This window comes from Sarcophilus harrisii, chromosome 3, assembly GCF_902635505.1.
Source record: "Sarcophilus harrisii chromosome 3, mSarHar1.11, whole genome shotgun sequence".
Taxonomy (NCBI): Eukaryota; Metazoa; Chordata; class Mammalia; order Dasyuromorphia; family Dasyuridae; genus Sarcophilus; species Sarcophilus harrisii.
In genome coordinates, this window is record NC_045428.1 from 280,467,457 (window position 1) to 280,539,545 (window position 72,089).

Here is a 72,089-nt window from a genome sequence, read left to right on the forward strand (position 1 = left end):
TGAAATAAAAAAAGAAAATAACTCCTTAAAAAACAGAATTTGTAAAATGGAAAAAAAATCAATAGAACAAAAAAAAACTCATTCAAAAATTCAATTGAACAAATGCAAAAAGAAGTAAAAAAAAGTGAATGAAGAAAATAATTTACTAAAATTCAGAACTGAACAAATGGAAATGAATGGCTCAATGAGACAATAAGAATCAGTCAAACAAAACCAAATATATATATATATATATATATATATATATATATATATATATATATAATACCTAATTGGGAAAACAACTGACCTGGAGAATGGATCTAGGAGAGACAATCTAAGGATTATTGGACTCCCTGAAATCCATGATGAAAAAAAGAGCCTAGACACTATTTTTCAGGAAATTATCAAAGAGAATTGCTCAGATGTCATAGAATCAGAAGATAAAATGACCATTGAAAGAATTCACCAAACACTTCCTGAAAGAGACCCCAATATTAAAACACCAACAAATATCATGGCTAAATTTCAAAACTATTGGACCAAGAAAAAAATATTACAAGCAGTCAGAAAGAAACAATTCAAATACTGAGGAACCACAAGAAGAATTACTCAGGACATAATAGCTTTCACTTTAAAGCATTGTAGGGCCTGGAATTTAATATTCTGAAAGGGGAAGAAACTTGGAATGCAGCCAACAATAAATTACCCTGCTAAATTGAGCACTTTTTTCAGGGAAGAAGATGAGTATTTAATGAAACTGGTAAATTCCATTTATTTTTGATAAAAAGACCAGAACTAAACAAAAAATTTGACCTCCAAATATAGAACTCAAAAGAAGTATAACAAGGTCAAAAGAAAAAACAAAAAATCTCTTGAGAACTATTTCTGTTATAGGTATACATAGAGAAAACATGTATAATATTATTTTTCTTTTATAATGTTAAAAATGGAACAAGATGGAAAGGGGAATGTAACAGAAAAAAGGAGGAAAGTGGAGGTAAAATGAGGGAAATCATCTCAGGAAAAGGCAAATAAAATCTATTATAATTGAGAAAGTGAAGTGGGTGACAAATATTGTGTGAATATTACTCTCATCATATTTGGCTCAAAAATATGAGATATATTTGGTTTCACCAAGACTTCTCTCACCTAATAGAAAAACGGGAGGGGGAAAGGCAAAAAGGAAAGGGGTAGGCTAAATAGAAGAGAAAAAAGAAATAATAGGGGAAATGTATAAGAAAGGGTCTCTAAAGGGGGAGAAATTCTTGAAGCAAGTAATGCTCATAAGTGAAATACTGAGGAGGAGGGAAAGGGGAAAAGGAAAGAAAGTATAACTTGGGGTTAAAAAGATGGCAGTAAATACAGAATTAGTAGTTTTAACTAGAAATGTGAATAGAGTGGAACCTCCAATAAAACATAAGTGGATAGCAGACTGGATTAAAAGCCGGAATCTTACAATGTGTGGTTTACAAGAAACACATTTAAAGCAGAGTGATACATACAGAGGAAAGGTAAAAGGCTGGAGCAGAATCTACTAGGCTTCATGTAAACTATAAAAAAGCAGGGATAGCCATCCTGATCTCAGATCAAGCAAAAGCAAAAATTAATCTAATTAAAGGAGATAAGGAAGGAAACTATATCTTGCTACAGGATACCATAGATAATGAAGCAATATCAATACTAAACATATATGCACCAAGTGGTGGTAGCATCTAAATTCCTAAAGGAGAAGTGAAGAGAGTTACAAGAAGAAATAGAGAGCAAAACTATAATAGTGGGAGATCTCAACCTCACTCTCTAAGAAGTAGATAAATCAAATTGGGATGTTCAGGATATCTCTCTAGAGGATCTCAGAACCAGCCTTGGTTTTAGTGGAGGAGTGAAGTAGGCAGGAGAGCCACCAGGAGTACGGTCAAAGATGAAATGAATGTGTCTCAGCCTCCGAGAGCTTTTAGTGCACTTGTCCTTCTGGCCCTGAGGGCTTCTTGCTTATATGCCCCATACTGAGTATACACCAATTATTATATCACTAGGAAACCATTATTTGTTGTAGGATTAAATCAGTGCTAACCTAGATTTAACCATTGTCTCCTCAATTCCACTTAGTACCTTGTTCCAAGTTCTAGTCCATAACATCTCCTTATAGGATTAAATCACAACATATCATATCACAACAGTTTATCTTTTTATACTTCTCTAGAGTTTTGTACTTGAAAGTAAAATTTTCTATTCAGATCTGGTATTTTCATCAAGAATGCTTGAAAATTCTTTATTTCACTGAATGTTTAATTTTCCCCTTAAGAATTATATTCAGTTTTGGTGGATACAGGTGATTTTTGCTTGTAAACATTGCTCTTTTGTTCTCTAGTATATCATATTCCAAACCCTCTGATCTTTAATGTAGAAGTTGATGAATTTTGTGTTATCCCAACTATGATTCCACTATGATTGTATTGGTTATTTCTATTTTGGAGTTGTGGAATTTTGCTACAATATACTTGGGAGTTTTCATTTGGATTATCTCTTTCAGAAGGTGATCATCAGATTCTTTCTATTTCTATTTTTTGTCCTTTGGTTTTAGGTTATAAGGGAAATTTTCCTCAACAATTTTTTGAAAGATCATGTCTAGGCTCTTTTTTGATCATGGCTTTCATAGCAACCAATAACTGTTAAACTATTTCTCTTGGATTTATTGTTTTTCCAATGAGATACTTCACATTGTCTGCTATTTTTTATTCTTCTGCTTTTTTTTTTTTTTAAATTCTTCTAAAGTCATCAACTTCCATTTTCTCAATTCTAATTTTTAAGAAGCTTAGTGAGCTTTTGTACATCTTTTCTCATTTGGCAAACTTTGCTGTTTAACTCATTCTTCTCCTCATTAACTCTTTGTATTTCCTTTTGTATTATTCTTATTTTTTCTTCTTTTACCTCTCTTACTTGATTTTTAAAATTCCTTTTGAGCTCTTTCATGATCTGAGGCCATTTCTTACTTAGAGTTTTTGGATACAGAAACGTTGACTTTGTTATTCAATTCTGAGAGAATGTTTTGATCTCTCTTGTTTGTCACCATAGTAACTTTGTATGGTCAGAATCTTTTTCTGTTGTTTGCTCATTTCCCCATTCTATACTTGGATTTTAACTCTTTGTTAAACTATGTTTCTCTTACCTGGTTAGATGGTGCAATATCTCAGGTTTCTAGGTTTTTGTGAAGCTGTTTTAAGAAATCTTCTAGTGACCTATAATTTTTCAGTTCTTCTAAGGTGGTATGATCCAATGAAAAGTATATTTAGTAGTTTTCTGGCATATACTCTGGTCTGTGAGTGGCCCAAGCATCTTTCTTATGCCCTGGGACTGGGAAAAGGATTCCTGATCCACTCTGGCTGTAAGTTCTAGTTTTCTAGTGCTTCTCCTACCTCTGGGACTGTAAGCCAGATGTTAAGGTGATGTTTACCCCACATATAAGAGGATTTTCCTTGGTGGAATGAATAGATGAAAACAGTTTGTTCCAAACCATGGAGGCAGCTGAAGTAGGTGAGGTGAAGTACTTTGTGCTTCATTAGACATCAAAGATGCCAAGGTCATCTACCACATCTTAAACCGTCACCAGATATCTTGATTCTGTCTTACCACTGAATTTTGATGACTCTGCTGATAACTTTGTGCAACTCTACTTAACTTAAATCCATTTTATTCATGAATCAAAGGACATAACCAAGGCATTTTTCATATTTTACATATCCCAAAGTCTTGTGGCAGCAGGCAAGTGATGAAGGAACAGGTATGTATACACTGGGAACTACAGTCACAATCTTACACACAGACAGCCCATGTCATATAGCTGGAAGCAGTAATAGGATCCAGCAACCACCTGGATGTCTGAGCAGGCCTTTAAGAACCTCACTATTCACCTTCTGGTATAAAGGCTTTAAAAAGTGGAAATTCTAACCTGCATTTAGAACACTAAAATTTTTTACAAAAATTATTCTACTCCCCATCAATACACATAATGTGTGCTAACTTATAGACAACACAAAATCCATTAGACCTAAAAGATGGAGCACTCTTGTTGTGAAAGAACTCAACAGGTATCACATCCAAATAGCAGCTCTCAGTGAAACAAAACTGTCAAATTAAAATAAGCTTCCTGATTTTTAAGCTGAATATGGTTTTCTGCCATCACTGCAGTAAAAGTAAGTTCTGTGAAACTAATGTAGATTTTACAGCCAAAACAAATTTAGTCAAGTAGCTTGAAGGCCTAATAAAATAATGAATGAGAGGTTAATAACAATGTGATTGCCCCTTGGAAGAAAACAAAATGCCTCTATCATTAGTGCCAATGTAGCCAACATTGCAAATCGTAATGAAATTTAAAAAAAATTATGAAGACCTGGAGATCCTTACCATTAATGTACTAAAAAGGGACAAGGTTATAATGCTGGGTGACTTTAATGCTAGAGTAGGGTTGAACTGCCAGACATGGCAGGGAGTCTTTGGGAGGATTGGATTTGGAAAAAGCAACAGCAATTGACACTTATTACTGAAGATTTGTGCATCTCATAATCTTCTCCTCATCAACACTATCTTCTATTTATCTAAATGCAATAACATTTCATGCATGTATCCTTGCAGCAAAAATTGCCTTTTAATAATCTATGTGATTGTAAGGAAAAGAGATAGACAAACTCTAAGAAAGTGAAGGCAATGTGTGACACATAGTGCTGGACTGATCATAGACTTATCCCCCCCAAGCTAAATATTTACATTAAACAAAAGCAGCAACCCCAACACAAAATTAGAATTAATTTCAGAAGAATTAATGTCAACATATTAAAGTGCTTCTCTGAGCAGGAACAATTTCTTTCTAACTTGGAGAGAAAGTTGAGTCAATACACAATTGGTAAGAGTGGAACAGAGAAGGAGTGGACAGAGATCAGAAATTTGGTACAGAGAACTGCATTTGATCATCTGGGTCAGAATACTTGCAAACTTTAAGACTATTTTTAATGAAAATGATGGGAAAATTCAGAAGTTGCAAATGAAAAATGAGAACTCCACAGAATTTACTAGCAGGGCAGTTCATTGATCTCTAAGAAGGCAACATTTGATTCCTTTGAAAGTACAAGTGAAGCTTAGAGAAATGCATAATTCTTGACTCACTAGGAAGGCAGTTGAAATTCAGTTTTATGCTGATAGTAACAATTCCAACATTTTATCATGCTGTGAAGCCTATTTATTGGCAAGAGACCTATGGTGCATGTTCACTATTCAGTACTGATAGAACCACATTGATCAGTGAGAGATTGACTGAACAGCTTCATAGTGTTTTCAACAGATCATCATCAATGAGTGATGAAGCCAGTGACTTCATCTCAGGCTAAACTTAATTTTTCCCTAGCTGAAATTTCAGCTGAAAAAGAGATTTTGAATGCCATTAGGCTCCTTTCATGTAGCAAAGCCCCTGATAATTATTTTTTCCAGTTCAGATTTATAAGTTGAAAGGGTCCATTGCTTATACAAAACCTGACTGAAAATTTCTGTATTATATAGCAAGGGGAGTTCAAGGATGCTTTAATTATCCATCTTTACAAATATAAATGGAACAGATTGTCCTATGGCAATTACAGAAGGGTTTTTCTTTTAGTCACTGCTAGCAAGATTCTGGCCAGAATTCTCCTTAATAGGTTGCTATTTCACCTGGAATTTGGTCATCTACATGAAGGCCAGAATTATTGAGATAGAATGGAAGAATAGTTGATAAGATTTTTGCTGTCTGACAACTCCAGGAGAAATACCAGGATCATCATAGAGTTTCGTATACAACATTTGTGGATCTGGCCAACCCTTTATATCAGGGACCTCAAAATTTGAAGATTCTGAAGATCACCTACTAGTCCATACCGAATACTGAGGTCTTTTCTTCAACTAAATTGATATGCATTCAAACTTGACTGCAGAGGGTACACCTAAATGGGCTGGCAATGTTGTTTGAATGACAAATGTATGCTTACCAAAAAGATTATTTCATAGAGTATAGTAATGAGAAAGAGTGATAAAAGAATATTTTTTAAAATTTTAGAATTGATTGTATAACATGGGAGACACTGACATAGCATGAAAGTTCCTTAGTTATTAATCTGTGATGGATTAAGAGCCATCCACTATCTTGTCTGGAAACCATTTGTGCTAGACTTCATTACCCTTTTTATTCAAATGAGACAGACCTTTGCGGAAATCCTTCCAAGTTACCTTAAGCTGAAAAATTGTTTTACTTCCTCTTTTTGTGGGCTCTGTTGCTCTAGAAACTCTTTAAAAGATTTTTTTTTAATATTTATTTAAGCTTTCAACGGAAACAGGCAATTTCCTGGCTTCTGTCTGCCATTTTTTTTTTCTCTGTGGCCATACTCCAGTGAATATTGATGCAAAATTTTTAAATAAAATATTACCAAAGCGATTATAGCAATTTACCACACTATGACAAAGTGGAATTTATACCTGGAATACATGGTTGGTTCAATAATTAACCACATCAATAACAAATTAACAGAAATCACATGATTATCTCAATAGATGCAGAAAAAGCTTTTAATAAAATAGAGCACTCATTTCTGGTAAACCCATTTCTAGAGAGTATAGCAATAAAGCACTTTCATTAAAATGACCTAAAATCATCAGCAAGCATTATCTGTAATAAGAATAAGCTAGAAGTCTTCCTAATAAGATCAGATGTGAAGCAAGAATATCCATTAACAGCACTGTTATTCCATATTACGCCATAAAAGTTAGCATTAGCAGCAAAAGAAAAAAAAGATATTGTAGGAATTAGAAAAGGCAACAAAGAAACAAAATTGTCACTCTTTGAAGATGATATGATCATACATTTTGGTGGTATACTTAGATAATATACCAAGGAATCTTATTGAATCAATTAAAAGACTTTTTGCAATAATCAACAATGGTAGTAAAGTTGTAGGATATAAATAAACATACATAAATTACCAACAGAGTCCAGAAGTAAGAGAAAGAGATATTACATTAAAATAACTATAGACCATATATTTGGGAGTTTATTTTCGAAGGCAAACTGAGGAACTGTATAATTACAGTTTCAAAATATTTGTCAAGTGGATGAATAAATGAATAATATCAAAGGAATTAGGGGGAGAATGCAAAGGAAAGTGGCATAGCCATATCAAATTTATAGTTTTGTTATAAAGTGGTCAACACCAAAACTATTTGGTACTAGCTAAGAAAAACAGAAGTGGATTAGTGGAATAGATTAAGTATACAAGACACAATAGACATTGACTGTAGAAATCAAAATAGCTGGGTGTACTCAAAGAATTCTTCTTCTGGAATAAGAACCCATTATCCAACAAAAAATGCTGGGAAAACTAAAAAATAGTATGGCATAAATTAGGCATAGAACAATGTCTCATATCTTACACAAAAATAAAAATTATAACTCAATTTAAACATAGAAGGTGATACCACAAAGAAATTAGGAGAGCAAGGAATAACATATCTGTCAGATTTATGGAGAAAGGAATTTGTAACCAGACTAAAGGCAGAGACCATTATGAAATGCAAAATAGTAAATTTTGACTAAATTAAATTTTAAAAGTTTTGCCGAAATAAAATCAATGTAACCAATATTAGAAGGAAAGTGGAAACTGTTTTTACAGCCACTGTTTCTTATAAAATCCTCATTTATCAAATATTTAGAGAACCATGCCAATTTTATAAGAATACAATCTATTGGGGCGGAGCCAAGATGGCGGAGAAGGCACATGCGACTTTCTAAGCTCTTCTCTTACCCTCTTTATCAATATTATATCGAGCCTCAAAAATAGTCTTGACTGCTACAATTCGTAAAGATAAGAAGTAGAACAACTCACCAGCCGAAGAAAATCTGCAGTCTCGCCAAAAAAGTTGGTTCCGGGGCCAGGGGGGAGATCGGCGCATACTGGGAGAGAAATTAGGTTCTGATGGAGAGCCTCAAACCGAAAGTGAAAGCACAGATCTCAGCACAAGCTTGCAACCCCAAACCGCAGTACGCGGCTTTTCCTTGGGGCAGCTGTGATCCTGCATGGCAGGAGGACACAGCCCAGGTAAGCCTCCAATCTGCACTGTGGGGGGCTGGGCTTGGGGATATAGAGCTTTCCCAGGGCCGATTTGTATCAGGCAGAGACGCTGGGGCAGAGTTCGGTAGAATCGGCGGTCTGTGGTCAGCTACTAATATAGTCCCACAAGAGGCTCCGGCCTGGGGCAGTGACACTTTCACCCCTTAGTCTCTAGCCTAGGGCAATCGCTAATCCACACAGCCCAACTGGGCACTTCGATAGCTGGACCAGTGCTAAATCCACTTCCTGTTGGGGGAAGGGAAAACTCTCACTCAGAGCACTCCCATACCTCGGAGCCAGAAATCGGTTTACATCTCTCCCTGCTCTGCAGAGGAAGCTGGTAATCCCCTTGCCTAGGAGACATACCCTAAAGGCTTTAAAACATGAATAAAAAGATGCAAAGAACAATCTACAGCTTCTATGCAGAAAAAGAGCAGGTCAGCAAACCTGAAGAGACCTCAAACAGCAAAAATGCATCAGACTGTCCTCCTTTCATAAAGAGACCATTAAAAGTCTCAAAAGAGAGTTAGAAGATAAATGGGGAAAGGAAAGAGAAGCCTTACAAGAGAGCAACAACTTCCTGAAATACGAATTGGAAAAAGTAAAAAAATCTCAGGAAAGTAAGAATTGTAAATTGGAAAAAATAAAGAATTCACTAGAAAGTAGGATTTGTGAATTGGAAAAGACAAAGAACTCCCAAGAAAGTAGGATCTGTGAATTGGAAAAGACAAAGAACTCGCGAGAAAGTAGGATCTATGAATTGGAAAAAGAAAATAATTCACTAAAAAAAAAGTAGTGAAATGGAAAAAAATTCCACAGACCAAAACAATACATTTAAAAACTCAATTGGACACATACAGAAAGAAGTAAAAAAAGCAAATGAAGAAAATAATTCTTTAAAAATTAGAACTGAACAAATAGAAACTAATGATTCATTGAGACAGCAAGAATCAGTCAAGCAAAAACAAAAAAATGACAAACTGGAAAAAACCATGAATTATCTACTTGCAAAAATGACAGACTTGGAAAATAGATCTAGGAGAGATAATGTGAGGATTATTGGACTTTCTGAAAACTATGATGAAAAAAAGAGCCTACATACTATTTTGCAAGAAATCATCAAAGAGAACTGCCCAGATGTAATAGAATCAGAAGATAAAATAGGCATTGAAAGAATTCATCGAACACCTTCGGAAAGAAACCCTAAAATAAAATCCCCAAGGAACATTGTGGCCAAATTTCAGAACTATCAGATTAAGGAAAAAATTTTACAAGAAGTCCAAAAAAAAAAAAAAAAACAATTTAAATACCGAGGTGCCACAATAAGGATTACCCAAGATCTGGCTGCCTCCACATTAAAGGACTGAAGGGCCTGGAATCTGATATCCCGAAAGGCAAAAGAACTTGGGATGCAGCCAAGAATAAACTACCCAGCTAAGCTGAACATTTTCTTCCAGGGAAGAAGATGGACATTTAATGAAACAAATGAATACCATTTGTTTCTAAGGAAAAAAGCAGAACTAAACACAAAATTTTATCTACAACCATAGAACTCAAGAGATGCAGAAAAGGTAAAAATAACTCTTGAGAATTGTATTTCTGTTGTGGATATACAAAAACAATACATGTATAATTTGATTTTACTGATATAACATAAAAAAGGAAAGTAGATATGGAAAAGGGATGATGGCAGAATAAGGTGGGAAGGAGGGATAAAAAGAGGGAAACCACATCCCACAAAGAGGCAAAAGAAACTTATCATATCTGAGATTTAGAGAGGGGGAGGAACATTGTGTGAATCTTACTCTCATCAGAGTTGGCTCAAAGAAAAAATAATTGACATTTGTTTTAGAGAAAATTCTCTCTCGCCTCATTAAAAAAGGGGGAGAGGAAAAGGGAAAAGAAAAAGAGTAATAAGGGAAGGAAGGGGAAAAGATTCAAAGGGGGGAAGGGAGGGATTCTAAAGAGGGTAAGCATCGTGATACAAGTGGGGTACAAAAGTTTAAAAAGGGGAAACAGGGTTGGGGGAGGCAAGAAAAAGTAAAGCATAATCTGTAGTTGTCAGGATGGCAGGAAATGTAGATTTAGTAATTCTAACCATAAATGTGAATGGGATGAACTCCCCCATAAAGAGGAGGCAGATAGTAGACTGGATCAAAAGTCAGAACCCTACAATATGTTGTTTACAAGAAACACATTTAAAGCAGGGAGATACATATAGAGTAAAGGTAAAAGGCTGGAGCAAAATCTATTATGCTTCAGGTGAAGTCAAAAAAGCAGGGGTATCCATCCTTATCTCAGATCAAGCAAAAGCAAAAAATTGATCTAATTAAAAGAGATAAGGAAGGAAACTACATCTGCAAAAGGGTAGCATAAACAACAAAGCAATATCAATATTAAACATATATGCACCAAGTGGTATGGCATCCAACTTCCTAACGGAGAATTTAACAGTGTTGCAAGAAGAAATAGACAACAAAATTGTAATAGTAGGAGATCTCAACCTTGCACTCTCAGAATTAGACAACTCAAACCACAAAACAAATAAGAAAAAAATTAAAGAAGTAAATAGAATATTAGAAAAATTAGGTATGTTAGATCTTTGGAGAAAATTGAATGGAGATAGAAAGTAACATACTTTCTTCTCAGCAGTTCATGGAACCTATTCAAAAACTGATCATATATTAGGACATAAAGACCTCAAAATTAAATGCAAGAAAGCAGAAATAGTAAATGCTTTCTTTTCAGATCATGATGCAATAAAAACTACCTTCAACAAAAAGTTGGGGGGAAATAGACAAAAAAGTAATTGGAAACTAAACAATCTCATCTTAAAGAATGATTGGGTGAAGCAGCAAATTATAGATACAATTAATAATTTCACTCAAGATAATGACAATGATGAGACGTCATACCAAAATTTGTGGGATGCAGCCAAAGCGGTAATAAGAGGGAATTTTTTATCCTTAGAGGCTTACTTGAATAAAACAGAGAAAGAAAAGATTAATGAATTGGGCTTGCAACTAAAAAAACTAAAAAAAGACCAAATTAAAAACCCCCAATCAAATACTAAATTAGAAATTCTAAAATTAAAAGGAGAAATTAAAAATATTGAAAGTAAAAAAAAAAAACTATTGAACTAATTAATAAAACTAAGAGTTGGTTCTATGAAAAAGCCAATAAAATAGATAAGCCTTTGGTAAATCTGATTAGAAAAAGGAGGGGGGAAAAAGAAATTAGTAGTCTTAAAAATGAAAGGGGAGAACTTTCCACCAATGAAGAGGAAATTAGAGAAATAATAAGGAGTTATTTTGCTCAACTTTATGCCAATAAATTTGATAACCTAAGTGAAATGGATGACTACCTCCAAAAATATAGACTTCCCAGACTAACAGAGGAGGAAGTAAATTGCTTGAATAGTCCCATTTCAGAAAAAGAAATAGAACAGGCAATTAAACAACTCCCTAAGAAAAAATCCCCAGGACCAGATGGATTTACATGTGAATTCTACCAAACATTTAAAGAATAATTGGCCCCAATGCTATATAAATTATTTGATAAAATAGGGAATGAAGGAGTCCTACCAAATTCCTTCTATGACACAGACATGGTACTGATACCTAAACCAGGTAGGTTGAAAACAGAGAACGAAAATTATAGACCAATCTCCCTAATGAATATTGATGCTAAAATCTTAAATAAGATATTAGCAAAAGACTACAGAAAATCATCTCCAGAATAATACACTATGATCAAGTAGGATTTATACCAGGAATGCAGGGCTGGTTCAATATTAGGGAAACTATCAATATAATTGGCCATGTTAATAACCAAATTAACAAAAACCATATGATCATCTCAATAGATGCAGAAAAAGCATTTGATAAAATCCAACATCCATTCCTATTAAAAACACTTGAGAGTATAGGAATAAATGGACTTTTCCTTAAAATAATCAGCAGCATCTATTTAAAACCATCAGTAAGAATCATATGTAATGGAGACAAACTGCAACCATTCCCAATAAGATCTGGAGTGAAACAAGGTTGCCCACTATCACTGTTACTATTTACTATTGTATTAGAAACGCTAGCTTTGGCAATAAAAGCTGAGAAAGAGATTAAAGGAATAAGAATAGGAAATGAGGAAACCAAATTATCACTCTTTGCCGATGACATGATGATATACTTAGAGAACCCCAGAGATTCTACTAAAAAGTTATTAGAAATAATCCACAACTTTATCAAAGTTGCTGTTTATAAAATAAACCCACATAAGTCATCAGCATTCTTATATATCACTAACAAAATCCAACAGTCAGAGTTACAAAGAGAAATTCCATTTAAAGTAACTACTGATAATATAAAATATTTAGGAATCTATCTGGCAAGGGAAAATCAGAAACTTTATGAGCAAAATTACAGACCACTTTTCACACAAATTAAGTCTGATCTAACCAATTGGAAAAATATTAAATGCTCTTGGATAGGGCAAGCAAATATTATAAAGATGACAATATTACCTAAACTAATCTATTTATTTAGCGCTATACCAATCAGACTCCCAAAAAACTATTTTAATGACCTAGAAAAAATAACAACAAAATTCATATGGAAAAACAAAAGGTCAAGAATTTCAAGGGAATTAATGAAAAAAAAATCAAATGAAGGTGGCTTAGGTGTAACAGATCTAAAATTATATTATAGAGCAGCAGTTACCAAAACCATTTGGTATTGGCTAAGGAATAGATTAGTTGATCAGTGGAATAGATTAGGTTCAAGGGACAAAACAGTCAACAAATATAGCAGCCTAGTCTTTGACAAACCCAAAGACCTCAGCTTTTGGGATAAGAACTTACTGTTTGATAAAAATTCCTGGGAAAATGGGAAACTAATATGGCAGAAACTAGGCGTTGATCCATACTTAACACCGTACACCAAGAAAAGGTCAAAATGGATTCATGACCTAGGCATAAAGAATGAAATTATTAATAAATTAGAGGAACACAGGATAGTTTACCTCTCAGACCTGTGAAAGGGGAAGGTCTTTATGACCAAAGAAGAACTAGAGATCATTACTGATCACAAAATAGAAAATTTTGATTATACCAAACTGAAAAGTTTTTGTACAAACAAAACTAATGCAGACAAGATTAGAAGGGAAGGAATAACCTGGGAAAATATTTTTACAGTAAAAGGTTCTGATAAAGGCCTTATTTCCAAAATATATAGAGAATTAACTCTAATTTATAAAAAAATCAAGCCATTCTCCAATTGAAAAATGGTCAAAGGATATGAACAGACAATTCTCAGATGAAGAAATTGAAACTATTTCTAGTCATATGAAAAGATGCTCCAAGTCATTATTAATCAGAGAAATGCAAATTAAGACAACTCTAAGATACCACTACACACCTGTCAGATTGGCTAAGATGACAGGAAAAAATAATGATTGTTGGAGGGGATGTGGGAAAACTGGGACATTGATGCATTGTTGGAGTTGTGAACGAATCCAACCATTTTGGAGAGTAGTTTGGAACTATGCTCAAAAAGTTATCAAACTGTGCATACCCTTTGATCTAGCAGTGTTACTACTGGGATTATATCCCAAAGAGATTATAAAGAAGGGAATGGGACCTGTATGTGCACGAATGTTTGTGGCAACCGATTTTGTAGTAGCTAGAAACTGGAAACTGAATGGATGTTCATCAGTTGGAGAATGGCTGAATAAATTGTGGTATATGAATATTATGGAATATTACTGTTCTGTAAGAAATGACCAACAGGATGATTTCAGAAAGGCCTGGAGAGACTTATATGAACTGATGCTGAGTGAAATGAGCAGGACCAGGAGATCATTATATACTTCAACAACAATACTACATGATGACCAGTTCTGATGGACCTGGCCATCCTCAGCAACGAGATCAACCAAATCATTTCCAATGGAGCAGTAATGAACTGAACCAGCTATGCCCAGAGAAAGAACTCTGGGAGATGACTAAAAACCATTACATTGAATTCCCAATCCCTATGTTTATGCCCACCTGCATTTTTTTATTTCCTTCACAAGCTAATTGTACAATATTTCAGAGTCTGATTCTTTTTGTACAGCAAAATAACGTTTTGGTCACGTATACTTATTGTGTATGTAATTTATATTTTAATGTACTTAACATCTACTGGTCATCCTGCCATCTGGGGGAGGGGGTGGAGGGTAAGAGGTGAAAAATTGGAACAAGAGTTTTGGCAATTGTTAATGCTGTAAAGTTACCCATGCATATATCCTGTAAATAAAAGGCTATTAAATAAATAAAAAAAAAAGAATACAATCTATTCTACAATTGAAAAATGGTAAAAAAAAAAAAACAAAAAACAAATCAATTTTCATATGAAGAAATTAAAATCATGTATAGTCATATGAAATAAATGCTCTAAAACTCTATTTAGTAGAGTAATGGTATATGGATTTAATAGAATTCTATTGTGTATAAAAATTATGATTAGCTGGCTTTCAGAAAAACTCAAAAGATCCTTATTCACTGATGTTGAGTGAAGTTAGCAGACCAGTAACAAATTGTATCCTATAACAGCAACATTTTGATGATCAGCTAAGATAAAATGAAAACAATCTACATAGCAAAAGCATTATTATTTGATCAACTAAGATCAACTTAGCTCTTCTCAGCAATAAAATCATCCACAACAATTCCAAAAGTGTCATGATGGAAAATGATATTCTTATCCACAGAAAATTGAGTCAATGAAGATTGAATAACTTTATTTTCCATTTTGGAATATTTTTGGTGCCATTTCCCATTTTATTTTGTTTCTTCTTTTGCAATATGACTAATGTGGAAATATATTTACATGATTGCATATGTATAAACTACATCATATTGCTTGCCATTGGGCAAAAATGTCAGAGAGGGAGGGGGAAAAAAGTTAAATTCAAAATTTTATAGTAAAAGAATGTTAAAAACTATCTTTATATGTAATTGAAAAAAAATAAAATACTATTTACAAAATGAATAAGGAATCTGGGATAGCTAAGTGATATAGTGGACCAGTATCAGTACTGGGAGAAGGAAGATCTGAGTTTCAAATCTATTTAAATACTTACTAGTTGTGTGATCCTGGCCAAGTTATTTAAAATTTCTAAAAGGAATGAGAATGGTTTCCTACAAAATGTCAGTATATTGGTCAAAGCTCAATGTCGTCTTGATAGTTCTGCCTCTGAGTGTGAACACTTCAAAGTTAGTATACAGGAAACTCTGGCATTGAGACTATATATATTTCATGGTTATTTATACTCTAGTGTTTTTTTTTTTTTATATTACCCAAAAATAAAGGCTCTATTTAGAGGCTTTTAAACTTGCAACTCTATAGATGCAATTCTTTTCTGTTGATTAATTGCTGTTACATTTCATACATTTGAATTTTGGGAGTAATTTCTTTTTCCTCTTCAGTTTCACATGATGGATTTTATATCATAATTTCTTGACTTTCTTAAGGAATATGTAAATTGCAGTTATAATTTCTTATTGAAATTTGGACTTATGAATGTCAGTCTATTCCCAATATCTTCATTTCTGAATGCTAGAATATCATCCCCCTTGAAAGTATATCTCTAATTAAGTGCTATCATACTCTGCACCTTCAAAGCCATTCCTTTAATGATTGTTTTGCAGTAAGAGCCAAATGTATAGTTTTAAATAGGTTATTTGCATTGAACAGTAGATGGAAGGACGAAGTACTGGTTGACTATTTTGAAAGGTATTTATCATATATTGAGTTGAAATCAAATGTTATTGCATGGGTGATGAATATAGAAAAATTTAGCTATAAATATCAAGACTAAAAGTCTACAAAAATTGCAGAGTAAAAGGGATTGTTACCTGCTGTTATGGCTCATAATCCTTAACCCCAAACCTTCACTCAAAGAAAGTAGTGCTGCTTTGAAGGAAGTGGTTTTACTATTATGAAATAGGAAAAAAAATGATAGAAGGGCAATTTTTTATTATTCCATAATATAAAATATTAATCTTGCATTATAAAAGAATTGCCACTTGAGAACCACTTTATGATAAATCTGGAAGAAGAAATGGTGTTTTGGTTGTTCACTAACATACTAGAAAGCACAGTTGTGGGGTAAAGTAATGCAAGGGAAAGATCATTGTTCTATTAACGTATTGACTTCACTCTAAGCATGTTGACAAAAGCAGGACCATCGACAGTTCCCAGTGTACAATTCCATCAGAATTGATCATCATATAGTATTGTTGTTGAAGTATATGATGATCTCCTGGTCCTGCTCATTTCACTCAATATCAGGTCATGTAAGTCTCTCCAGGCCTTTCTGAAATCCTCCTGATGGTCATTTCTTTTTTTTTTTTAATAGCTTTTTATTTATAAGATATATGCATGGGTAATTTTTTCTGCATTGACAATTGCAAAATCGTTTGTCCCAATTTTTCCCCTCCCCTAGATGGCAGGTAGAACAATACATGTTAAATATGTTAAAGTATATGTTAAATACAATATATGTATACATGTCCATACAGTTAATTTGTTGCACAAGAAGAATCAGACTTTGAAGTAATGTACAATTAACCTGTGAAGAAAATCAAAAATGCAAGTATACAAAAACAGAGGGATTGGAAATGATATGTAGTGGTTCACATTCATTTCCCAGAGATGTTTTACTGGGTGTAGCTAGTTCTATTCATTATTGAACAAATGGAACTGATTTGGTTTATCTCATTGTTAAATAGAGTCACATCCATCAGAGTTGATCATCATATGGTATTATTGTTGAAGTATGTAATGATCTCCTGGTCCTGCTCTTTTCACTCAGAATCAGTTCATGTAAGTCTCTCCAGGCCTTTCTGAAATCATCCTGTTGTTAATTTATCACAGAACAATAATATTCCATAATTTTCATATACCACAATTTATTCAGCCATTCTCCAGTTGATGGGCATCCACTCAGTTTCCAGTTTCTGGCCACTATAAAGAGGGTTGCCACAAACATTTTTGCACAAACAGATCCCTTTCCCTTCTTTAAGAGCTCTTTGGGATATAAGCCCAGTAGTAACACTGCTGGATCAAAGAATATGCAGTTAGATAACTTTTTGAGAATAGTTCCAAATCACTCTCAAGAATGGCTTGATACATTCACAATTCCACCAACAATGTATCAATGTCCCAGTTTTCGCACATCCCCTCCAACATTCCACATTATCTTTCCCTGTGATTCTAGCCAATCTGACAGGTGCATAGTGGTATCTCAGAGTTGTCTTAATTTGCATTTCTCTAATTAATAATGACTTGGAGCATCTTTTCATATGGCTAGAAATACTTTCAATTTCTTCTTCTGAAAATTGTCTGTTCATATCCTTTGACCATTTATCAATTGGAGAATGGCTTGATTTCTTATAAATTAGAGCCAATTCTCTATATATTTTGGAAATGAGGCCTTTATCAGAACCTTTGTAAAAATGTTTTCCCAGTTTATTGTTTCCCTTCTAATCTTGTCTGCATTAGTTTTGTTTATAGAAAACCTTCTCAATTTGATAAAATCAAATTTTCTATTTTGTGATCAATAATGATCTCTAGTTCTTTTTTGGTCATAAGCTCCTTCCTCCTTCATAGGTCTGAGAGGTAAAATATTCTATGTTCTTCTAATTTCTTTATTATTTTATTCTTTATGCCTAGTTCATGAAAGCATTTTGATCTTATCTTGGTGTATGGTGGTAAGTATCGGTCAATGCCCAGTTTCTCCCATAGTAATTTCAATTTTCCCAGCAGTTTTTGTCAGACAGTGAATTCTTATCCCAAAAGCTGGGGTCTTTGGGTTTATCAAATACTAGATTACTAAAGTTACTGACTATTTTTTCCTGTGAATCTAACCTATTGCACTGATCAACTAGTCTATTTCTTAGTCAATACCAAATGGTTTTGGTGACTGCTGCTTTATAATATAGTTTTAGATCTGGTACAGCTAGGTCACCTTCATTTGATTTTTTTTTTTTTTTCATTAGTTCCCTTGAAAGTCTTGATCTTTTGTTCTTCCAGATGAATTTTGTTGTTATTTTTTCAAGGTCATTAAAATGGTTTTTTGGGAGTCTGATTGGTATAGCATTAAGTAAATAGATTAGTTTATGTAGTATTGTCATCTTTATTATATTTGCTCGACCTATCCAAGAGCACTTAATATTTTTCCAATTGGTTAGATCTGACTTTGTGTGGAAAGTGTTTTGTAGTTTTGCTCATATAGTTCTTGACTTTCCCTTGGCAGATAGATTCCCCAATATTTTATATTATCAGCAGTTACTTTAAATGGAATTTCTCTTTGTAACTCTAACTGCTGTATTTTGTTAATGATATATAAAAATGCTGATGACTTATGTGGGATTATTTTGTATCCTGCAACTTGGCTAAAGTTGTGGATTATTTCTAATAGCTTTTTATTAGAATCTCTGTGGTTCTCTAAGTATATCATTATATCATCTGCAAAGAGTGATAATTTGATTTCCTCATTACCTACTCTAATTCCTTTAATGTCTTTCTCAACTCTTATTGCCAAAGCTAACATTTCTAATACAATATTGAATAGTAACGGTGATAGTGGGCAACCTTGTTTTGCTCCTGATCTTACTGGGAATGGTTCTACTTTGTCCTCATTACATATGATGATTACTGATGGTTTTAAATAGATGCTGCTGACTATTTTAAGGAAAAGTTCACTTATCCCTATACGCTAGAGTGTTTTTAATAGGAATGGATGATGGATTTTATCAAATGCTTTTTCTGCATCTGTTGAGATGATCATATGGTTTTTGTTAATTTGGTTATTGATATAGTCAATTATACTAATACTTTTCCTAATATTGAACCAGCCCTGTATTCCTATTTGGTCATGGTGTATTATCCTGGGGATGATTTTCTGTAGTCTTTTTGCTAAAATTTTATTTAAGATTTTAGCATCAATATTCATTAGGGAGATTGGTGTATAATTTTCTTTCTCTATTTTCAAGCTACCTGGTTTAGGTATCAGTACTATATCTGTGTCATAAAAGGAATTTGGTAGGAGTCCTCCATTCCCTATTTTTTTCAAATAGTTTATATAACATTGGAGTTAATTGTTCTGGTCTGCTCCTCACCGGTGAGGACTAACTTTTTCTGACTATCTTCCAGATTTCTTTGGCTGATAATTTGTTGTACTTCCAATATTCATAGATTTTACAAGTCAAGCATTATTTCTAAGGCTGAATTTAGTAATTAGTAGTGAGGGTAGAAGAGGAGCTTTGAATGAAGCTTGTGTCTTCTCCGCCATCTTGGCTCCACCACTCTTTTGTTTGTTTTTCAATAATTTATTGTAATCTTTTAGAACTTTCATTCATTTTAATGTTTCAGATTAGATAGTGAGTTAAAGTATGCTAAAAAATAGAATATAGAATATTGAAATTTGAGTGCAGAGATGTACAATGGTTTCAGAATCTTTATTATTTCTTATTTTTTCTTCTAGCTAGATAGGTTATTTACCATTGTGATTCATCTGTTCCCACACTGTCCCTTGGAAAGAGAGTTTTGACTTCCTCTCAGAAATAAGATTTTCCTCTATTTTATTATATATACTTCTGTTAGGCATAATACATTTGCTTTTATTCTCCAAACTGACAAACTTGCTTTCATTCATTTCCTAGTCTTAATTCTTGACTTTTGTGTACTAAAAGACTAATTGACTGCTGCTTCATTTTTTGATCCCATGTAATAAGTTTTCTGTATACGCATGATCTTCTTTATCTCTGATGCATTATTCTGCACCCCACCCCAGATATCAATCCATTACTTTGCCTGGACCTCTTATTTCTTCATAAATTAACATTCCCTGATTTAAGGGAGTTTCCCAAGTTATAAGTAGTTCAATCAAATAGTACTTTCACATGAGAATAGCACAATCTCAATATCACTCTTTTGAGTTTTTAAGGATTAAATACCAAGAGAAAGAAACAAGAGTAATAGAGTAGAATGGGCAATAATAATAATAGCATTTGTATAACATTTTGATGTTGGCAAATTTATCATTTTATCATTACAATGGCCCTGTAAGATGAATTTTCTTTCTAATTTCATTTTATTAATGAGGAAACCAAAGTTCGGAAATGTATGAGACCTTCCTGTCATCATATAACTAATAAGTTTATGAGGCTGGATTTCATGTTTTTCATATTGAAGTCCAGCACCCTATGTACTTACTTCACAACCAGCTGCCTACATAGGGCAAAGGTGAAGAATTCTAGTCTTTAGCCTGAAAGCTGAAGTCAGTATTTAAGAAATCTGTAGGGATTTAACCATTTAACACAACTCTCTGGAGCATGGATTTATATAAGTAAAGAGGTCCAAGTGAGAAGTAGTTAAAATAGGTGCATGTGAGATCTTAATACCTTTTTTCAGTTGGAGTACTTCAGCTTTAATTGCTTTATAAATCTCTCTGGATACAAAGAATAATGATATTCTATAATCAGATTTGTTTTGTTACTGTTAGTATATTATAACAAGAATAATTTATAGTAATAAAAATAAGCTATGGAAAGAATAATACATTATAGTAATCCTATAGACTGATAGGAGCAGCAAACATTCATACAACATTTCAATGTTTCCATGTTTCTTAAACATATTTTTTCATTTGATTCTCGATACAATCTTGTGAAGTAGATTAGTCCATTGTATAGATGAGAAAAGTGGATCTGAAAGTAGTCAGGTCATTTGCCCTGGGTCACACAACTACTACTTGTCTGTAATAGGATTTGAACACAGATTTTCCTTTTTAGCACTCTAGCCACTCAATATGTCACTTTATAGCCTCAGATTGATGAAAAAGCCCAGAAAGGGATTGAAGTTACATAGTACTGTAATTTCCATTTATTATTGCCATTCTATCTGAAAACCTTCATAACTAAAATTTACTTCTGAGCTTTGGGTCGATGATTCCATCTTGAATTCTGGTAACTGGTTTGTACTTTATTCTATGCTTAACCTTGGGAATATTATTCAGCTTTGACAGATGAATTCTTTATGCCAATTTTCTAGGCCTACTTTTGTACTGTCGGATGCAGTTCTTCATTTTGAATATTATTATTATTGCTTCTTTCAATTCTTCCATATTTTGTCACTTCTATGTATTTGCATTTCCAATTAGTCATGTTGATTCAAGTTTTTCAATTCTCTCAGTTTATTTTACTTGTCTGACCATATATTCTGCTTTCACAATTCTTATTTATTTATTTTACCATTTGGAAACATTCTGCTGTCTTTCATTCTCTTTTATGAAACTACAGGATCCTTTGCCTCTCATCAGTTATTTGTTAAGTATTATTTGATTTGAAATATTTCAACATACCTTGAATTATTAAGCTAATCTAGAGGTCATATTCCTATCTAACCATGAAGATATGGTTATTGTGGTTGTTTTCTCACGCTCAAGGTTCGTAGCAATTTTACTTCTCTTGAGATTTTTACTTAGTCTTTCAAAATATTTCTATACAATTTACTTTCTAATTTTATCTGTTTGGATGATAGTTACCACATGGACTAGACCTCAAAGCTATCTTGGCATATTTAAGTTTTAAAGAATTCATTTCCCCCTAGACTAGTCTCTGCCTCAAATGACTTTTGGGAATAGAGATAAAGTTAGTCCAAGAAAGGTTATGGTTCCTTTCCCTAAAGCTTACCTTCGTGCTACACAAAATGTATCTTGATCTACTTCTTTCTGTTCTTCAATCCTCTGGCAGGGGACTTTCATATTACAATTTCCGGCAGTAGAAACTTCTGTCATTTTTTTGTTTAGTTTCTGGGAAGGGGCATGTGTCACAGAACTTGTGTTCTTCTGCAAGCTTCTGGGACAACTTTTGCAGCCCTCTGAAAGCATGGTCATTGGTGAAGTAAGGAATGTTAAGAAATAATATCTGGGTTTAAATATAAGCATTTTCTTTTGTTAGTTCATCAGATTTTTTCATTCTTGATGTTCTTTTGTTTTATACTGTGGAGACAGATAAAATGACTTTATCTCTCTAATAAATTGTTATTTTTTAACAGGATTAGGAGTTGTGAGGGTCAAAGAAAGTGTGTAGACCTCTATCTTATTAGTGATAAGACCAGAAGTATTAAATATTGACTTTCTTATACTTCTTCCGTTTACTTTGTTCCCCTTGACGAACTCCTACTCTTTGTTTCTACCCACCCTAAATTGCATTTTCAACTTTCAGCCCTCTGATGGGATTAATTAATACCAAAAATTTTGATGGGATAGAAGAAAAATATGGCAGCTTGTGACCCATTCCAAACAGCAACCTCAGTTGCAGTGTAATAATGGGGTTTCTGGGGATTCATGACAGTCAGTTTGACAAAACTTATTTAGAATCCATCACAGTTAGTGGACTGAGGACTATAGAAAAGGATAGAGAAAGATTGACTTAATGACTAACCTGGCTTCCAGAGGACTAAAGTTTGTTATCCATTTCCTAACAAACAACTTATAGACTCAAAAAGCAGAATAAAATTTATTTTTGGATATTGCCAATACAGGAATTTGTTTTACTGGGATATGCATATTTATGAGAAAGTTCTTGTTGTAGTAGTAGTAGTATTTTGTTCCAGTTAGGGGCATATGAGAGGGAGAGAAAATAATTTTCTTTTAAATTTAAAAGAAATGTCAAAGACTTTAAAATTCCTTTGAAAAGGAAGACAATATCAAGGGAAGACACAAAGATACAACTTGGGCAACTGCACAACTTTTCCTAAGATTAGTCTTATTCCAGTGCAGAACTTGAAAGCATATAAACAGGTTTCTAATTTTCTTTTCCTTGGGGAAAAATAGTACATTGGCAGAAATAAGTAGCTATAGGTAGATCTTTTGAGAATGTAGTCTTTCACATAGCAAAAGAAAGAACATAGAGCTAAGGTGAAAATTTTCTTGACTGGAAAAGTGGTGATCTGTTGAAAGCTGTAGACCTCTTAGAAGAATAGTGTTTCAGAGGAAACCAATCATATGTAAATGTAGGTATAAATAACATATATATGCATATATATCACTATATCTATCCATCTACATTGGCATTATGGACATATATATACACATCACATGGATAGGTGCAAATATATATATGTATATGTATATATATATATATATATATATATATATATGCATGTATATATAACAACTTTAAAATTATTCCCCCAAATTAATAAGTACTGTTTTATTCAAACATAGTGAATTCACTATTCAGCATTTCATCACTTCTCAGTTGGAATTTTGCAGTTGTCTCCTACATCAATCGCTCTACCACAAGTCACTTCAGCTCTGTTCATACAAGCCAATCTATTGCTCCTGTGGTCTACTTCTTTGTAGAGACTGGTGTCTCTACTGGATTTGTGAGCTCAGCTGAGATTGCTCCTTCTAGAGTATATTTGCTGCTATTCCTGATGTATTTCACTCAGTGACAGTAGTAGCATCTTAGCATGCTCTGTAAGTTGTGAATGAGAATGTGCATTAGCTGCAATTCAAGATTAAATACGTTGCTTTGTTACTGAACTATAGCTGCCAAAATGACTGAGTAGGCTTTTCTCTTACTGGGCAACTGCTGCCAAGTTGGATCAATCAAATTGTTCAGCTATTATTCAGTTCTTCTCAATGTGTTGTATCCCTGCTGTATGAGTTGATCAGTAGATATTCTATGCTTGCTCTTCAATGGGCAGGTACCACTTTACCTCACCTTTAGTTACTAGCTAATATGAAGGATATTTTCCTCCTCCTATTTGGAATGCTTATTTTTAGCTGGGATATTACAAAGCATTTTCATCTAAGCCACTGAGTCAGCTTAGAATCAGCAGGAAAGAAGCTTCTTCCCATCAACAAAAACTGAAGGTTTAGGAGTCTCATCTCTGAGGTTGCTTATTATCTTCTTCCTTACTCAGAACTTCCCTCCCTCCATAACACATTGCATGTTGTTAGGCTAGTTAGCATCAGTTTAATAATTTTTACTCTTCTTTCTTTATGGAATTTAGATGAGTAGCTAGAGACAACAATTTGTATGTAGTCTAAAATCTGGAGATAGGTTTACAAGCTAACTACTGTCCAATAGTAATTATTATTAAAACTTTATGTTCCAGCTTGAGGAAGAATTATGTTGCATCTAAAGACTCACTGTCTCTCCCCTAAGTATACCTGGCTCCCTTGCACTCCCTTAAGTGTTTTTGGTGCTATTCCCCTGATAAGATGATGCTTAGTTCCTTTTCTTTATCTGTGCACTGTTCATATTCCATTTCTGTGTAGTCAAAGAATGCACAGAGATATCTAGCTTGTCTCTGGCTAATTATACACATGCACCATTCAGCACTGTGAGGTTTAAGTGCTTTAAGATGACCCCATGATCCATTACAGCTTCATTTTTAAACATCAACTCATTTATGTTATGCTCTAAGGCTCTTAAGGATCTGAAGGACCATTGCTAATTTCAAGTTGGTGCATCTTTGATGATCTCCATTGCTAACCACCATGAAGGACAAAGTGGTAGAGATAATATGGAGGTCTTGCCAGTGTTAGTATCCTTTGAAGGTGGTGACTAAAATCATATCAACCTCTTCCTTGGCTTTGAGAGGGCAATCAAGTTGAAGAGTTTTCAGCAGCATAGGATACTATATGACACCCTCACATTGCCATTTGACACAGTAGAAGATAATGTTCGGTTTAATAAGTATTTCAGCTTTAAGAACTTCATTTGCTTTGCAGAATTTAAGATATTATAGATATAATTTTAAGGTATTTATTTGCTATAATACTATAGCATTACTATATATATGTTCTATACTTCACATAAATCAATAGTTTTATTATTGAGATGTTAGCAAAAAGGTCACAGAATTCTAGAGAATTATTAATGAAAAATGTTTTTAATGTTACTAATTTTATTTTGTGTGTTATATTTTAAGGATTGTTTCATGTCAATTATCAGAATCAATGTTTTGATAACAAGAATTGCATGCAGAAAGCATATTTTCAACATTCTGTAGTGAAAAATTAAAGGTTTGGGCACTGAAACCTAACCCTCAATTTGTCATAGGTTCAATATGTCAACCTTTGCATTTAAAAAAAAAATTTGCACCATTTTATGGGAATATTATTCTATCAAAAGTTAAGGATTGAATGCATAAGATATTTAATATTTAGTAAAATTATAATTTGAGATATATAAATTTAATAAAAACTTGACCAATCTCATTTTCTCAGTCCTATTATCAATAACACTGATTGATTACCCACAGCATGTTTTTAAAGAATAACAACTGTTTCATCGAATTACAAGCTACATGTGACTTTACAAAGGTATTTTCAAATAATTTCAAAACAAAAGCCATTTCATATACTATATCAATACCTCTCAGGTGGAAAACAGTTATTATCAACACATACAGATTAAAACAAACTAAACAGTTTATTGACGCACAGAAAAATGGGGGAGAGGAATTTGGCAGGCTGAAGTTAATTAATTAGATTAGAAATTGTAGAGGGTAACACCCTTTAGTCCAATAAAAGGAACCCTGCTGAACTGTCTGGTTTGATTCCCCATATCCCCTAGGAGTGTCTCAGACATCCTGGCCAGTCAGGGGGAGTGACAACCTGTGTTGTACTTGAAGCAGAGTTATGTTAATGTGGCAAGGAGACATCTGTACACAATAGCAAGTTGTTTATGTGCTCCCACAAACACAGTATATAGTTAGTGCATGTGTAATGTGCTATAGTTATATAAAGGTATTAGGGTATATAAGGTTGAGAAAAATTTGAATAAATGCACTCCTATTTGACCATCTTCATGTGTTCTGCCCCTTTGCTATTCACCCATGATCAGAATTTGGGCTGGTACCAAAATCCTCAAGTGAGCAGGTCTGGACAAGGAATCTGATTTTTTAATTTCAAAAGTATAAAATAAGATCTAAAGAATGATCTATTTTAATTTTTTAAAAAATATGATCCATTTCATATTTTTTAGCTTATAAAGAAGCTAAGATTAGTAAGGAGGAGTTGTAACCTCTGTGAATGAAGGAGTACCAGTGAAATTATAGATCCCAGATATGTCAAAGTTTACTTATTACAAATGAAATGTATCTTAGGAAATATGTTAATCTTTTACCTACCCCCTTGTTGATAGAATGGGATGAGTTTATGATTAGAATTGAGGAAACCTGAGTTATAGGCTCAATTCTGCCATCCTACTCTCTTCAGTTCCCACAGTGATAAAGTGACTGTGTAATTTAAAATTTTATTTCCAGTCCTAAACTGCTAAAAATTTAAGGGTGAGCAATAACAGAACAGAACAGGAATTTAATAAAATCTCTATATATGAAAATTTCACTTGTAGCACTTTTCCATCAATCTTTTCTATGTTCTTTTCATATTTGTGTGTGTAAAGATCTCTTTTTCTCAAATGTTTTGCTGCCTTTTTATGGGAATATTAAAACAACAACAACAACAACAGAAACAAAGAACTTGAAACAGCAGAATATACTTAACTACTAATTGTATAGAGATAACATAATATAGGAGGTAAAACACTAGAGTCAAAGTAAGGAAGACTTTGTTTCACATATTAATTTATTAGCTGTGTGCACCTGTACAAGTCATTTAACCTTCTACATTCTCAGCTCTGCATCCATAAAATGAGAAATTATACTCAATGTTTACAAAGATACTGGCATATTAAAATATATATTGTTTTATAACCTCCTATTGAAGATTTTGTATGCACAGTTTTTGTAACACAGACTTACTTTAATTAGTTGGTGAACAATATGAGTTTATCTACTGATCTGAAGTAGATATGGTGACTGTAACAAAATAAACTGGACTTAAGTCAGAAAACTTAAGTTTTAGACAATTGAAGATAAGAAATTCAGTGATGTGGTTGAACTGATACAGCAATTTAGAATCAGTTTTTTTGTTTTTTTTTTTTTTAGTTTCTGATTCTTTACTGATCCCTCTTCACACAATTATATTTATATGTGATACTAAAAGTATTGTGAACTCCTTCCCCCAATTTCACCTTCTAATCTTGCCTAGAAAACAATTAATTCAATAAAATAAATAAATAGAAATTCTAAAGAATTATCCTAAATAAACAAAAGTCAAGTGACTTGTCTAGAGTTATACTACCAGGATGTATCAGAGGCAGGAATTCCCACTCCAAATATTGCTGATGCTGAGCTTAAAGCATTATCCATGGTTCTGTGACATCTTCATGCAACTAAGTAGAGAAGATCACTTTTTTTATTCTTTTACTTCAAACATTTTTTATTTCCTCCCAAATGAAAATTGGTAAGCCAAAAAAAAAAAAAAAAAATCAAGTTTGAGAAGAAATGTATCAACAGAAGAATGATGTACTCATTATAAATTTGAACATAAATATTTATACTAAATGAAGATTGAAATTACAGATTGAATCTTACTAAATTATCTCAGGTTCTCCCTTCAATTCATCAATCTTCATTAGGGTCATTGTCATTATAATTTTTATGCAATTATCGAGTAATTTATTACATTGGGTTTCATTTAAACATTATTGAAATGCAGAACAAAGACAAATTGGGAACAATAATTTAAGTTTCAGGATCTAGCTGATGAAATGCCTTGAAATGAACTCCAAATATCTTCTCATTCCCCCTCTCCAAGTTTAATGTTACCTGGTTATTGTGCAAGTAGTCACCAGATGGCACTAAAGAGAGAGACTAAAAATACTGTAATTCCTCTAAGTGGCTGGTATCTGTGCTATTCCATGCAATGCATGCAGGTGAATATCAATTCATCCTCACCTACTGGCCTCCTTACGGAGTCTTAGCTTTTGTAGAAACAAAATATCTTAAGTTCTTACCAGAAATAGCAGACATTATAACCTCTTTCAAATTCACTGCGACATTCTCAATGGTATATTATAATACAGAAGTTAGTTGAAACTCATATTTTATCTTAAATGTAAAGAATAGTTTTGAAAAGTGCCAGGGTGTGGTTTGGTTTTCCAAAATACATTTTTTGTTTAGCTCTTTTCCCACTTAGAACTTAGCCATGTTTATCTAAATCAAGTTCCTACATTGTTTTTGTGGCCCCTCTCTTACAGCTTCCAGTAAAGAAATATTTCTTTTGTTTTCTATACTCGCACAACTCAATACATATTTTCATTAATTCTTCAAAGTTGCCTACTTTGCTGCCTACTGCCAGTAATAAACTGTTAGATTCTTGAAAATGTGCAAAGGTTCACAATATTCAACTTATTGTACTTCACAGTTTTGCAGGGAAAAAAAGAAAGCATTTTGCAAAACTACAAGATGACGTACAAAGAAAAAGTGAAATGAGAGTGAGACATGATGGTTCAAATGATAGACTACTGGGCCTGCAGTCAGAAAATTTTATTTTTAATATGGCCTCATATACTTACTGTCTGTGTCATTCAGGGCAAGCCACTTACCCTCTTTTTTCACCAGTTTCCAAATGGGGATAATAATACTTGTTTCCTTCTACCATCAAGTGTTAGAGGAGTTCATATGAGAAGATATACCTTTCAGATAGATTATTTGGAGGAAATTTCATATGGGAGAAATTTCAGTAAGTAGATATTAGAGTAGGAAGGGAATTTTAGCTCAAGGGAATCAGAAGGGGGGAGGGAAGCATGGACACAAAAAGGATATATTCAGGAAGAATTGGTTCCAATTTCGTTGAATCATTAAGTGCAAAGAAAGCTCTGTGAGATACCATTCAGTGTGTGTAACCCATGCACACATAGATATCACAACTTCTCTTTAACTTAGGAAAAATATTCAAAAATTACTGTAGTGAAAAAAAATTATAATTTTGTTGCAGTTATTTTTAGTTGTTAAAGAGGTCCAATGATATCATAAGGGTATTAGCAATTGGAAATAATTTTCTCTGAACTTTATTAGGCTGGTCTGCACACAGCAGGTATATTCAGACCATACTTGGGCCTATATAAAAGCCTTTCCATCTCAGTAATATGCACTATTAGCACAAAATCTGAGAACCCAGGGGCGCTCATATAATATGATTTTCCCATTGAAAAGAGGATTATTGTAATCACTTCATACTTTTATTTTTTAAATAAGCATTGAGGAGCAAAAGATGGTTATCAGCTAGAGAAATAATGTGACCAACATACTTCAGGGATACTTATCTGTTAGCTATGTGTAGAATACGTTTCATTAGAAAGAGATTAGAAGGTGGAGACTATTTGCAAAGCAAATAAAATATAAAATGAGGTAACAGAGCTTTGGACTGCAGTGATAGCCATTTACATTGAAAAAAAGGAGTGTTGTTAAGAGGAATTAAAAATGAATGAACATTAGGATTTGTAGACTTGTTGACTATATTGCCTGAGGAAGAGGAAAGGATAAATAAAGACTCCAAGGGTTAGCATCTGAGTAATAGAGATAATTGCTTTGTCAGTAAAAGATAGTAAAAGATTCAGGAAAGTGAACAGATATGGGGGAGAAGATCATGAATTCCATTTTATATATACTGAGTTTGCATATATATTACTGTCAAATGCCATCAGCAAGAGATAGAAAGAGAAATTCCATTTAGAATCACTATAGATAAAATAAAATACTTGAGGATCTACCTGCCAAGACAAACCTAAGAACTTTATGAATATAATTAAACACTTTTCACACAAATAAAATAAAATCTAAACAATTGGAAAAAATTGTTCATAGCTGAGTTGATCTAATATAACAAAAAAGACAATTCTGCCTAAATCTGTCTAAATGTTGAGTGCCATATTAATCAAACTACCAAAACATTATTTTATGGAAGTACAAAAAAATAATAAAATTCATCTGGAGGAAAAAATATCAAGAATATTAAGGAAATTAATGAAAAAATACAAAGATGTTGGCTTAGCAGTACTATACTATATTATAAAGCAGCAGTCATCAAAATAATTTAAGAAATTGAGTGGTAGATCAATGGAATAGATTAGATACACACAACACAATAATCAAGTCTTATAGAAATCTTATTTTTGATAAAATCTCAAACCCCAGCTTGTTAAATAAGAACTCACTATTTGACGAAAATTTCTGGGAAAACTGGGAAATAATATGTCAGAAACTCAGCATAACCCTACATTTCACACACCATACCAAAATAAGATGTAAGTGGATACAGGATTTGGACATAAAGGATGATACCATAAACAAATTAGGAGAACAAGAGCTAATTTACCTGTAAAATCTATGGAGAAGGGAGGAATTTATGACCAAAGAAGAACTAGAGAACATTGTGAAATTCACAATGGAAAATTTAGATTACATTAAGTTAAAATGTTTTTGCACAAACAAAACAGACAAGATTAAACAAGATTAAAAGAAGATTAAAGGGAAGTATAAAGGTGTGAAAAAAATCTTTACAGCCAGTATTTCTGATGTCTCATTTCTAAAATTTATAAAAGTATTTGTCAAATTTCTAAGAATACAAGTCATTCCCCAACTGATAAATGGTCAAAGGATATGAACAGACAATTCTCAGATGAGAAAATTAAAGTCATGTATATTTATATGAAAAAATGCTCTAAATTACTATTCATCAGAGAAATGCACATTAAAACAACTCTAAGGTACCACCTCACATCTCTGAGATTGGCTAAGATGATAGGAAAATATAATGATAAATTTTAGAGGCAATGTGGGAAAACTGGAACACTAATGCATTCTTGCTGTAACTGTGAAATTATCCAACAATTCTTGAGAGCAATCTGGAACTATGTCCAAAGGGCTATAAAACTGTGTATATTCTTCGACTCTGTAGTATCATTGGACACTGGGTTTTTTTATTTGTTCTTTTTCTAGCTTTTTTGGTTGCAAACCCAATTCATTGATCTTCTCTTTTTCTATTTTAGTAAGCATCTAGAGATATAAAACTTCCCCTAATAATTGCTTTGGCTTCATCCCATAAATTTTGGTATATTGATTTATTATTTTCATTCTCTTAGATGAAATTATAGATTGTGTCTATGATTTGTTGTTTCACACACTAATTGTTTAGGATTAAATTATTTAGTTTCCAATTAATCTTTTATCTATTTTCCCCTGGCCTTTTATTGCATGTAATTTTTATTGCATCTGAAAAAAATGCATTTGCTATTTCTGCCATTCTGCATTTGATTTTGAGGTTTTTAATATATGAATACATGATCAATTGAGAAAATATTTTTTATTATGGCTTTTTATTTACAAGATATATGCATAGGTAATTTTTCAGCATTGACAATTGCAAAACCTTTCCCTTCCTTCCCCCCACCACTTCCCCCAGATGGCAGATTGACCAATACATGTTAAATATGTTAAAGTATAAATTAAATGCAATATATGTATACATGTCTAAGTAGTTATTTTGCTGTACAATTGTACAATTGTACAGTTAGCCTGTGAAAGAAATAAAAAATGCAGGCAGACAAAAATAGAGGGATTGGGAATTCTATGTAGTGGTTCATAGTCATCTCCCAGAGTTCTTTCTCTGGGCATAGCTGGTTCAGTTCATTACTGCTCTATTGGAACTGATTTGATTCATCTCATTATTGAAAAGGGTCAGGTCCATCAGAATTGATCATCATATAGTATTGTTGTTGAAATATATAATGATCTCCTGGCCCTGTTCTTTTCACTCAGCATCAGTTTACATAAGTCTCTCTAGGCCTTTCTGAAATAATCCTGCTGGTCATTTCTTACAGAACAATAATATTCCATAATATTCATATACCACAATTTATTCAGCCATTCTCCAATTGATGGGCATCCACTCAGTTTCCAGTTTCTGACTACCACAAAGACGGCTGCCACAAACATTCATACAGATCCCTTTCCCTTCTTTATGATCTCTTTGGGATATAAGCCCAGTAGTAACACTGCTGGATCAAAGGGTATGCATGAGAACTTTTTGAGCACAGTTCCAAATTGCTCTACAGAATGGCTGGATGTATTCACAACTCCACCAACAATGTATCAGTGTCCCTGTTTTCCTACATCCCCTCCAACATTCTGCATTACCTTTCCCTGTCAGTCTAGCCAATCTGACAAGTGTGTAGTGGTATCTCAAAGTTGTCTTAATTTGCATTTTTCTGATTAATAATGACTTGGAGCATGTCTGTTCATATCCTTTGACCATTTATCAGTTGGAGAAATGGCTTGATATCTTATAAATTAGAGTCAATTCTCTATATATTTTGGAAATGAGGCCTTTATCAGAACCTTTGACTGTAAAAATGTTTTCCCAGTTTATTGTTTCCCTTCTAATCTTGTCTTCATTAGTTTTGTTTGTACAAAAAACTTTTCAATTTGATATAATCAAAATTTTCTATTTTGTGATCAATAATGATCTCTAGATCTTCTTTGGTCATAAATCTCTTCCTCTTCCACAGGTCTGAGAGATAAACTATCCTATGTTCCTCTAATTTATTTATAATCTCATTTTTTATACTTAGGTTATGAACCCATTTTGAACTTATCTTGGTGCATGGTCTTAAGTGTGGTGGGAAAATATTTTTAAAAGAATAATATGACAATACTGACCTAATTGATTGGTTATTTGGTGTTTTGCAAATAAAATTCCCAAATATTTTATAGAATAAAAAACTAATAATCATATGGAGTAATAAGAGATTAAGAATCTCCAGAGTAATAAAAAAGGTGTGGCTCATAGGAGGATTTATCAGCATTCGATCACAAATTTTTCTAAAAGAAATAATTATAGAGGAGGCAGAGCCAAGATATCCAAGTAAATGCAGGGACTCACCCAACCACTCCCCAAAGTGCTCCAACTTCCTTTAAATACTGATTCTAAAATTTTTTAGAATATCTGAACACCCAAAGAGACAGAGTAGAACATTTTCCAGCTGAAAAGAACTTGGAGAGTCAGTAGGAAAGGTTTGTTACAGCAGTGTGGGAGAACAGTCTGGTGCAATCCTGGTGCAATCTGTACCAGCATAGCCCCAGCCGCACCCATCTGCCAGCCGGGCACAGCCTGACCTGTAAATAAAGAAATAATTATAAAATTCTATTTTTACTAGTTTTTTTTTTAAAGAGTGGATATCAATTGAATAAGTTAAGTATACAACATATAGGAACAAACAAATATGGTAACATATTGTTTGAAAAACATAAAAATCCTATTTATGGGAGAAAAAAAATCACTATTTGACCACAGTGTCTTTGAAGGCTGTATAATATTTTTAGCAGAAATTTGAATTAAAACAAAATCTTACATCATACACCAAGAAACAGTAGAAATACACTGTATCATCTTTCTACTAAAACATCACAAAGAACAACAATATATTTCAATATATTGCTTTCATGGTGATGGACTGGTTGTTAATATAACTGTCATTTGGAATGGGGAGAATATTCAAAAATAATATTTTGAGTGCACAGGATTTAAATTGACTCATTTATATGTTAAATTACTCTCTTGCCAAGGCATACATGAATGCAAAATTATTAAAAGAAAAAATGTAATGAAAATCATTTTGAACCAATTAATTTACACCTTCATAAAAAGTCTATTAATGTGCTAATCTTTCTACACTCACTCCAACATTAACTCTTCTGGATTTCAGTTATTTCTACCATTTTACTGGGTGTGAAAATTGTTGTAATTCTCATTTTGCAACCTATTCATTATTTATAGAATATTTCCAGATGGTCATTTATATTTTGTAATTATTTTGAGAATTTTTAATTCTTATACTTTGATCATTTATTTCTTAATGAATGAATTTTGGTATTATATATCTGTCTTCTCTCTTTTACATCTTAAATATTAGACTTTTCAGACTTTCATAGACATTTTATATAAATATTCCCCCTTTAAAGTTTTTTATCTTCAGCTTTTCACATAAATGTTTTAGTTTTATGCAATTGAAATTTCTTTTTTTCCTTCTACCTTATACATTTTGTTAAAAATTCCAAAACATCCCATTTTTAGAAGACTTTTTTTTCTTAAATGAAATTTATTGTTTTATTTTGTTTTTTTCCCCACATATTTACAGCATTTCATTTTCTAAAAGCATGCAGAAATAATTTTCAACAGTCACACATTAAAAATCAGAATGGGGTAAATGGAAACTAATGACTTTATGAGACATCAAAAATCAGTCAAACACACTGAAAAGAATGGTAAAAAAAAAAATGAAAGAAAATGTAAAATATCTCATTGGACAAAATATCTCACAGCCCACCTAGAAATTAGATCCAAGAGAGACAATTGAAAAATTACTGGTATGTATTAAGGTCATGACCAAAAATAGTTCCTGGATAGCATTCTTCAAGAGATCATTGAATGAATCCATCTATCACTCACAGAAATTCCCAAGGAAAACCCCAAGGAACATTGTTGTGAAACTCCAGAACTATAATTTCAAGGAAAAAAATGTTGCAAGCTGCCAGAAAAAAAAAATCAAGTATCAAGGAGCAACAGTAAGGAATTGAAAGCATCCACAATAAAGGGGGAGGGAGGAGGGCCTGGGATACCATAATTTTGAAAACAATGCCCTGGGATTAAAACTGAGAATTAATTACCCGATGATATTGAGTGTCACCTTTCAGGGGAAAAGATGTATATGTATATATTATTCAAAGGTTAAACTATTTACATCCCTAGATGGGAAAGTGATATCTATAACTTAAGAACTGTATCTGTTATCTGGGCAGTTAGAGCATATATGGATGCAGGTGTAGTTGTGTATGTAGAAGTGGTGACTTCAAAGAAAAAAAAGACATTAAGGGGTGGAAAAAGGACTACTCTAGGATATGTAAAAAGGAAATGTACAAGAGAATAAAATAGATCACATGAAGAGGCACAAAAGACCTATTCCAATAAAGGCAAAGAAGGGAAGGGGATGTTCATGGTCTGAAGCTTAAGCTCAGTTTTGGCTCAAAGACAGAATAACTTAATCATTCAATTTGGTTTAGAAATTTATCTTACCCTATACAGAAGTAGGAGGAGTAAGGGAAAGAAAAAGAAGGTACTGGATAAAAGGGAGGGCAGAAAGGGGTAGGAGAAGGTAGAAAGGGTGATAGAAGGAAAGGCAAACAGAAGGCAGGCTGAATTAGGGGGGAAAACATTACAAAGGATGGCTAGGGTGAAAAAAAGAATAAAAGTATATACAGAGTAGACAATAGAAAGGAAGAAAATACAGAACTGGTAAGCATAATGTGACTATGAAAGGAATGGACTATTCTGTAAAACAAAAGCAAAGAGCAAAGTAGGTTAAAAATAGAATCCTACAATATGTTGTTTACAAGAAACACATTTGAAACAGAGAAATACATACAGATTAAGAGTAAAAGGCTAGAGCAGAATTAATTATGCTTCAACTGAAGCAAAAACAAGCAGTGGTAGCAATCCTGATTTTAGATAAAGCAAAAGCAAAAATTTATCTAATTACAAGATAAGGAAGGAAGTTGTATCTTATTAAAGGGTAACATAAATAATGAAATAGTATCAATACCAAATCAAAGAATGATTTAAAATTTTAGAGAAGTTATTAAGGAAGAAATATATAACAAAACCAATTTGTAGGGGACCTCAATTTCCCACTCTCAGAAATATACATACCTAATCATAAAATAAATAAGAAAGAAACTAGGAAGATTAATAGAAAATTTAGATATGATAGGTCTGTGGAGAAAATTGAATAGATACTGAAAGGAATATGCCTTTTTCTCAAAAGTACTTACATCTACAAAAAAAATTGACATTCAGAACAAAAACTGACCACATATTAGGGCATAATAACTTCACAATCAAATGCAGAAAGGTAGAAATAGTAAATGCTTCCTTTTTTAGACCTCGGCACAACAAAAATTATTGTCAACAAAGAGAAAGAGGCACTAAAACCAGTTAGAAATTAAATAATCTATCACAAAATAATGAAAGGTTCAAATAACAAATCCCAGAAATAATTAATAATTTCTTCCAAGAAAATAACAATAATGAGACAACATGCCAAATCCTAAGGGATTCAGTCAAAGCAGTTCTTAGGGCAAGTTTTTTACCTCTAAATAGTTACATGAATAAAATAGAGAAAGAGGACATCAATGAATTTTTCATGCAACTAACAAAGTGAAAAAAAATTCAAATTAAATATCCACTATTAAACAGCACATTAGAAATCTGGAAAACTCAAAGGAGAGGTTAATACAATTGAAACTTAAGAAGATGTTTGAACTAAATAATAAAACTAAGAGTTGGTTTTATGAAAAAGCCAACAAAATAGATGAAATTTTGGTTAATATGATTAAAAAGAGGAAAGAGAAAAACCTTAAATTACCAGAATCAGAATTGAAAAGGGTGAACTTTTCATCAATGAATAATAAATTAAATCAATTATTAGGAGCTATTTTGCCCAACTGTGTGCCAGCTATTTTGCCCAACTGTGTGCCAGCAAATCTGACCATCTAATTGAAATGGATGAATATTTACAAAATTATAAATTTCCCAGATCAATAAAATAGGAAATAAATAGATACATTCTGAAAAAAAAAAGAAAAAGAAAAAAGAAATTGAATAAACCATCAATGAGCTCCCTAAGAAAAAAATCTCAAGTGCCAGATTGCTTTACAAGTAACTTCTACCAAACCTTTAAAGAACAATAAATTCCAATACTAAGTAAATTTTTGGAAAAAAAATAGGTAAAGAAGGAGTACTGCTAAATTCCTTCTATGACACAAATATGGTACTTGGACCTAAACAGGGAAAAGTCAAAACAGAAAAAAAAAAAATTACAGGCCAATCTCCCTAATGTATATTAATGCAAAAAACTTAAAATATTAACAATGGGATTACAGCAACTCATCAACAGGATAATACACTATGACCAAATGGGATTTATACCAGGAATGGAGGACTGAGTAAAACTATTGCCATAATCATCATATAAATAAGAAAACCAACAGAAATCATATGATAATCACAATAGACACAGAAAAATCAGTTAACAAAATACAGCACCCATTTTATTAAAAACACCAGAGAGCATAGGGATAAAGTGAGTGTTCCTTAAGATAATCAGCAGCATCTATCTAAAACCATCAGCAAGCATTAATTGTGTTTTAGAGAAGCTGGACACATTCTCAGTAAGATCAGGGGTGAAAGAAGAATGTCCATTATCACTACTATTAAGCAATATTGTACTAGAAATGTTGGCTTTAGCAATAAGTAAAGAGAAATTGAAGGGATTAGAATAGGCAATGAGGAGATAAAAGTATCACTCTTAGCAGATGATATGATGATGTACTTAGATAATTGTAGAAAATCATGTAGAAACTTACTTGTAACTACTAATAGCTTTAGAAAAGTTGTAGGATATAAAATATACCCATCTAAATTATCAGCTGAAAAAGCCTAACAGTAAGAGATAGGGAAATTCCATTTAAAATAACTGTAGACAAAATAAAATATTTGAGCATCTGCCTGCCAAGAAAAACCCAGAAACTCTTTGAACACAAATACAAATACTTCTCACATAAATAAAGTCAGATCTAAACACTTGGAAAAATATCAATTACTCATGGATAGGTCGAGCTAAATATAATAAAAATGAATATTCTACTTGGTTTACTTGTTCAAAGTCGTATGACTCAAACTGCCAAATAATTATTTTATATAACTAGAAATATAATAACAAAACTAATCTTGAAGAACAAAAGGTCAAGAGTAACATGAGAATTAATTTAAAAAATTACAAATGATTGTGTCCTAGCAGTACCAGACGTAAAACTGTTATTAAGCAGCTGTCTTCAAAAACATTTGATACTTAGGTTAAGAAATAGAGTAGTGGATCAGTGGAATGGGTTAGAATCACATGAAAACAATAATCAATGCCTGCAGTAATCTAATATTTGATAAACCCCCAAACTCCGGCTTCTGGAATAAGAACTTAATATTTCACAAAAATTGCTGGGAAAAATGGAAAATAATATGTCAGAAATTTGGCATAGACCTTACACTCTATAAGCAATTAAGATCACAACGAGTACATGATTTGGGCATAAATGGTGATACTATAAACAAATTAGGGAAGCAAGGGATAATTTGTCCATCAGAAAAGGGAAGTACAAATTGGGGAAAAAATTACAGCCAGTGTTTTTGATAAAGATCTCATTTATAAAATATATAAAAACTCTGTCAAGTTTAAAAGCATACCAGTCATTCCCTAGCTGACAGGTGGTCAAAGCTTATGAACAGACAATTTTCAGGTGACAAAATTAAAACCATCTGTAATCATATGAAAGAATGTTCCAAATCACTATTTATTAGAGAAATATAAATCAAATCAACTTTGAGGTATCACTTCACACTTCTCAGATTGACTGAGATGACAGGAAAAGATAATGATAAATGCTTGAGGGGATGTGGGAAAACTGGGACACAAATCCATTTTTGGTGTAGCTGGCAAACGATCCTACAATTCTGGAGAGGAATTTGAAATTATGTCCAAAGGGCTATGAAACTATGCATGCCCTTTGATCCAACAGTGCTTCTACTGCATCTGTATCTCAAGAAAATCATAAAAGTGGGGAAAGGACCCACAGGTGTAAAGATGTTTGTAGCAACTTTTTTTTTTGTGGTAGCAAAGAATTGGAAAATGAATAGATGCCCATCTACTGGAGAATGGTTGAACAAAATGTGGTATATGAAGCTAATGGAATATTATTGTAGTATAAAAAATGATGAACAAGCTGACTTTAGAAAGGCCTGGAAAAATTTACATGAACTGATACTGAGGGAAACAAGCAGAACCAGGAAAACATCGTGCACAGTAACAGCAAGAAAGTGCAATGATCAACTATAAAAGGTTTGGTTCTTCTCAGTGCTTCAATGATCTGAAGCAATCCCAATAGACTTTGGACAGAAAATGTCATCTGCCTCCAGAAAAAGAACTAAGAAAAAATGAATATAAATCAATACATGCTATATTCACTTATTACTTCTATTTTTTTAAATTTCTCCCATGGTTTTTCTCTTTTGCTTTGATTTTTCTCTCCCAACATGATTCATAAAGCAATGCGTGTTTAAAATATAGAAAAAAAAAGAAGGATGTTATCCAGGATCTTTTTCTGATCATGACTTTCAGGTAGACCAGTAATTTTAAAAATTATCTCTTCTGGATCTGTATTCCAAGTCAACTGTTTTTCCATTGAGATATTTTACATTTTTTCTATTTTTTTTTTTACTTTTTTTGGTTTTGCTTTATTGTGTCCTGATTTCTTATGAAGTGTGCATTTGCTCAATTCTATTTTTAAGTAATTATTTTCCTCAGTGAGCTTTTGTGCCTCCTTTCCCAATTAATCAATTGTGCTTTTTAAGGCATCTTCTCATTAGTTTTTTGTATTTCCTTTTCTACTACTCTCAATATTTTCCTAACACACACTCTTTCTCTCTCTCTCTCTCTCTCTCTCTCTCTCTCGTTCCTTTTGAGCTCTTCCATGGCCTTGGATGTAGGAGCTTTCACTTTGATATCATCTTTTCAGTGTTTTGATCTTCTTTGTCAACATAACTTTCAATAGTCAGAAACTTTTTGTTGTCTGCTCATTTTCCTAGGCTATTACTGGTCTTTTTACTCTTTGTTAAAATCAAGCTCTGTTTCCAGGATGGAGGGTGCACTGTCCCAAGTGTTCTGGGTTTTATGCAGTTGTTTTCAGAGATCCTTCTAAGAACCAGACCACAAGCACTCTTTTTTGTCCTGGAATTGTTACGAGTGTCCAGCCCAGTGTAGCAGTAAGATCTAGTGTGCTAAAGCAGCAGAGTCCTGCTTTGCTGATCCTGGGGACACTGGGGCTGGGGCTGTGCTGGCAAGACCTGCATTAGGACTGCAAACCAGACCCCCATCTCATTGCCACAGACCCTCTTTGATGCCCTTGCAAGTCCTCCCTGGTGTTCTGGGCTGAGAAGTTCAGAAGCCTCCGGCACTGCTTCTGATTCAGAGATTCCTCCTCACTGATTGGGGGCTCCGGCTGGGACTGGCTCTGGGTCTGAATCTGGGTCTGGGACTGATTATATCCTGGGCTTGCACCCTATTTCCACAGACTTTTTTTTTTTTTTTTTTTTTTTTTACTGACCTTCAAGGTCCTATTTGGTGTCTCTGGGCTGAGAGCTCGGGAAGTCACCAGTATTGCTGCTATTTCAGAGACTGGGCTGCACCAGGACTGCACGCTGGACTCCCATCGGGTTGTCACAGACATTTTCTGCCTTTGGCTGGAAAATATATTCCTTTTTTTTTTTTTTTTTTGAGTGTTCTGACATTCTAAAATTTATTTAGAGTCTTTATTTAAAGGAATTTGCAGTGGTTTGGGGGCGAGATTGGAAAAATTCCCGCCTTTACTCCACCATCTGCCTCTATTCCTATTAAACTTTCCCTTCCTCAGTATGATTGGAAGCAAGGTCATTTTCAAAAAGTTAAAACAATATAAAAGTGAGAAGTACTGCTATTATTATAAATCAGAAGGGAGAAGATCTAACATGAAAAAAGTCAGATATGTACCATTCTATTCAAAGACCATTTAATCTCATTTATTTTTTAAAAATCAAACAATTCATCCAAATGAGTTTTCTTCTCATAAAACACATCCTCTCCATACTATTCCATTAGATTTTAGTTATATTTCCTAAGCAAAAAACAAACAACGCCCCCCCCAAAATAACAAATAAGCAAATTACAATTGCCTATTATAATGAAATAGACATGGATCTATAATTATTATATAGGGTTTTTATGCACTTACATTATTTTTTGGTAATATCACTATAACTATTATATTTATTTGTACTAGTACTAGTACTGTTGGTACTAATACTCACCTTTTTATCTAGTAAGCATTTACATAGTGATTTAAGTTTACCAATGTGGTTTACAAATAATTTTGAACTCTCAACAAACTTGTAGATAGGTATTTTTTTAACATACTTTTTACAGATAAAGAAACTAAAACAGATAGAGTTTAAGTAACTTGCTCAGCTCCAGTCTGAAACTGGATTTGAACTCACATCTTCCGGAGAGGATAAGCACATTTGTCTAATAAACTTTTTATACATATATGAATTATATATATGCATACATACTGATACACATGCACACACATGGATATATGGGTATATTTGGATTTGGATATGTGTATGTATCTCTATAGTTTATACTTACATATACTCACAAACTCATATACACACTGTTTATATTATAATATGTTGCGAGGTTTTTGTGTGTATATATGTGTGTGGGTGTATGTATACAAAGATATATGCATATATAAATATGCATTTATATGTGTTTTATATATATGTATATATACATTTCAGAAATAGTTCATTTTACTTTAAATAGTACAATGATTTTGAAGAAGAAGAAAAAGGAGAAGAAGGAGGAGGAGGAGGAGGAGGGCAGGAAAGAAAGAGGGAGGGAGAAAAACAGAGAAGAAGGGAGAGAGGGAGGGAGGGAGGGAAGAGAGAGAGAGCACCAGAGCTGAGAGGATCAGGTAATAAAGAAACTAGAAGAGGAGACCTTCTGCTTTCACTTATAATCAATTTGAAGCAGCACATTTAAATTCTACCCCAAATTAGGAGCTTCAGGAAATCAAGTCATCATTTATGGAATGAAATAGTTAACACTTAGGACAAATTTCCTAAAGAGAAGAATTTCCGAACAAGCCTCAAGAAGAGATAGAGCCAAAGCACAGCAAGGTATAAATATAACGTGAAGGTATAATTAGAACCCTCCTTTTGCTAGTTATCATGCTAGTGTGCCAAGATTGACAGGCCTAAAGGGAGTTACCCTCAATCTTCCCCAAATTCTTTCCCTTCATGAAGATTCCAATTAGATTAGTACTAAATAATAGGAGGATTAACTTTTCTTCTGAGGTAGTGGATATCATTGAAGAAAGAGATTTATTTTTTGACAAATGAGTATGTTTCCCTTTCGTGATACCTCAAATATTTGGCAATTCCTCTTAGAACATGGGGACTACCAGAAAGGGAAGAAAAGATATCTTGGTTATTTATGGACTGAACTTCAAGACATTCTGCTTTGTATTACATTGTGTTCAATAAAATGTGTTCAAAAATCAATACATCAATAGAGACTTGTAAGAGTTGAGCTTCTTTTTTTAGCTTTTCTGCACATATATCAATATTATGATCTATTGTTTCTAGGCAAAAATTTGGCATTGGGACAAAACAATAAAATTCATTTGTTCACAGTAAGAATCTAGAGAGGGAAGAGGTGCTATCCAAAGAGAGTATGATTATTAGGAAGCCTCAAGGCATGTAAATATACTAGGGCATAAAATAATAAAATATTAATGATTTTTGTTTTTACATAACTTTCAGTCTAATAAATTGACTAATTGTCCTTCTAAAGAGGAAATTTCCTTCCTCCTTGCTTTTGCTCATGCCATTTAGAATAGGCTTATTTCACTCTTCTAAATATTATTTATTCTTCAAGGAATAGCTCTTTTAGGAAATACCTCAGTTAAAAGTGTTGCCTCAAACCTCTTTATTTCGATTCCACTTATTAGAAACACATCATGTCTTTTCAGTTATTTTATATTAGTACTATCCTTTTATGTATATGTGTTTCATCTTCACAATTAGACTCTAAGTCCTCAGGGACAATTTTCTACTCCAAATTGTATTTTAAAGAGTAGGCATTTCACACATCTTTAATGATGAATTACCAAGTACTGTTAATCACAAACTTTAACATGATTGCAGTTCAGTGTTTTGTACTACTTCTTAACCAGGTTTGTGTTTCAGCATTTACGACTGAGCAAGGAACTGCTACTCCACCCTCTACTGCAAACATATCCCATATAATTAAATTGTTTTTTGCTTCATAAAATGTTAGCATTGATTTTCAGAATAATCAGACTCAATTTATCCATTGGATACTATTTTCTTGGTCCATGAGTCTTAAGTTTTATGCCAATATATATTTTTAAAAATGCCTATTACAATGTTTTTAACATTTCAAGCTGTGACAATTCTAGACTATAAATATTAAATTAAAATTCTGTATAAAATCTTCCCTTGATATTAAAAACGTAGTTCACACTTTTCTCCTAGGAAGTTACTTAAATTATACTGAGCATGAAAAATTTACCCTCTCTTCAGTTATATTTTGTTTTACCTCATGTCCTAGAAGCTAAAATTCCTTATTAATTCATAAATGAATGAATGTGCTAGCTAATAAGACATATAAAAATCAAATGGGCAGATTTGTTGTCACTTGAAAAGGATGGATAGCCTCCTGTAATGTTCATTAATATGTATATTACTATTAAGGAAAAAGGTATAAGCAAACTTTTAGAAATCAATGCAGTGCAATGAAAAGTTTACTTAATATAATTTCAGAGTTATACTTTAACCCTGTCACTTACTATGTGACCAAATTATTTATCCTTTCTGAGAAGTCATTTTTCTTTGCAAAATAGAGATTATCATAGCAATAACAAGGTTGTTCTAAGAATCAAATAAGTTAATGCATAAAAGCATTTTGTGATCAATGCAATCTATCATCATTATCATTTTTATTATTATTATTATCTATTTTTTGTCTTAGAGAAATTCTAGTAAAGTCTAAATCTCTGAGAAGACCTAGATTTAGATAGTCAACTAGATGTTGTAGTGTTTAGTTAGGAAAATCTAAGTTCAAATCTGCCCTTAGATATTTCCTAAATTGTGTGATCCTGGACAAGCAATTTGATCTATGCCTCAATTTCCTTAAGATTAAAATGGGAATATTAATAAAACCTACCTCCTATTTGAGCCTCTTGTTATAACATTCAAATGAAATTATATATATATATATGTATATATGTATATATTTGAAATATAATTTGAACTCTGACTCAACATTATGATATAACAGCCAAGAAAATAAATCTTAGGCTGCATTAAGAGATATGCAATGTACCAGACTAGGAAGATGATCAGATATCATCTTAATATATTCATTATGGAAAATACATTTCAGGAATGACAACAATAAAATAAGAGTGCCTTGAAGAAGACAGCCAGGCTGGTTAAGAATCTTTAATTCATATTATAGAAAGAACCCACTGATGCATTTGGGATATATTGGAAATATGTAGCCTATAATTAATTATTTAATATATATGTATATACATACATAAATACACACAGAGAAAGCGAGAGAGAGTATGTGTACATATAAATACACACACACACACACACACACACACACAGAAAGCTAGAGTGTATGTACATGGTACTTGACACATAATAGTTGCTTAATAAATGCTTGTTTTCTTCCTTCCCTCAAATCTATTTTGTTCCATTTACTATCATGGACAAGTAGCTTAACCTTGTTTTGTTTCAGTTTTTTCATGTTTCATTTATATTGAAATAACTGAATGGTGGAATTCAAGAACTAATGGATAATGGTTTCTTTTCAGATTAAAAAAGAGATCTTTACAGGAGTGTTCCAGAGATCTGTGCTTGTCCTTTTTCCTTTTTAAAATATTTGTCAATGACTGAGATAAAGGCCTTGGTGGTATACTTATCAAATTTATAAATGACACAAAGTTGGCAGGTTGAGTTAACACACTGAATGTCAGAGTTAAAATACATGATGAACTTGGCAGAACATAATGATGAATTGAATCAAGATAAAAGTTATTAGAGATGTGTACTCAAGATAAAAGTTATTAGAGATATGTACTAAGTCTTTTGTTTAGATTCAGGAAAAATAACTTCATATATATAAAATGAAGAGACATGACAATATAGAGCTCATCTAAAAAAACTCTGAAGGTTTTAATGAAATATAATTTGAACTCTGACTCAACATTATGATATAACAGCCAAGAAAATAAATCTTGGGCTGCATTAAGAGATATGCAATGTACCAGACTAGGAAGACGATCAGATATCATCATAATATATTCATTATGGAAAATACATTTTAGGAATGACAACAATAAAATAAGAGTGCCTTGAAGAAGATAGCCAGACTGATTAAGAATCTTTAATTCATATTATAGAAAGAACCCACTGATGCATTTGGGATATATTGGAAATATGTAGCCTATAATTAATTATTTAAATGTTTGTAATATAGTAAAAGAATGAGAAAAATTAGACTTTGCTTGTGAGGCAGAACCTGAGGCAAGGTTTAAATTTCCCAAAGAGTTGAATGCTAGGGTGAAAAACACATAATTTAAACTCTCCAAAAGTGAAATTGGGATAGGTTCCACTTCACTAATAGTCTTTAAATAAACCCTGAAAGCCCATTTGTTGGTATATGCTAGGGGAGGTTCTTGTTTAGATATGATTTCGATTACATGGATTTTGATGTCTTCTTCCATTTCTGGGATTTTATAATTAGATAGCTTTTTCCATTTATTCTCTGATTAAAACATTAATTAACGTATGAAATTAAAATGATCTAAAGAATTTAGTAAGTGCCTATTACATGGAAGACAAAGGTTTAAATACTGGAGAAACAAATATAAGTAAGTTATTTATCTAGTACTTGCCTTCAAGAATTTTATGTTTTACTGAAAAAATATAACACATATGGGAAGGTAAAAAAGGAGCTTTCCATTGGTCATCACATAGTTTTGGAGTTGATGATCTGCAAATAAGATGAAGATTTTGTTCTAGGAGATGCAGAATAAAAACCATTTATCAAACCCTTAACATATTTTACCCTTAAAGTAAAAGTAAAAGATCATTTATCAGATCCAGGGATTGGGTACAGGATTCCTTTTGGAAAGAAGCACACATGGTAGCTACAATTCAGTATATATATTTTGGATCTCATGGCCAAAAATTGAACTCATAACAACAGAGGATTCTCTTTCAGATACAAATTAAGTCTTTGAGGTTACTTCCAAATTCAAGATTCTTCTATTTTTGGATTCTGTGAGAAGAAAAAATAGAAATTAAGGTTTTTGATTTTATTGCTCTATTTTCTAACAGTTATTATTCTGCTATTGTAAAAATGCAGTTTTTAAAATATGCTTCTATAGCAATGGTAAAAAAAAAAGTACTGGATATTTGAAAAGTTGGTTCATATTTAAGCCTTAATAGGTTAAATATTTAATAGCTAAATATTAAATATGTATTTGAGTTTCTCTTATTCATTCATTCAATATGTCTTTATTAAGTGTTAGTTAGATGTAAGATATTATTATAGGTTTTTGATATAAAAAGATAAAGAAATATTCCCTGCTACTTAGGAGAATATATTCTATTAAATGTTTGTTCCATAGGAAACAAACTTGCTTTCATTTTAATTCTTGCTTTCCCACACTTTCACCTTTTGGCTATCACTGAAACTTGACTTTTCTGAATTTTCAGTCATTCTCTTTAATTCACTGGTCAAGGTATTAAAGTTAAAATAATATTTATACATAATGGTCTATTTTTTTCTTAATACCTTTTTATTTGTCCAAATACACATGCAGAGATAGTTTTTAACATTTACCTTTGGGATATCTTATGTTCTAAATTGTCCCTATCTTCCTACCTCCATGCCCTCCAAAGACAGCAAGCAATCAAAGACAGGATAAACATGTGCAGTTCTCTTAAACATATTTCCATATTTGTCGAATGAGACCAAGCATTGAAAGAAAAAAATGAGGAAAAAAACAAGCAAACAAGCAAACAAACATAAAAAAGTGAAAAAATTCAAGTCTATATAGTTCTCAGTCTAGATGTATAGGACTTTTTCCATCACAAGTCTATTGGAATGGCCCTGAATCACCTCATTGTTGAAAAGAGCCAAGTCCATCACAGTTAATGATCATATAATGTTGTTTCTGTATAAAATGGTCTCTTGGTTATACTCCATTTAGAATCAGTTCATGTAAGTCTTTATGGGCTTTTCTGAAATAATCCTGCTTGCCATTTCTTTTATTATTATTATTATTATTATTAAAGCTTTTTATTTTCAAAACATATGCATGGACAATTTTTTCAACATTGACCCTTGCAAAGCCTTGTGTTCCAAATTTTCCCTGCTTCCCCCCACTCCCTCCTATAGATGGCAAGTAATGCAATATATGTTAAACATGTTAAAATATATGTTAAATCCAATATGTATACATATTTATACAGTTATCTTGCTGCACAAAAAAATCAGATCAAAAAAGAAAAAAAACTGAGAAAGAAAATAAAATGCAAGCAAACAACAACAAAAAGAGTGAGAATGTTATGTTGTGATCCACACTCAGTTCCCCCAGTCTTCTCTCTGGATGTAGACATCTCTCTTCATCACAAGATCTCTGGAACTGGTATCAGTCATCTCATTATTGGAAAAAGTCATGTCCATCAGAACTGATCATTGTATCATCTTCTTATTGCCATGTACAATAATCTCCTAGTTCTGCTGATTTCACTAAGCATCAGTTCATGTAAGTCTCTCCAGGCTTCTCCGAAATCATCCTGCTTATCATTTCTTACAGAAGAGTAATATTCCATAACTTTCATATAGCATAACTTATTCAGTCATTCTCCAATTGATGGGCGTCCATTCAATTTCTATTTTTTAGCCACTACAAAAGGGCTGCCACAAACATTTTTGCTCATGTGAGTTCCTTTCCCTCTTCTAAGATCTCTTTGCAATATAAGCCCAACAGAAACACTGCTAGGTCAAAGGGTATGCACAGTTTGATAACTCTTTTGGCCACAGTTCCAAATTGCTCTCCAGAATGGCTAGCACAGTTCCACCAACAATGTATTAGTGTCCCAGTTTCTCCACATCCCCTCCAACATTCATCATTATTTTTTCCAGTCTGTAGTGGTATCTCAGAATTGTCTCAATTTGGGTTTCTGTGATCAATAGCGATTTAGAGCACCTTTTCATAAGACTAGAAATGGTTTTAATTTCTTCTGAAAATTGTCTGTCCATATGCTTTGACCATTTATCAATTGGAGAATGGCTTGAATTCTTATAAATTTGAGTCAATTCTTTTTTATTTTAGAAATGAGGCCTTTATTGGAACATTTAAATTAAAAATGTTTTACCAATTTATTGCTTCCCTTCTCATCTTGTCTGCATTAGTTTTGTTTGTACAATCAAAATTATCTATTTTTTATTCAATAATGAATTCCACTTCTTCTTTGGTCACAAATTCCTTCCTTCTCCATAGATCTGAAAGCTAAACTACCCTATGTTATTCTAATTTTCTTATAATATCACTCTTTATGTCTAAATCATGAACCCATTTTGACCTTACGTATATGGAGTCAGGTGTGGGTCAATGACTAATTTCTGCCATACTAGTTTCCAATTTTCCCAACAGTGCTTGTCAAATACTGAGTTCTTATCGTAAAAACTGGGGTCCCTGGATTTGTCAAACACTAGATTGCTATAGTTATTGATGATTTTGTCCTGTGACCCTAACCTATTCCACTGCTCGACTACTCTGTTTCTTAGCCAGTACCAAATGTTTTTGATGACTGTTGCTTTATAATATAGTTTTAAATCTGGTACAGCTAGGCTACTTTCATTGGTATTTTTTTTTCATTAATTCCCTTGAAATTCTTGACCTTTGTTCTTCCAGGTGAATTTTGTTATTATTTTTTCTAGATGTGGAAAATAATTTCTTGAGAGTTTGATTGATATAGTACTAAATAAGTAGATTAATTTAGGTAGCATCGTCATTTTTTATTATATTTACTGACCTATCCATGCTGATTATCATTTATATTGGAGAATAATATTTCATTACATTCATATACCATCACTTATTCAGCCATTGCCCAAACTGAGAAGTATTCATTCATTTTTCAGTTCCTTGTACTACGGAAAAGGTTGTTACAAATATTTTTTTCCAATTTTCATGGCCTCTTTAGGATATAGATCCAACAGAAACACTGCTGGATCAAAGAGTATGCATAGTTTCATGGTCCTTTGGACATAATTTCAAATTGCTCTCCATAATGGGTGGATCACTTTACAACTCCACCAACAATGCATTAGTATTCCAATTTTCTCACATTCCCTTCAGCATTTATCATTATCTTTTCCAGTCATTTTAGCCAATCTATGAGATATGAAGTAGCACCTCAGCATTGTCTTAATCTTCATTTCTCTAATCAATAGTGGTTGAAAATTTTTTTTATATGACTACTTTACTTTTTTGATCTAAAACTTGTCGATTCACATCCTTTGATCAAATATCAATTGGGGAATGGTTTTTATTCTTATAAATTTGAGTCAATTCTGTATATATGTTAGACATGAGGCCTTTATCAGAAACACTGGTCATAAAGAAAAATTTCTCCCAGCTTTCTTCTTCCTTTCTAATCTTAAATTTTGTTTTTGTTGGTTTTATTGATTCAAAAATGATTTAATGTAATCAAAATTATCAATTTTGCATTTCTTAATGTTCTCTAGTTCTTCTTTGACCATAAATCCTTCTCCACAGATTTGAGAGGTAGATTTTGTTCTTTTAAATTGCTTAAATATCACCTTTTATGTCTAAATCATGAACCCATTTCAAATTTATCTTGGAACAGAAGGTTAGTGATTGATCAATGCTTAGTTTCTGCCATGTATTTTCAAATTTTCCTAGCAATTTTTTCCAAATAATGAGTTCTTATGCCAGAAACTGGAATTTGAGGGTTTATCGGATATTAGATTACTATAGTCATTAACTTGTATCTTGCGAACCCACCCTGTTCCACTGCTTTATTGCTTAGCCACTAGGAAATGATTTTGATGACTGCTGCTTTTTAATATAGTTTAGGTCTTCTATAGCTAGGCCACCTTCCTTTGCATTTTCCCCCATTAATTCCCCTGACATTCTTGGCCTTTTGTTTTTCTGGATAATTTTGTTGTTATATTTTTTTTTTTCTATATTTGTAAAATACTAGGCACTGAATAAGTAGATTAATTTAGGTAGTATTGTGATTTTTATTATATTAGCTCAGCCTACCCATGAACATTTGACATTCTTATAATTGTTGAGACCTAAATTTATTGGTGTGAAAAATGTTTTGTAATTGTGTTCATATAGTTCCTGGCTATGTCTTGGCAGGTAGATTCCCAAATATTTTATATTATCTACAATTATTTTAAATGGGATTTTTCTTTCTATCTACTGCTGCTAGATTTGTTGGTACCATAGAGAAATGATACTGATTTATGTGGGTTTACTTTATACGATTCAATTTACATATGATGCTTGCAGATGGTTTTAGATAGATGCTATTTTTAAGGAAAAATTATATGTAATAAAGGATCATTTTTAAGGAAAATTTCATTTATTTCTATGCTTTCTAGTGTTTTTAATAGAAATCGGCTTTGTAGTAGTTTGTCAACTGCTCTTTCTGTTTCTATTGATGTAATCATATAATTTCTATTAATTTGTACTTGATAGAGTTAATTATGCTAATAGTTTTCCTATTATTGAACATATCCTGCATTTCTGCCACAAATCCTATTTGATCTCAGTTTATTATCCTGTAATCTCTTTGCTAATATTTTATTTTAAATGTTTGCATCAATATTCATTAGGGAAGTTACTCTATAAATTTCTTTGTCTGCTTTGACTCTTCCTGTTTTAGGTATCCACACAATATCTGTGTCATAAAAGGAGTTTGATAGGGCTCCTTCCCTTTTTTTTCAAATAGGTTGTATAGTATTGGAATTAATTGTTCTTTAAATGTTTGGTAAAATTCATTTGGAAATCCATCTGGACTGGCATTTTTGGTTTTTTTGGTTTTTTTCATTAATGGAAATTCTTTTTTTCTAAAGTCTATTTAAGTAATTTATTTATTTCTGTGTTAATCTGGCAATCTATATTTTTGTAAGCATTTATCCACTTTATTTAAATTTTCAGATTTGTTTGGTAAAAAATGGGCCAAAGGGATACTAAATATTGCTTTGATTTTCTCTTCATTGATGGCAAGTTCATCCTTTTTATTTTTGAAACTGGCAATTTGATTTTCTTTTTTCTTTTTTTAACCAGATTAACCAGAAATGTATTATATTGATTTTTTTTCACAAAACCAAGTCTTTGTTTTATTAGTTCAATAGTTTTCTTATTTTTAATTTTATTAATTTCTCCTTTGATTTTCAGATTTCTACTTTGGTATGTAAATTGAGGGGTTTTATTTTTTTTTCTTTTTCTAGTTTTTTAGTGCCATACCCAATTCCTTGGCCTTCTCTTTCTCTATTTTATTCATCTAAGCATCTGGAGATATCATATTTCCCCTACCAAGAAATTCTTTGAGTGCATCTCATTAGTTTTCTTTTTTTTTTTTTGTCTTGTTTAACTCTTTTTATTTTTATTTTTTATTTTTTTTAATTTAATAGCCTTTTATTTACAGGTTATATGCATGGGTAACTTTACAGCATTAACAATTGCCAAACCTCTTGTTCCAATTTTTCACCTCTTACCCCCCCACCCCCTCCCCCAGATGGCAGGATGGCCAGTAGATGTTAAATATATTAAAATATAAATTAGATACACAATAAGTATACATGACCAAACCGTTATTTTGCTGTACAAAAAAAATCAGACTGAAATATTGTACAATTAGCTTGTGAAGGAAATCAAAAATGTAGGTGGGCATAAATATAGGGATTAGGAATTCAATGTAATGGTTTTTAGTCATCACCCAGAGTTCTTTCTCTGGGCGTAGCTGGTTCAGTTCATTACTGCTCCACTGGAAATGATTTAGTTGATCTCGTTGCTGAGGATGGCCAGGTCCATCAGAACTGGTCATCATATAGTATTGTTGTTGAAGTATATAATGATCTCCTGGTCCTGCTCATTTCACTCAGCATCAGTTTGTGTAAGTCTCTCCAGGCCTTTCTGAAATCATCCTGTATCTCATTAGTTTTCATATAGTGTCTCATTATTGCCATTTTCTTGGATGAAATTATTGATTGTTTCTATGTTTTTGTTTTGGTTTTGGTTTTGGTTTTGGTTTCACCCACTCATGCTTTTCCAATTAATTTCGGGTTTATTTTTCCATGAATCTTTATTACATATAATTTTTATTACATGATGATCTGAAAAGGATGCATTTACTATTTCTGGCTTTCTGTATTTGGCTGTGATGCTTTTATGCCCTAATATATGGTTAGTCTTTGTGTAGGTGCCATGTACTTCTGAGAAAAAAAAAAAAGATTATATTCCTTTTTTATCCCCATTTAATTTTCTCCAGAGAAATTTTTTTCTAGCTTTTTAAAAATTCTATTCTCTTCCTTAATTTCTTTCTTGTTCATTGTATCATTCAATTTATCTAGTTCTGATAGAGGGAAGTTAAGATGCCCCATTGATATAGTTTTGTTTTTTATTTCTTCTTCCAACTCATTTAACTTTTATTCTAGGAATTTGGATGCATATATGTTTAGTATTGATATTACTTCATTATCTATAGTACCTTTAGTAAGCTATAGTTTCCTTTCTTATCTCTTTTAAGTAGATCTATTTTTGCTTTTCTTGATCAAAGATCAGGTTTGCTATACCTGCTTTATTTACTTCAGTTGAAGCATAACAGATTCTCCTGTAGGCTTTTATCTTTACTCTCTATGTATCTTTCTGCTTCATATGTTTCTTGTAAACAGAATATTGTAGAATTCTGGCTTTTAATTCACTCTTCTATCCTCTTTTGTCTTATGGGATAGTTCATCTCATTCACATTCTCAGATAAAATTATTAATTCTATATTTCCCACCATCCTATTTTTTGCAGCTCATACTTTTCTCTCTGCTTTCTCCCTTCCCCTCTGCACTTAAAACAAGGATTCTTACAAGGTATTAAGTCAGTGGAATTGATGAGACAATAGTTATCTAGTTTAGTATGGTGCTTAGTAGTTCTCTAGTTCAGTATCTGTTCTTAATACTTAATATTATAGTTCCACAAGATTCACACCTATGATAATGTAATTGGAATACAGCATATAAACTGGGAAGGACTCAGAGCCTGATTCATTCACTTCCTCTCACACCACCATGGTGAGTGACCTCCTGGACTTCCCTCACTGAGACCAAGGCCAGTCTGAAAGGCTCTCCAGAAAGCTGCCCAGTTCCAGGCAAGGAGACAATAAAGAATTTGGACTTTGGACTTTAACACCTGGCTATTCTTGTGGTGATTACTCAACTGAAAGGAAGGCTGCTCTAAGACCTCCAGAAAACTAACCAGAACATTACAATTGGTTAATTATGTCAATGACTATTTTACTCTCTGGTTCTGTTATAGCAAGGAAGTTTTCCTTGATTTCTTGAAAATATTTTCTAGGCTCTTTTTTTTTTTTTAAATTTGGCATTCAGGTAGTCCAATAATTCTTAGATTCTTTCTCCTGATTCTAATTTCCCATGTCAGCTGTTTTTCCAATGAGGTACTTTACATCATTTTCTTTTATATTTTTCAGATTTATTTTTTTTTCTGATTTTTGATGTCATATTGAGTCATTTACTTCCATTTGTTCAATTCTAATGTTAAGTGAATTTTTTTCCCTAGTTAACTTTTTTATCTTTTTTTGCATTTGGTTGATTGTACTTTTAAAGGGGTTGCTTTGTTCATTGGATTTTTTGCCCATTTCACCAATTCTATTTTTAAGGAGTTGTTTTCTTTTTCCATTTCTTCAATTCTATTTTTCAAGGAGTTGTTTTCTTTTTTGATTTTGCCAAATCTATTTTTATGAAATTGTCTTCTTCAGTCAATTTCTGTTTCTTTTTCCAAACTCTCCTACAAAAGTCTCATTTATTCCCCTCCCCCCGATTTTTCTTCTAATGCTCTTTTAAGATATTTCTTGAACTCTTCCAAGAGATATATTTGAGCATGAGACCAATTCATATCCCCCTTTGAGGATTCTCCTGAAGATATTTTGCCTTTGGTGTTCTCTTCTAGATTGTGTACTCTTCTATCCTGTATCCATGATAGCTACCCATGGTCAGAGCTCTTTTTTACTTTTGTCTAATTGGAAAGGTTGAGGTCTGGTCCTAGGGCACAGAGGTGATTATCCCAAGCCTTCTTTGCAGAGCAAGAGGGTCTTTTCATTGACTTCCCTGGACCAATGTGCTATAGGTTTTTCCACTGAGTTGGGTTTATCTGGTCAGTTGCTGCCTCTTAGACTGGGATTCAGGGTCTTACTATTTGCCTTCTCTAGTTGTGTTGGAAACTAGTTTATTAATCCACTTATCTTTTGAAGTAGGACGGAATAGCCAATATTCTATTTTAACTAAGAGCCTCTCACTAGATTGCTCATCTCTCCACTCTGGGCCTCCCCAAACTGCCTAGGATGGGCCATGTTTCCCCCTGCCCAATTGAGATAGTCCTTTTCTGAAGTCCTTCCAAGATATTTTATTTTGAAAAATTGTTGCACTACAAATATTTATGGGTTCTTTCGCTCCAAAATCCTCTTAGTAGCTTGATCTAGTGTTGATTCTGAGGGAAATGAGGAAGAGCTCAGCCAGAGTCCATGCTAATTCTGCCTCCCCCCCCTCAACCATTTTTCAGTTTCTTCCTCTATCACCTTATTTAGCTAGGCTGTGAGCATTTGTAGAATAGGAATTGTCCTCTACCTCTCCTTTGTATTACCAGTGTTTAAGACAGTGCCTAACATATTTAGACTCAATAAATGCATTCACAATGGTCTGCTTATAAAAATGCTAAAGAAATATGTTATCCCTTGTTAATGACTGCTTTAACTTTTGGCAAAATTGAAATCAGGGAAAAATATACAGATGAGAATAAACACCATACAATACAGAGTGAAAGAGCTCTCCCACTATGAGTGAGGTGACTCAGGTGAATCAAAAGACAGTCCCAGATCTCACCAAAGAGGAAACTTCCCAAAGTGACTAGAGTGGCAAGCTGGGAGTAGAGACATGATAGAAACTTCAAGTTTTACCGATATCTTCCTAAAGTCTTTTTTTCAGCAATATGAAATGGGGTTGACTTCCATCTTCACTCTCAAAGTTGTAAGCCACCCAGAATAACTTAGCACTTGAAAAACTCTTGAAGAAGACCAAAAAGACTGAAGCTCTCTGTCTTTCCTCCTTCCCTTCCACACACTCAAGACATTGACCAATAAGAAGACAGTTTCATCCCAATGGACTTTAAGACTGGGGTTACAATTATATTTTTATTTATTTTATAAAATATTTCTCAATTTCGAGTTATTTATTTAAATTATATTTTCAAATCCTGTCCCAAAGTTTACAATATTTTCCCTATGGCAGCTTATTTCATAATTGTATTTTATACATCTAGTGTTAACATTTTAACAGTGGGAAGAGTTTATAGTTAGAAATAAAGATATGTAATCAGAAATAATTGAGAACAAACTATATTTATAAAAAGGTATGCCTCCAATAACATTGAAGAAGCTGAACACATTTTATTTAGATTTGTCAAGAAGTATTTTTTATTGCTCAAAATGTTTTTCAAATATCACTGTGAGAAACTCTAAATCTAGATATTGAATGAGAGGTAACCAAAATAAAATGATTTCTGAACAACAATAGGAATGATGATTACATTGACAATATGAAAGAATGTTATTTGTTGAAATATCCAGGAAACAAATAATACTTTTTAAAAAATATTGGGTAATTTATGATATTTCTTTGTAGTGAAAGTTGTTGTTGTTCTTGTTAATCTACCAATGTGTTAAGAAACAGATAGGAAACATTTAAGGTTTGTTAATATATGCCAAAATAAATAGGCACAAATGGCAGAATAGTTGAAAAATGTAATCATTTTGCTGCTTTTTCTTCCTGAAAATAAACAAACAGCTTGAAGGATTCTCCACCACTACCACCACCCTTAAATTAACTGATTTGGTAAGGAATTCTTGGAATAAAGAAAATGTCAATTCTATGTAAACATCTGATGCTTTTAAGTAAAAAAAAAATCTTTAATAAATAAATTTATTTATTTAAGTATGTTTATCATATCTTATATTCCTGCCATGGCTGTTTGTCTATTTCTGTCTGTCTATCTATCTATCTATCTATCCACCTATCAATCTAAAAGTAGTATGTTTTGGAGGGTGGGGGATATGTGTGTGTATGTAAGAAAGAGGCCACAAAGATCATCTAACTGAAAATTTTTCTATCCTAATAATGAACTGAGAGTAAATAATTTCTATAAACTTATACAGCTAGCTAATGTCATCTAAGCTTTGAATCCAAGTCACTTGAATGCAGACATAATTGTAGATTATGAGTATGGAAATTCATTTGGATAAAAGGATTATTTCAAAATTTACTTTAACCATTATATTCAACATCATGAATGGTCAATATTTAGAAATTGTGTGCCTATGTTTTATACTTCCCACTGAGCACATACTAGAAAATATGAAGACACTGAAACAGAAAAATAGCAGGAAAAAACAACAACCTTCGAAACATGAGAAATGATAGATATAAAATTGAAAGAAACTTGGGAAGACTTCATGAATTGATGCATAATGAATGTCATAAAACTCAGAGTCTTTTGCATCATGACCCACAATAAACAACATAAAAAGATTTTACACAGCTGATCAATAGAGTAAGAAATCAGTGCTTCAGAGAACAAACCAAGAAACATGCTTTCTACTTTTGGCAAAGAAATTATAGAAACTATAGCAGAATAAATCATGCATTTTCATTTTTATGAATTGATTTTTGGCAGGTGAAGCAACTTAAGAATAAAACTTTGTTTTGAAGGAGGGATCTATCTATGATGCAAGCATTAAGTTAGATATTACATTGATGTTATAAGAAGGGAAATGAGTTAAAAAAAAAAAGATTCAATTAAATACATTGGCTTCAGGGGGGCAGAGCCAAGATGGCGGAGAAGGCACACGCAACTTTCTAAGCTCTTCTCTTACACTCTTTATCAATATTATGTCGAGCCTCAAAAATAGTCTTGACTGCTACAATTCATAAAGATAAGAAGTATAACAACTCACCAGCCGAAGAAAATCTGCAGTCTCCTCAAAAAAGGTTTGTTCCGCGGCTAGGGGGGAGATCAGTGTAGACTGGGAGAGAAATTAAGGTCCAAGGAGAGCCTCAAACCGAAAGTGACAGCACAGATCGCAGCACAAGCTCACAGCACAAACCCCCAATGCAGTATGGGGCTTTTCCTTGGGGCAGTTTCGAACCTGCACAGCAGGAGGACACAGCCACGGTTAGCCTCTAATCTGCACAGTGCGGGGCTCGGCTTGGGGCCATAGAGCTTTCGCAGGGTCGATTTGCAATTCGGCAGAGACATTGGAGCAGAGACATTGGGGCAGAGTTATGAGCAGACCTCCAGTAGAATCCAGGATCTGCGGTCAGCTGCTAATACCCACAGCCACACAAGAGGCTCTGGCCTGGGGCAGTGACACTTTCACCCTTGAGTCTCTAGCCTATGGCAACCGCTAACCCACATAGCCCAACTGGGCACTTCAATAGCTCGGCTAGTGCTGAATCCACCTCCTGTTGGGGGAAGGGAAAACTCTCACTCAGAGCACTCCCATACCTCGGAGCCAGAAACCGGTTTACTTCTCTCCTGTTCTGCAGAGGAAGCTGGTAACCCCCTTGCCTAGGAGGCATAGCCTAAAGGCTTTAAAGCATGAATAAAAAGATGAAAAGAACAATTGACAACTTCTATGCAGAAAAAGAGCAGGTCAGCAAACCTGAAGAGACTAATAGCAAACAGGCACCAGACTGTCCTCTTTTACATGATGCTCTCATAGAAGAGACCATTAAAAGTCTCTAAAGAGAGTTAGAAGACAAATGGGGAAAGGAAAGAGAAGCCTTACAAGAGAGCAACAACTTCCTGAAATAAGAACTGGAAAAGATAAAAAATTCCCAGGAAGTGCAGGGAAACAAAATTTGTGAATTGGAAAACATAAAAAAATCTCAGGAAAGTAAGAATTGTGAATTGGAAAAAATAAAGAATTCACTAGAAAGTAGGATTTGTGAATTGGAAAAGACAAAGAACTCCCAAGAAAGTAGGATCAGTGAATTGGAAAAAGAAAATAATTCAGTAAAAAAAAAAAAAATAGTGAAATGGAAAAATATTCCATAGATCAAAACAATTCACTTAAAAACTCAATTGGACATATACAGAAGCTAATAAAGAAAATAATTCTTTAAAAATTAGAACTGAACAAATAGAAACTAATGATTCATTGAGACAGCAAGAATCAGTCAAGCAAAACCAAAAAATGACAAACTGGAAAAAAACCATGAATTATCTACTTGCAAAAACGACAGACTTGGAAAATAGATCTGGGAGAGATCATCTGAGGATTATTGGACTTTCCGAAAATTATGATGAAAAAAAGAGCCTAGATACTATTTTACAAGAAATCATCAAAGAGAATTGCCCAGATGTAATAGAATCAGAAGGTAAAATAGGCATTGAAACAATTCATCGAACACCTTCTGAAAGAGACCTTAAAAAACAAAAACAAAACAAAACAAAAAACAAAAAAAAAAAAACAAGGAATAATGTGGCCAAATGTCAGAACTATCAGATTAAGTAAAAAAAAATTTTACAAGCAGCCAAAAAAAAAAACAATTTAAATACCGAGGTGCCACAATAAGGATCACCCAAGATCTGGCTGCCTCCACATTAAAAGATCGAAGGGCCTGAAATCTGATATTCTGAAAGGCAAAAGAACTTGGGATGAAGCCAAAAATAAACTACCCAGCTAAATTGGGCATTTTCTTCCAGGGAAGAAGATGGACATTTAATGAAACAAATGAATTCCATTTGTTTCTAAGGAAAAAACCAGAACTAAACAAAAAATATGATCTACAACCATAGAAATCAAGAGATGCAGAAAAGGTAAAAAGAACTCTTGAGAATTGTATTTCTCTTGTGGATATACAAAAGAATACATGTATAATTTGATTTTACTGATATAACATAAAAAAGGGAAGTAGATATGGAAAAGGGATGATGGCAGAATAAGGTGGGAAGGGGGATAAAAAGAGAAACCCATCCACAAAGAGGCAAAGAACTATCAATAATGAGGGACTTTAGAGAGGGGAGGAACATTGTGTGAATCTTACTCTCATCAGAGTTGGCGAAAGAAAAAAATAATTGACATTTGTTTTAGAAAATTCTCTCCTCCTCATAAAAAGGGGGGAAAAGGAAAAAGAAGAGTAATAAGGAAGGAAGGGAAAAGATTCAAAGGGGAGGGAGGGATTCTAAAGAGGGCGTCCATGATACAAGTGGGTACATAAGTTTAAAAGGAAAAGAGGGTTGGGAGGCAAGAAAAGTAAAGCATAATCTGGGTTATCAGGATGGCAGGAAATATAGATTTATAATTCAACCGTAAATGTGAATGGATGAACTCCCATAAAGAGGAGGCAGATAGTAGACTGGATCAAAAGTCAGAACCCTACAATATGTTGTTTACAAGGAAACACATTTAAAGCAGGAGATACATATAGAGTAAAAGGTAAAACTGGAGAAAATCTTTATGCTTCAGGTGAAGTCAAAAAGCAGGGGTACCATCCTTATCTCAGATCAAGGAAAAGCAAAATTTATCTAATTAAAGAGATAAGAAGGAAACTACATCTGCTAAAAGGGTACTAAACAACAAAGCAATATCAATATTAAACATATATGCACTAAGTGGTATGGCATCCAACTTCCTAACGGAGAATTTAACAGAATTGCAAGAAGAAATAGACAACAAAACTGTCATAGTGGGAGATCTCCAACCTTGTACTCTCAGAATTAGACAAATCAAACCACAAAACAAATAAGAAAGAAATTAAAGAAGTAAATAAAATATTAGAAAATTAGGTATGTTGGATCTTTGGAGAAAATTGAATGGAATGAAAGTAATATACTTTCTTCTCAGATTCATGGAACCTATTCAAAAACTGACCATATATTAGAACATAGACCTCAAATTAATGCAAGAAAGCAGAAATAGTAAATGCTTTTTCTCAGATCATGATGCAAAAAACTTAATTCAACAAAAAGTTAGGGTAAATAGACCAAAAGTAATTGGAAACTAAAACATCTCATCTTTAAAGAATGATTGGGTGAAGCAGTAAATTATAGATAATTAATAATTTCCAAGATAATGACAATGATGAGACATCATACCAAAATTTGTGGGATGCAGCCAAAGCGGTAATAAGAGGGAATTTTTTTATCCTTAGAAACTTACTTGAATAAAACAGAGAAAAGAAAAGATTAATGAATTGGGCTGCAACTAAAAAACAAAAAAAGACCAAATTAAAACCCCAATCAAATACTAAACTTGAAATTCTAAAATTAAAAGGAGAAATTAAAATATTGAAAGTAAAAAACTATTGAACTAATTAATAAAACTAAGAGTGGGTTCTATGAAAGCTAATAAGATGATAATTTGGTAAATCTTGATTAGAAAAGGAGGGAGGAAAATGAAATTAGTAGTCTTAAAAATGAAAGGAGAACTTTCCATCAATGAAAATTAGAAATAATGGTTATTTTGCAACTTTATTGCCAATAAATTTGTTAACCTAAGTGAAATGGATGATACCTCCAAAAATATAGACTTCAGACTAACAGAGGAGGACGTAAATTGCTTGAATAGTCCCATTTCAGAAAAAGAAATAGAACAGCAATTAAACAACTCCTAAGAAAAAATCCCAGGACCAGATGGAGTTACATGTGAATTCTACCAAACATTTAAAGAACAATTGGTCCCAATGCTATATAAATTATTTGATAAAATAGGGAATGAAGGAGTCCTACGAAATTCCTTCTATGACACAGACATGGTACTCATACCTAAACCAGGAAGGTTGAAAACAGAAAAAGAAAATTATAGACCAATCTCCCTAATGAATATTGATGCTAAAATCTTAAATAAGATATTAGCAAAAAGACTACAGAAAATCATCTCCAGGATAATACACTATGATCAAGTAGGATTTATAACAGGAATGCAGGGCTGGTTCAATATTAGGAAAACTATCAATATAATTGGCCATACTAATAACCAAATTAACAAAAACCACATGATCATCTCAATAGATGCAGAAAAAGCATTCGACAAAATCCAACATCCATTCCTTAAAAAACACTGAGATATAGAATAATGGATTTCCTTAAAATAATCAGCAGCATCTTTTAAAACCATCAGTAAATCATATGAGGGACAACGCAACCATTCCCAATAAGTTCTGGAGTGAAACAAGGTTGACTACTATCACTTATTTAATATTGTATTAGAAATGCTAACTTTGGCAATAAGAGCTGAGAAAGAGATTAAAGGAATAAGAATAGGCAATGAGGAAACCAAATTATCACTCTTTGCCAAAGATATGATTGTATATTTAGAGAGCCCCAGAGATTCTACTAAAAAGTTATAAGAAATAATCCACAACTTTAGCAAAGTTGCTGGTTATAAAATAAAGCCAAATAAGTCATCAGCATTCTTATATATCACTAACGAAATCCAACAGTCAGAGTTACAAAGAAATCCATTTAAGTAACTACTGATAATATAAAATATTTAGGAATCTATCTGCCAAGGGAAAATCAAAACTTTATGAGCAAAATTACAGACCACTTTTCACAAAATTAAGTCTGATATAACCAATTGAAAAATATTAAATGCTCTTGGATAGGGCGACCAAATATAATAAAGATGACATATTACCTAAACTAATCTATTTATTTAGGCTATACCAATCAGACTCCCAAAAACTATTTAATGACCTAGAAAAATAACAACAAAATTCATATGGAAAACAAAAGGTCAAGAATTTCAGGAATTAATGAAAAAAAATCAAATGAAGGTGGCTTAGCTAAACAGATGTAAAATTATATTAAAGAGTAGCAGTTACCAAAACTATTTGGTATTGGCTAAGGAATAATTAGGATCAGTGGAATAGGTTAGGTTCAAGGCCAAACAGTCAACAACTATAGCAACCTAGTCTTTAAACCCAAAGACCCCGCTTAGGGATAAGAACTTACTGTTTGACAAAATTGCTGGGAAAATTGGAAACTAATATGGCAGAAACTAGGCATTGATGCACATTAACACCGTACACCAAGATAAGGTCAAAATGGGTTCATGACCTAGGCATAAAGAATTATTATTAATAAATTAAGGAACACAGGATAGTTTACCCTCAGACCTGTGGAAGGGGAAGGACTTTATGACCAAAGCAGAACTAGAGATCATTACTGATCAAATACAGAAAATTCGATTATACCGAAAAGTTTTTACAAACAAAACTAATGGACAAGATTAGAAGGGAAGCAATAAACTGGGAAAATATTTTTTACACTCAAAGGTTCTGATAAAGGCCCATTTCCAAAAATATAGAGAATTAACTCTAATTTATAAAAATCAAGCCATTCTCCAATTGAAAAATGGTCAAAGGATATGAAAGACAATTCTCAGATGAAGAAATTGAAACTATTTCTAGTCATATGAAAGATGCTCCAAGTCATTATTAATCAGAGAAATGCAAATTAAGATAACTCTAAGATACCATACTACCCGTTTGTTTAAGATGACAGGAAAAATAATGATGATTGTTGGAGGGGATTGGGAAAACTGGGACATTGATGCATTGTTGGTGGGTTGAATGAATCCAACCATTTTGGAAGTAATTTGGAACTATGCTCAAAAAGTTATCAAACTGTGCATACCCTTTGATCCAAATGTTACTTACTGGCTTATATCCAAAGAGATTATAAAGAAGGAACAGGATCTGTATGTGCACGAATGTTTGTGGCAGCCCTTTTGTAGTGGCTAGAAACTGGAAACTGAATGGATGTCCATCAGTTGGAGAATGCTGAATAAATTTGTATATGAATATTATGGAATATTATTGTTCTGTAAGAAATGACCAACAGGATGATTTCAGAAAGGCCTGGAGGACTTACAAGAACTGATGCTGAGTGAATAGGCGTACCAAGAGATCATTATATACTTCCAACAATACTAGATGATGACCAGTTCTGATGGACGACCATCCCCAACGAGATCAACCAAATCATTTCCAATGGAGCAGTAATGAACTGAACTATTGCCCAGAGAAAGAACTCTGGGTGATGACTAAAACCATACATTAAATTCAATCCCTATATTTATTCACACATGCATTTTTGATTTCCTTCCAAGCTTAATTGTACAATAATTGAGTCTGATTATTTTGTACAGCAAAATAATTTCTGTATGTTATACTTATTGTATCTAAGTTATATTTTAATATATTTAACATCTACTTGTCATCCTGACATCTAGGGAGGGGTGGGGGGAGAGGTGAAAAATTGGAACAAGAGGTTTGGCAATTGTTAATGCTGTAAAGTTACCCATATATATCCTGTAAATAAAGGCTATTAAATAAAAATAAAAAAAAAAGTAAAAAAAAAAGAATGAAATTATTAATAAATTAGAGGAACACAGGATAGTTTACCTCTTAGACCTGTGGAAGGGGAGGGAATTTATGACCAAAACAGAACTAGAAATCATTACTGATCACAATATAGAAAATTTGGACTATACCAAACTGAAAAGTTTTGCACAAACAAAACTAATGCAGACAAGATTAGAAGGGCAATAAATTGGGAAAATATTTTACACTCAAAGGTTCTTGATAAAGGCCTCATTTCCAAAATATAGAGAATTAACTCTAATTTATAAAAATCCTCATTCACCAATTGAAAAATGGTCAAGGAATGAACAAAAATTCTCAGATGAAGAAATTAAACTATTTCTAGTCATATGAAAAGATGCTCCAAGTCATTATTAATCAAGAAATGCAAATTAAGACAACTCTTAGATACCACTACCACCTGTCATATTGGCTAAGATGACGGAAAAAATAATGATGATTGTTGGAGGATGTGAAACTGGGACATTGATGCATTGTTGGTGGAGTTGTGAACGAATCCTACCATTCTGGAGAGTAGTTTGGAACTATGCTCAAAAAGTTATCAAACTGTGCATACCCTTTGATCCAACAGTGTTACTACTGGGCTTATGTCCCAAAGAGATCATCAAGAAAGGAAAGGGACCTGTATGTGCACAAATGTTTGTGGCAGCCCTCTTTGTAGTGGCTAGAAACTGGAAACTGAGTGGATGCCTATCAGTTGGAGAATGGCTGAATAAATTGTGGTATATGAATATGGAATATTACTGTTCGTAGAAATGACCAACAGGATGATTTCAGAAAGGCCTAGAGACTTAATGAACTGATGCTGAGTGAAATGAGCAGGACCAGGAGATCATTATATACTTCAAACAATACTAGATGATGACAGTCTGATGGATCAGGCCATCTTCAATACGAGATCAACCAAATCATTTCTAATGGAGCGTAATGAACTGAACTAGCTATGCCGAAAAAGAACTCTGGAGATGACTAAAACCATTACATTGAATTCCCAATTATATTTATACACATGTATTTTGATTTCCTTCACAAGCTAATTGTACAATAATTCAGAGTCTCATTCTTTTGTACAGCAAAATAATGTTTTGGTCATGTATACTTATTGTGTATCTAATTTTGTTTTAATATATTTAACATCTACGTCATCCTGCCAGCTAGGGAGGGGGGGGGTAGAGGTGAAAAATGGAACAAGAGGTTTGGCAATTTTAATCCGTAAGTTCCCATGTATATATCCAAATAAAAGGCTATTAAAAAACTATATGATGACCAGTTCGTGGACCTGGCCATCCTCAGCAATGAGATCAACCAAATCATTTCCAATGGAGCAGTAATGAACTGAACTAGCTACGCCCAGAGAAAGAACTCTGGGTCATGACTAAAAACCATTACATTAAATTCCCAATCCCTATATTTTTGCCCACCTGCATTTTTGATTTCCTTCACAAGCTAATTGTATAATATTTCAGAGTCTGATTCTTTTGTCCAAATAACGTTGTCATGTATACTTATTGTTATCTAATTTCTTTTTTTAATATATTTAACATTTACTGGTCATCCTGCCATCTGGGAAGGGGGGTGGGGGGTAAGAGGTGAAAAATTGGAACAAGAGGTTTGGCAATTGTTAATGCTGCAAAGTTACCCATACATATAACCTGTAAATAAAAGGCTATTAAATAAAATAAAAAAAAATATATTGGATTCAAAAGCTTTATTTTTTGAAGGGTTTAAATAAAAGGAAAAATAAATAATAAAAAATTAAGCAAAACGAGAAGACAAAATATATTTTTAAATATTTGAGGCCTCTCTACTTCAAAATATTTCATTAGGTATATAGTATTCAAGTTTCTTATTTTTAAAATTTTAATTGTTGAGAAACACATATATAATTTTACTTATTTTAACAGCCTTTCTTCATATTCATTTCCTTTTGGTAACACATAGATGAAACATATTTTTAGCTATTTCTTTTGATTCTCTTCTGCCAAATCAAGTAAGGTTTTCTATAGTGACACCTAAAGTTAAGCCTTATGATTTTCTTTATTTATTAGCTATACCAGATGCAATGTGGTGATGATTTGGGGACTTTTTTAAGTATGTAAGATCTCCAGTGTTATTTTTTTCCCAATGTATCTATATTTTTCTTATAGTTTTAACTTTGATTGTCCTGTATTTAATGCATATATTCTTTCTGTGAGATTTTTAGGCTGAAAGGAATGTAATAAACATCTGTTTTGCTATCTTGACCCTCTGGAGATTTTTCTAAGCAAAACAACAGTATGTAGATGTGGTATCACCTGAATTCAAAGGGACAACTAGATGGTCACTCAAGATCTTTTTGAAGCTTGATATTATGTTGATTAACTCATGTGTTTGTTCCCATGTTCTACTACAGAAATATGTTAGTACATGACTGGTAACTTAGAAAGGAGATCGAAAAACATATAATACACACATATATAAACATACATACATGTTTCACATAATATATTATATTATAAATGATTATACTGTATTGTTATATTGCATATATATATATAAATGAGTATCTAATTACCATTACATATAACCATATATACACAAATATGTGAATATATGTCTATATATCTATTTAAATATCCCTACCTTTATTCTCAATAATATTTTTATTTTTTTATCTAACCCTAATTATTCACACAAATTTTTGGCAGCCAAACTGGCATCAATCATTCATCCCATGACATCAGAGTAATTGGATATTCAAATATGATCTCTAATATTTCTATTTGTTATATACTTTTGTTTTGCTTGTATTCACCTCTTTGTTATCCCATTTGGTATTTTCTTGACAAATATACTGGAATGATATGTCATTTTCTTCTCCAGATCACTGTAAAGAAGAGAAACTGAGAAAGACAAAGTTAAGTGACTTGCTCAAAGTCATACAGCTGAGTGTTTGAGGCCAGATTAGCACTCAAGTATTCTTGATTCCATGATATCTACTCTACTACATCAACTAGCTTCCCTTGTGCCACCTGACTTCCTGATGAATCATAAAACAATTTATAAATCTTATTTTAATTTGATACTTTCATTTACCTAATTGACTCCTTAGTATGAATATTAATAGTCCAGTTTTTCAGGATGTATTCTGATTCAGGTTTAAGATCTTAGATACCAGTGTCACCTGAGACACTACTTCAAATGACCATTCCAGTGGCAAAATTATTTCCTGCTTGGGATAACTTATCTGGAACTGTTAAAAAGAAAAGCTTTGCTCACTTTCTTTTGTTCAGTCCTCATTATTAATTGACATTCATACTTCCATGAAGATACTGAGGGAAAGAGCAACTATTTTGAAATATAGTAAACTCATATAATGCAACATAAATGACCATATTTTTCATATAGACAAATTAAAAAGAAGAAAAACAATTCAGCAGAATGTTATAATAAAGCTATAAATTGCAAGCAAGCTGGCTGATATTATGGTTTTATTAAAAAAAAACTCCAGGATAATATCCAGGGGTCAATATAGATTCATTTAATTTTCCTATACCTTATATCTTCAGCCAGTTTAATGTCATTGATGTTTAGAATGATGTATCAAAGGCACTGAAAGATAATGAGGTGTCTTCTGAATCTTACATGATTAATGTTTTTTCTATATAATTTCAGTGTTAAATATGTTTTATTATATTTTCATTCCTTGAAAAATGATGGTGAATATATGCTAACTGTTAAAGAGAATAATCAATTAATCTAGATTCCCTGTATCTCAATGCTTCCAGGTAAATGAAACATTCCTATATCAATATATAAGAACATGATTTTTGCTTATATAAATTGTCAGTCATAAAATCTTAAATGTTAGATAAAATTTAATGCACAAATTATTTCGTGCAAATATTGCAGGCCCTGGGAAAGGACAAATACTCCTTTGGACATATTGATTTCCATAAAACGAATTTTTGAAGCATTGTTCTACGTAATTATGTACATATATAAAATAAATAGGGCAAATGTAATAACATCATTTTTCTAATTTATTTCTCAGCTTCAGTACTATAATCTTCCCACAATTATCTCTTTTTATTCATCTATTCAATCAAAAAATTGTGTTGAGTTCATGTAAAGCAATATGTAAGACACTGAAGAACATATCAAATGTTATTAAGAGAGAGACCCTACCCTCAAGTAGTTGTTACTTTTATAGAGTTGTATAGCATAAACAAAGATAATTGTAGTACAAATTACTACAATATGCATTAGAAAGGTATAAAAATGATCTATAAATTCTGTAAGGAAAGAGAATTCATATTATTTCTTCATTATTTTTATCTACTTCCGCACTGCATGGTAATTAACAAAAGCAGAAACTCCAACATTATTCTAGCTGCTTCATTTGTCTTCTATATTCCCGAATTCTCCTTTTTAATATCTTTTCTATTCTGAAAGACAACCTTTCATATTTTTACATGTCTGACCTATATTCCCTGGCTTAACACATTTCCCCTAAGGCCTGTATCACATCTCACAGGATTTGATATTGCTATATCTTCCCTTTAATATAAAATGTTCTGTCCTGTTTTAAGGATTACATAGAAAGATAACACAAAGCCCTAAATGACAATTAGCTAATATTTGTCAAGTATCAGCTCATTTGGTTAATTAATATCAGGAGCAAATTGATACTGTTTAAGAAGTTATAGACTTCAGAGTCAGAAGAACTGAATTCCAAACCCAGCTTAATCTCCTATCTATGTGAACTGGCAGAAAATACTTTGCTTCTCTGAATCTCAATTTTGTTATCTATAACATGAAACTTTTGAATTTGATAATCTTTTTACCTCTATGCTGAAGAAATGAAATAGGAATCTTGATATACTATGAAAAGCACTAACTCTAGATAAAATCTTAGAATTTTTATAATAGATTTTTATTTTTCAAAATACATGCAAAGATAGTTTTAATATTCACTCTTGCAAAGTGTTCCATTTTTTTCTTTCTCTCTTCCCCTCCCACTTCCCCCAGACAGCAAGCAATCCAGCATAGGTTAAACATGAGCAATTCTTCTAAACATATTTCCACATTTATCATGCTGTCCAAGAAAAAATAATTCAAAAGGGGAAAAATGAGAGAGAAAAAAAAACAAGCAAGTAATCAACAGTATAAAAGATGAAAATACTGTGTTGTGATCCTCATTCAGTCCCCACAGTCCTCTCTCTGGATGCAGATGGCTTTCTCCATCACAAGACTATTGGAATTGCCTTGAATCACTTCAATGTTGAAAAGAGCCAAGTCCATCAAAATTAGTCATCACATAATCTTGTATTTGCTGTGAACAATGTTCTCTTGGTTCTATTCATTTCACTTAGCATCAGTTCATGTCTCTCTAGGCCTTTCTGAAATCATCCTACTCACTATTTTTTATAGAACAACAATATCCATAAGACTCACATAATTTATTCAGCCATTCCCCAATAAGGGGCATCCCCTCAGTTTCCAATTCATTTCCACTACAAAAAGGGCTGCTACAAACATTTTTGCACATGTAGGTCCTCTTCCCTTTTTATGATCTTTGGATACAGACCCAGTAGAGACACTTCTGGATTGGTCTATGCAGAGGTTTATCACACTTTGGGCATAGTCTAGAACTTATTTTTATTACCTATTTGTCTTTTGTGAAGGTATTTCATGACTCTGCACCTTAGCTAAAAGAATATTAAATGAAGATTTGTACTAGGTGGATGTACTAGATAACTTCCTCCACTTCTGAATCTATTATTCTATGATGATCACATCGATATTGTGAAGTCTGCCTTTAACAAAAAAATAGGTTAATGAACCTAGGTAAATTACTGAGACTCTCAATGTCCCAACCAACTCAATAAAACTATAAATTGCTTAGAAAGCATAGAAAAATGTTAATGGAAAACATTCTATGCTAATTATATTCTAGAAACAATATTTCCATCATTATAATATAGCCCAATAGAACATCAAATGTAGGACTTTTAAACCACTAAGAAAGTATATTGTAAGTTTTTTGGATTACCAATGTCTCCTATATATGATATTCAACTATATTTAAAGTATAACTTTCATGGAATTTTGAACTATAAGAAACAGTCCAAACTAGAAGACTCATAGAAATGGTATATTTGAAATGAAAGCATATGTGTTCAAATCATGGGTCTGTCTCTTACTGCTTTTGTGACATTGGCCACCCTCTGTGGAACTTGGTATTACTTATGAAAAAATTAAATAAGTTGCATTATATGCCATCTGAGATGCTTTCTAGCTCTTAATGTATAATATATAATCCTGAATGGTAAAAACTTAACAGAATTCATACCAATGTTGAAACTAATAAATGATAATAGCTTATATTTAGATACCATATTATGATCCTAAAATATTCTAAATTCATGTCTTTTGATACTCATAAAATCCTATGTTAGGTATTAGGAATCTTATTGAGATAGGTCTACTAGAATTTCTTGACTTCTCCTTTTTTATTTTTCTTAATATTGATTCATAGGCCATGTCTCTGGTTTCAATATTCTGAGTATATAAGGAAGACAAAAAAAAATCTATAACAAATAAATGCCCTTAAACCTTAAAGCATTCTGTCAAAAAGAAAAAGAATAAATCTATCTTAGCTGCTTTAATTATCAATGCATACTTTAAAATTATTTGGAATGATAGAATTCTCCCTTGTTGAATAACAGCACAAAGGCCTGAAAATTTTGCCTGTCATCATTTGGAGCTTATATTTGCTTTAAATTAAATAGTAAATATAAAGTAAATTTATTTATTTTTTCCAAGTCTCTACTAGAGTAAATCTTGAAATACTTGGAAGGAAACAAAAAAAGAAATGTCTTGAATGTCACAGCCTAATTAAGGTAGAGAATGAGAGTTTAGGTATGGTAGATGTAGAAAAGTTAATTCTGAATTTCTCTATTTCCCGTTATTGGAATATGTTGCCACACCTGAAGTGACAGTTAAAGGAATTTCCTTAATAATTTTGACTGAAAGCCCAATTTCCCCCTTAAATATCTAATTATTTCTTCATAGTTTTTATTTGGCCATTGCTAAGTCAATGTTGCCACATTTTACTGAGGAATCATTTTCGAAGTTCCTTGCTGCTTTTGGCAGAAGTGGTTTTGCTAGGGCTATGGATAGCAATGGATAGTGAGGAAGGAACAAGGGAGAATAGAAGAGATTATGAAACAGAAACAAAGGGAGTAGAGAGAAAGGAAGTATGGAAGGGAGACCCAGGATATTTGCATAAGGGAGGAGAAAAATGGAAATAAAGAACAACAGAAAGAAGAAGTTGAAAGAGAAAGGGGAGGAACAAGATGTGAATGAATGAGAGAATATAGAGAAGGAAGGAAAAGTAAATGAAAAGGAGAAATGAATGGGGAGAATGCAATATGAAAAGAGAGGTAAGAGAGTGGGAAAGAAAAATGTGAGAGAACAAAGAGATAAGGGATAGTAAGGGGGAGAGAGAGAGAGAGAGAGAGAGAGAGAGAGAGAGAGAGAGAGAGAGAGAGAGAAGAGAGAGGAAGAGAGGAGAGGGGAGGGGAGGAGAGCAGAGCAGAGGAGAGGAGAGGAGAAGAGAGGAGAGAAGAGAGGAGAGGAGAGGAGAGGAGAGGAGAGGAGAGGAGAGAGATCTACTAAAATATTCGTGTAAACTGTGAAGAGGTGAAGATTTGGATAATTTTATTTCCCTTATTCCTGGAACCAGTCTTCCTCAAAGAAAATAATTTTTGTTTTTGTTTTTGTTCTTAGTACATGGATATTTTTCTTTCCTTTTTTTGCCATTTTTATTTCTTAATACATCTTTCTCATATCCCCCTCCCAGATAACCATCTTACAGAAAGAACTTTAAAAAAGAAAGAAAAATAAATAAAAAGAACAGTGAAGCAAAACCAACCACTCAACTTATTCTGACAGTATGTGTTACTTTCCACATCCGTAATCTTTCACTTATTCAAAGAAGGAAGTTAAATTAATTCTTACCACAACTCTTCTTCAGGATAAAGTATGGTTATTTTCATGAAACAATATATTCTATTTCAATCTTTGTTAGGTATCTAAGTGACACAGTGAAGAGAGTGCTAAATTTTGAATTAAGAGTTAAAATTTTACCTTAAGGCTTCTACTGTCTGTATTACTCTGGTAAGTCATTTAAATTCTGTTAATGTTGGTTTCTTCATCTATACAACGAGAGTAATATCAGTACCAACCTGAAAAGTATGTTGTGAACGCAATTGGGATATTATATAGAAAATATGTCACAAGCCTTAAAGCACTAAATTTGTTGTTGTGACTTCTTCATGACTCCATTTGGGGCTTTTTGTTTGGCAAAGATATCTGAGTGGCATGCCATTTCCTTCTCAAGCTCATTTTTTAGATGAGATAATTGAGGCAAACGAGATTGAGTGATTTTTCCCAGGGTCACAGAGCTAGTAAGTATCTAAGACCAGATTTGAACTAAGATGTCTTGACTTCAGATCTCGATTGGTATTCACTGTATCATTTAGCTGCCTCATTAAATA